At 35.7% G+C, this 72089-nt stretch overlaps 1 protein-coding gene across 1 annotated transcript; it reads left to right on the top strand.

Moving 5' to 3' along the window:
* The first annotated feature begins 55038 nt into the window (after positions 1–55038).
* Positions 55039–56025, top strand: LOC131072190 (stigma-specific STIG1-like protein 2). The gene has a single exon (XM_058008265.2). The coding sequence runs from the start codon at positions 55232–55234 to the stop codon at positions 55667–55669; it is 438 nt and encodes a 145-aa protein (XP_057864248.1). The 5' UTR covers positions 55039–55231; the 3' UTR covers positions 55670–56025.
* Positions 56026–72089: the final 16064 nt, after the last annotated feature.

The following is a 72089-nucleotide window of genomic DNA, read 5'->3' as shown; positions in this document are numbered from 1 at the left end:
TTTTCAATTAGTTCCATGATGCATTTATTTCATATATGTGATAATGGGTTAGCCTCCCTTGTTTCACTTTATCCCTCTTAAAGCTCCTCCTATCCATGAGGACATTTTAGTGCAAATAGAGACCATTAACACTTCTTTCAAAATTCTCCCTTTTAAGGATGAAGTTTTGAAGAATGATATTGATATTTCTCCTAAAATGTGGCTCTCCCATGCGAGTATATTAGAGGAAGAGGATGAAATCATAAACACATTCCTTAATGTTACCTTACCTTACATATATGGTATCTCTTCTAGAGAAAAATAATTGTTGATGGATATTCAATTATCCTCTCCCAAATTTGGTCTATCAATGAGGGAACATTGGTGCAAAAAGAGGTTATCAACACATCTTTAAAAACTCTTCCTTATAAGGATGAGCTCTGAAGAATGATATTAATTTTTCTCCTAAAATTTACCTCCCACATGAGGATCATTTGGTGCAAGTGGATGATATTGTGACTACCTTTCCTAGTGATCCCATACCCTCTTATTATTTCAATAAATTTACAACTAGAGATGAAGTATTAATGAGTTATGTTTGTCCTGTTGGGAATCTCATAACTTTCAAGAAAATTATAGTACCTCATGTGAAAATTAGGATTATGCACACTATTATGTCTCCACTAGAGCTTTTGTAAATGCCTCAGGGTTTGGTTTTTGAATTTTTTTGTGTTTTAAAGTTCATTTAAATATCGTTTTGGCAAGTATTTTATATTTGATCAATGACCTTTTGTTTCGGTCACCCATGACTTAAGTTTTTTTCTTATGGGTTTTTTATCATTTGGAAATCGTCCCCAAGGTCTAATGCCTCTTTTTCAGCTAATGACTTTAGGATTTGATTTATCTTAAGTATTTTGCCCCACACATTCGATATCCTAGAATCATAAGTTAAATTCATGTGTTTCAAAGTTATTTAAACGTGTGCCATAGTTCAAAGTTCTCAGCATGCGTTGAAGTGACTTGCATACCTTGTTGAGGCTTTGAGTCTTGTCTAATGTGATAGTTTGGTCATGCTCTACAAAGAAACTTGAAACTCAATGAAAGGAAGAAATAAATTTCACTAAGTTTCAAGTAATGATTTTTTGCCTCAAAGATTCCAGTTGTACAGCTTGGGTGCTTGCTGAATTTCTTCAAAGCTTTGGCCAAGTGCCAAGTCCTAAGATCGAGTTTCAGGTAGTTTTCTCAAGAGATCAATGAAGTTATTTGTATGTATGGGTGAGTCCCGAGTTTTTTATGATGTGACAATTGGTTGATGATAAAAATGATAGCTCAAGAGCTCAGTAGAATGTTTGAAAAGCCCTTGCCGAGTCCCAAGTTTTATTGTGCCCTGATGAAGTGTCTGAGAGACCTTGGTTACATGATGATGTATGAGGTAACTAGGAACTTTTTGAGAGGATTGTATCTCAATTGGTTAGTTTAGTAAGAATGAACATGGCAATGCATTTAGAAAATTATATGCAGAGTTATAATTTTATAGAGAACTCCACTGTTTTGCTCTTCTGCCAAAAAATCTAAGAGTATCCCAATAAATCCTCAAGAGGTTCATGGGTGTTGGCGTGAGAGATTTTAGAATAAATGAATTTGGTGAAATCGTCATAATTATGACTGATTTTTTAGAATGAAAGCATGATTTCATTGATTTTCCATAACCAAAAACAATTTAGAAAATATAGCTCACATGGACTGTTCTAGTATTTGATCAAATCAAAATAATAACATTATGCAGATTTGACATCCAGTTGTAGTTGCCTCGAGGTTTGAAGAGAAAGGAAACCAGATGAGATGCCAAACCAATCACTTCCCATCATCATTCCTAAGTCAGGTGGTTGTCTTATAAAATGTACCATTGAGCCTTAGGGATAAAAGTGTGTCTTCACAGACAATTTATTTTTGCCATAAAGTGTTCCTCCTTGTGTTTGCAAAGGTGGTGAATTAAGTGGATAAAGAGTGAAGTTGGGTTTTGGCATAAGGAAAGATGGTTTTATGGTGTAGCATGAATCATGTCTTGGAAGGTCTACAGAGGCTTCAAATTGAATCAAGTAGATGAAACACCTTGTAGCCAGAGGGATATTAAAAGTGCCAATGGTATCTAGACGAATATTAAAAGGCAAGAGTGCAACTGTGAGCTTTAGCTGCAGTTGGAAATAATTTCTCTCTATCTCTCTACCAACCATCATCTTCCCCTCATACTAGGTTGAATGCAAAGGGAGAGGTGGATGAAGACACGGGAGATGCGGGTTTGGAGTCATACATTTTTGCTTAATCAAAACTCTTAAAGTTCTCCCCTACTAGGAAGTACAATGAGAATCTTTCATCCTAGTATTCTCTTCATCAATAACCAAAAATGTGAAGTAGTGGCACGAATCACAAGGTGGTTAGTTTTCATGGAAGCACTCTGACCTTGGCACCAAATCTTTCATGTATATCATCCAGGTGGTTTCACTTCAGGATAAAATAGAGGCAACGGGTTTTGCTAGGATATTATTCTCTTGTAAATGGACTAATGGTGAGTAAAAATTGTACACATGTAAATGGCTGGTATCTTGTCGCATTCTTTGTAGTTATAAAAGGAATACCAAGGCTATAATAGGGGTTCTAAAAAAATTCATTTTCTTGGGCAAGCATAAACAAGGCCATAATAGTCTAGGATTGAGTAATCTCAAAGTCAAGGAATGCTTAAATCCCTCTCTGTAAATTTTCAATTAGTAATGGACAAAATGTCAAGTTGTTGTAAAAATTGTCTCCATCTATATTTTCAAATTTCATATGAATCATAATATTAAAGATTCTGGTTTGTCTTGGCAATAGTTTTTATAAATGTGTAGTTGTGCATGTGGGTGTCCTTCAAGGAAGAAAGTAAATTCTATTTATAGGCTACAGTGAATTTGGGATTATGTGATGGAGTAATAAGAATGGTTTATGTAAGATAACGAGATGAGTTGTGTTAATGTTAGGCATTAATGCTAAAAAGAATCACTAATTAGAATTGATTTACAGTCTGGGTTTACATTCATGATCTGGAACTCAATGATGTATGCACTAGTTTGTTAAAGATGCCTAGAATTTGTTTAAGAAACACACCAAAATGATTGAGATTTCACTTCCTTTCTTTCCCTTTCCTTTCTTGTTTAAGTTATTACAAATGTTGCATATCTATGGTTGTTAAGTGTTTTAGAGGGTAAATCTGAAGCATATTTCCATCATGCCCTTATATTTTATAGGAGATGCATAAGTTATTTTTATCAGTAGAATTCAAAGTGAACAGGATTAGGGTTTAATGGGACACTTTCTAAAAGAATCCCATAGCCCAAGAACTATCCACCTATTTTGAACCTGTATACCATGAGTTGTTTATGAAGTGTCAAAGCATACATGTCTGAAATTAGGAATACCCTCTTGAGTTTGGTGGATCTCAAAGTGAAGAAGGCTTGCATAAGCCTTGTTATGTTTTTTTTTCTTGTCCTCAATCTGTAGATAGAGTTAAATAAGAGCCAAGGTCTTTATTCTTATGGTCTAGGTGCCCTATTTTCTTAGGGTTGAGGATAGTAGGAAAAATTGTCAACATGCCCTTCTCCTAAAGCTTGTCTTACACATAAAGATACCATGGAGCAAAATGATGAAATCATTACCAATTTCCTTAATACTCTCCCTTCTCAAGATCTATCCTTGGAGAAAAAACAAACTACTCAAGTCAATACCATTCATGTTTCTAGTTATGAGAGGCCTAAGCCCAAGAAACTTCCCAATATCCTTAAAGTTGAAAAATGCATATGTGAAAGAGGTGATATGGAAAGGCAACTAGAACAAAAATATGGTTCCAAAATACATCACATGTTTAATGCTTGTGCCAAGAAGAAAGATCCCAATGTTCTTTTCACTTCCCTTCCCCACCTCATCCTAAGAAACATGTTGATAGGGAACCTAATCTTGTTGAGAAACTCCATGATATCTTATCTATGATTTCCCTTTGGGACTTGATTCAAACTTCACCTTCACATCATAAGTTTATCCAAGAAGCCTTAGAAAGGATGGTTCCTCATCCTTCTTCTAAACCAAATGATATTGCATTCTCACATGATGACTTGTCTTCTATAAATGTTAAAAATAGAGATGATCTAGTTATGATTACTTGTTGCATCCACTTATGATTTCTCATTACATTTATGAACAAAATACAAGAGGTACTTTAATTGATAATGGGTTAGAACTTAACATTTTTGTGTTGACTTATTAGATAAGATAAATTGGGATTATTCTTCTATTCAAATTGGTCCTATTTGTGTGTGTGGCTTTGGTAATGTTCCTAGAGATTCACTTGGTAGAGTCATATTACCTATCAAAGTAGGACCTACGACTTTACCTACTCCTATTCATTTCATGCCCAACCATCTTAATTGTAACAATCTCCTAGGTAGACCGTGGATTCATGCTATGAAAGCAATTCCTTCTACCATTCATCGTACAACCAAATTCATAAATAACAATGAACTTCACACAATAAAGGTTAATCCTAATCATTATAATCTCATTCATGATGAAGTGGGACACATTTCCCCTTTTAATGCTATGATTCACTCAAGAACACCAACTCCTATCAATGATACTTCTTTAGCAAGGAATTGGGGTACAATAGACTTTACACTCTCCTTCAATGGGTATTAGATCCCTCAATCTAATAATGAAGCCTTGAAAGAGCCTTTTGTGTCTTTTATCCAAGCTTATAAACTAATTTCCAACTCTCCTTCCAACACATGCCTTGGTGATGATGGGTACTCTTTAGATTTTGATACTAAGAATGAATCCTCTCCTCTAGACATTTCAACATTTTCACATGGATACAATAGACATAGTTTAGGATGTGTGAAAAAATGTTTTGATGATCATAAGAAATACATCACACTTTTCCAAAGATGGTTTAGGTTTCCAACCTCTTCCTTTGTCAACATCCCCTCCTCCATTGTGTAGTGAATCCATGTCATCTCATTTCACTATGATATAACAACAAGATAATGTTTTATCCAACCCTCTTTATGTCAAATTTATTTCTCTTCTCTACCCTAAATAAAGACACAAACTTCAACCTGGTACCCAAGGACCAGGGCATCCAACACCCTTGCCTCAAGACCATGGTGCCTAGTGCCTTGGTCCTCCTAGTTTAAATGCAAATTTTCAGGTTCTCTTCTAGACTGTTCAAAATCCAAATTTCTAGGTTGTAGCTTTGAAGACCATAAAAATAACATAAAGTAAAAGGTGATGATGGATGGCATATTTTTCATAATCATTTTAAATAACATTCAAGTTCGTATTATGTTGCTCCTCACCCTATGACACTAGTAGTTAACTTCATTAGGGGCTCTTTGTCATAAGAGGTGATATTTTTTCAATATCAATCATCTTAGTGCAGCAACATAATTCATTCTTGCCTCTATGCTTGGGGGGAAATAATATTATCCTATTTATTCTCTCTATCTAAGCTTTCACTATTGCCTATAGGGATTGCAATTTTCATACCTTGACGCCCTTTCTTGCTTGAAAAATTTGTTCTCTTATAGATAATCTCTCCTTAAGGGGGTATATAATCCTTTATCTAATTCTCTCTTTCTCTGTTTGGAGATTACCTCTTTTTTAGAGTCACTATTCAACTTTTTCTGTCAACTTAGCTGTATATTCAATATGAGAAATTCAAAGTAGTTCTACATAACCTGTGTGTTATGCGTACCTAATTGTCTTGCATAACCTTCATGTTATGCAAATTTGCTGTAGAAAAGAGTCTTTTTTTTCCTTTATAGATTTTTTGTGGGCTCCAATTCTATTTTTGAGTTGACCAAGTCAACCAGTCAACTCGCTTAAGTTCTACTAGCTAGAGGGTTCCCAGTCATTGGCGAGTTGGTTCCTTTTATCCTCGCTACCGGATGCTGCAGAGAAAGAAAATGTGAGGGTTGTGTAGGATAGTGGGGTGAGTTAGAAGAAGATGTAGTTGATGGCATCCTTTCCCCGTAGGGTGAAAATGAAAAGGCACGATGCCTCACGAGGTAACAAATGAAGTAGGAAGAGGAATTTCCCTGCTATCCTGCAAGGAAAGTCGAAGATAAAAGAGTTACGCATGGGATAAAAAAACATGAAGGGGTGGATTATCATCCCGCCATCTTGTGAACCTTTCCATGCGGTCACAACACCCCTGCGAGGTAGGAACAAAGAGAGAAAAAGTGTTCCCTCTATTCCATAGGGGATTTTACGAAACTATTTTGGCCTTGTGGGATAAGAGAAACATGGAAAATTGTTCCCCACTCCCCCCACAAGGATTTTTGTGGCTGCAGTGATGCATTGTGGGGTAAGAAAACAAGGGTGTGAGTAGTGTTCTAGCCACCCCATGAGGCAAAAGAGATAGTTCAAAGGGCCTTGCGGCATAAATAAAAAGATGGTGGTTGTTTCCTGCCATCCCATGGTGAATTTTTAGGGTCCTCAGGGAGCTTGTGGGGAAGCAATGGTGACGAATGTGATCCTTGCCCACCACATCAAATGATAACTCAGATGTCGTTGGATTCTGATAAAGTGGTCGATCAATGGCCATCACTTAATCCTCCGTTGGGATTTTGAGCACTCGCATGGTGATATCTCGTGCATCCATCTACACGTGAGATCTCTTGATTGATGGTAAACATTTAATTTTGCGGTAAGCATTGTAATTCAATTTTCTCTGTAAGTGGGTGGTTGCCGACCTAGTAATCAAGACATTTTTTTTGTGCTCAGTTGGCACTCGATATTTGATCCGTTTTGCTTCCAATCATTGGAGATTGTCTCCATAACTCTAAAAGTGACCTTGAGGCTAATCTCAATTGTCCCCATGCCTATTTAATGGAGTTTGGAGAATTTTTCTACCTCTGCCATGCTGCCATGATGCACCTATCACAGAAATATCTTCCCTACAAGGATTTTCTAGCTTTTCTTGTTGTAGAGGATGTTATCAAAGGTGTTCCCAACGTGCAATCAGATCGGCCTTCCTGATTTGATCTCTCTCCCTCTTATATTTTTGTAACTAACCCTAGGTGGGCTAGGGTTTCTTAACTAAAGTCTAGTTTGAGTTATGCCTAAACTATAAAGGCAATATCTATAATATTTTGAGGATCTTCTTTTTCTTTCTTTTGCAAAATTATTATGTCTTTGCAACTGTAAAATTTTTCCTTGCCTCTACATTAATAAAACTAGCTTGTTTTGCCTCCTTTCAGTTCTCATAATCTATGTAATTCTTTTACCTCGTTATCTAAATGCATTCTCTTTTATTTTCTTGAGTATAAGTGATTGTGTTGATCCCTTGTAGATGTCATTTGTGAAATGGATTAGTTCCTCCTATTGTCTTATAAATTCCAACCTTCACTCATGCTTAGACAACTAATTAGGATAGACATCTATGCATGTTTTAGGTAGTTTCTATTGATGTTTTGTGTAGTTGCAAGCATGAAGATCACATTCCATCTAAGTGCAAACCTTTTCCCCTCTTTCAAGCATTCCCTCTTTCTCCCTTTTCCCTCTCAGAATCACTAGATTAGGTCCTATTGCACTCAATATTGATAGGAAGCCAACCTTCTCTGGAGATTCAACCTCACTTCTACAAGTCCCACACTTGGGAGGTTGATTCAATGTCTTACAAGGATGATGATCAAGCTTGATCATTACATAGTGTAACTTTTGTGACAACAATTTTTGGCACGCCTGGTAGGACCACTATTTCAACATTCATGCTAAGGATTTAGTGCTGCTCTTAGCATCCCTACCTTTGGAGGCAATCAATTCAAGCACTTAGTGACTCTAAGGACAAATTCAAACTCTTGGTGATACCAGTTGCAACTTTATGCCAAAAATACAAACCAAATCATCATCAAGAGGTAATTTTCAATTTATCCAGCTTCCTTATTAAAATTATAGGAGTAGAAAGGGTAGGCATTCCTTGTCACCTATCGGGGGAACTCAAGAAGATGCATCCACACCCCTAAGGTCTCAATCTACTCCTCTTGTTATAAGGTTTTTTCAGCCTAGAGGCCCTACCATTCATATCAATAAATCCCTATTTGCCATGGCAGTGCCGAGAGAACATACATTTTTCACCTTTAATGGTGGCAACCCCTTAGTCCCAACTCAAAAATATAGCATTCCAACAACAACCCTAAAGGCTTTACCATATTCCTCTAGAGAGACATCTACCTTCCCAGAGGAACACATTCAAGATGTGTCTAGCATTTGCATTGTGTTTGATGTCACTGAAGACAATGTTGTAGTAAGGTTTCTTGCTACCTCATTCAACGGAAAGGCCCTTTAGTGGTACAGAGGACTAGCTCTTAACTCCATTCACAATTGGGATGAGTTAGGGGAGAAGTTATGCAAACATTTTGAAGACAAAAGTGACCATTTTTCACTTATGGAGTAGCTTACTACAATCAAAAGAGAACAGCCATGAATTTGTGGGTGATTTTAACTATAGGTTTGAAAAGACGGGATAAAATCCCATCATTAGTAAAGCCTTCATCAAACCATGTATTCTTGTATTTTCTTAAGGCTTTAAATTGTGAAATTGCCACTATGATTCAATTTATGGGGGGAGATAATATTCTAGGGGCATATGATACTACCATAAGGGTAGAAATTTTTTTAATATAGGGAGGAAAGTTGTCTCCTAGGCCTCCAATGCCCTTATTTCTAGAGGCTCCTACCCAACAACTTATTTTGGCTCCTATTCCAGTGTCTTCCACAAGCCACCTACTTACACCTATGCATATTCCACTGCCATCAGAATTGAAAGAGCTTAATATTTTGGTGAGGGGACTTAGCAATGAATTGGTGACTTGAAGATGCAACAATTTCAAAACAATAAGTCTTAACAACAACAAAATCAAAATTATCAGCTCAACAAAGATCCAATTTTTAAGGGCAAAACCAATGGAGTAATGCTAGGCCCTTGAATAGATTGAATCCCTCAGCTGTAAGTACCTCAAAGGCTATAGTGCTAGAACAATCTTGATCATGAACTAGATTGGTGTGTCCCATGCAATCAACCACATAATCAAGCCGCATGCCAGAATGATGAGTTCTCTCTGTCCTTAGTGGCACAAAGTGAGTCAACAACGTCAGGGAAGCAATAGTTTGTTGATGACTCTATTCATCCATAGGGAGATGCCACTTTTATGAATTGACAGGAGGCTGATTTCCATGGAATAAATTAGACAAGTGGGGACAATGTGGCCAGCAATACAAGATTAAAAAGGAGGGCCATAGACCCTACTATTTCTTCTAACACACCAGATCAAACTCCACAGGCTTCCATGAAGACTGCAATGCCAAAGACCCCTAATAAGGTGGTTGCTCCAAATAAAGAGTAGGATTTGACTCAAAAGGTCATGTAAGGGGACTCTTTTAAGGCTCCTATAATATCAAAACCAAACCTTGCTGCTACAAAGGTTCATGCTAAGGATGCCATCCCCTTTAGTATTTTTGAGCAGATGAAGAGGGCCAATATCAATGTATCTATGTAGGATGCTCTTGCATCCCATCTCAGAGAGACCTACTTCAAGAGGCAAAGTGTATGGATATTGTAGAGGGTACCAATCAAGGTTGCAATTCTTTAGTTTGTACAAACTTGGTGCAACATTTGGAGGTAGAGAATCCAAATAAAATTAGTAAGACTCCCCCTTTTTATCTATCATTAAACATAGGAGATAAACTTGTTCATAATTGCATAATAGATAGTGGGGCTAGTAGTTCAGTTATGCCTAAGGGAATAGCTGAATACCTAGGTATCAAATATGAACCTATCACAAGAGGGGTTGTATAGTTTGATGGCACATCAATTCAGACTGTGTGGTTCATTAAGTATTTGAATCTAACCTTGCATGCCTGCCTGAGTTGTTGCATGTTACAAGACATCTTAGCGATTGACCTCCCTGCTTATTTTGCCATTTGTTTATCTAGGGATTATACTACTAAGATAGGTGGCTACCTATCTTCTGATTGGTCTCACATGTTGTTTAAGACAAGATATGGTACCAAAGCAACCATTAGGGGTGAGCCTATTTCCAATGATCATATCAAACCCTATACCCCAAGTCCTATCAACATGAATTATACTCTCCATGAGGAGAAAGAAGAAATTTCAGTAAGAGATCATGCAACTCAGTTGGAGGAGGTTCTTGATATCCTACACGATGAATGAGCAAATGCATTTCAGTTTGATCCCGTTGATGAGATCAAAGACACTAGACTAGGAACCTATTGAATCCATGAAGAGGATGCCCCTATCCCCAATATCTCAAAAGAAGACGGTGACATGGATGGTCTATGGGATATGTTCTTTGATGGATCAAGGAATAAAAATGGTGCAGGGACTGGTGTGCTAATGATTTCTCCTAAAGGGGAGAATTATTACTTTTCTTTTAGAACTTATTTTGATTGCACTAACAATGTGGCCGAGTATGAAGCTTTAATTTTGGGTTTCCAAATGGCACAAAAAAAGAGGGACTAGATCCTTGAAGGTGTATGAAGATAGTGAGTTGGTTGTAAATCAGGTCAGAGCCCAAAACATCACCAAGAACAACCTTATCAAGTCCTACAAGCATAGAGCATGATACCTAATTGAAGGTTTTGAGGCCTTCAATATTTTGTGTCCCTAGAAATCAGAATAAACATGCTAATAGATTAGCAGTAACTGGTGCTCAACATGATATTCCATCTCATGTTGTATAAGAGAAAGAATAATAGATCAGACTTGTGGTGAGACGTGTAGTGCCTGATAACCGAGTGAACTAGAAAGTTTTTGACTCTGACTAGTAGATTGTGAACATCCTACAAGATGAGGCAGAGTTCTCACACAAAAAGAAAAGCATGTTGTAGGACCAGTATGGAGACCAGATTATGCAGCTAAACTCAAACAAGTTGCCCAAGGGATTTATCACCTTGGAGGGGATCTTCAACACTGATGATCAAGTGAAAGGGAGAGCAATGAACCTGGCTGCAAAGAAAGGAGACTACAAATTAGTCCCTATATCTAATGGAAGAGATCTAAACTTGGGAAAGGTATGTTCTCAAAGTGATCAAGGTACTTTTGTCAATCTTTTTCAAGAGTATAATGATATTTTTACTTTTACATATGAGGATCTAAAAGGTTTTGACCCTAGTTTAGCTCAGTATACCATAGAATTAGATCCTAATTACAATTAGACAAAAGCAAAGACCGATAAACCCTAAGATTGAGCCTTTGATGGGGAAAGAGATATCAAGGCTTATAGAATGCAAAATTATTTTCCCAATTGATGATTCTTCTTGGGTAGCTAATCTTGTTCCAGTTAGGAAGAAGAATGGGGAAATCAGATTTTTTGTAGATTTTAGGGACCTCAATAGAGCCTCCCTCAAAGATCATTATCTCCTCCCTTCTATGAAACAAATCTTAGCCAAAGTTAGTGGCTCAGAAAGATTTTCAATCTTGGATGGATACTTAGGGTATAATCAGATCCTAGTCCAAGAATAAGACCAATTTAAGACTGTATTTACTACTATGTGGGCAATCTATGCCTATTATAAAATGCCCTTTGGACTAACAAATGTAGGTGCAACTATTCAAAGAGCCATGTATATGGCCTTTAGGGGAGTATTAACATAATTTGTACTAATATATATTGATGATATCATTGTATACTCCAAGCATGCAGTAGACCATTTTTCTCACCTTGAGCAAGTATTCAAAAAATGTAGAGAATACGGTATGTCTTTGAACCCCAACAAGTGTGTGTTTGCTACTGATTAGGGGAAAATACTAGGACACATTGTATCCAAAGATGGTTTGGCCATAGACCTAGAGATGGTGTGAACATCACAAGAAAGGACTTCAAAGCTTCCTTGGAAGGATCAACTTTGTTAGAAGGTTAATCCCAAACCTTGTAGCCTTGGTCAAGCCTCTCACCACCATGCTCAAGAAGGATCTGCCTTTCAAATGGACCAATGAAGGGAAAGAGCATTTTGATCAGATCAAATAGGCCATTTCTCAATCTCCTACCTTATTACTTCTGAACTATGAGAAGGATTTAATCCTTTATACATTGGGAGGAGATACAAGTATATTTGTTGTCCTAACATAGTTAAATCAGGAAGGATTCGAGAAACCCATAGCTTTTTTCAGTGAAGGCCTAAATGACTATGAAATCGGGTACAACTATGTGGATAAGCAAGTCATCATAGTGGTGAGAGAATTAAAAAACTTTAGGAACATGCTCTCAAAGAAAAAGATTCAGCTCCTAGTTCCACATGCTATTATTAATGATTTCCTACTCAACAAGGACATATGTGAGAAAAGAGATGGATGGATCACTAAGGTCATGGAGTATGACCTTGATATCAAAATTACTAGGTTAGTGAGGGGAAGAGGACTCTATGAGCAATTCAATTCATCTTTTAGAAAAGATTTAGAGGTCTCTCTCTTGCTGCAAGAAGAAGAACAAATTGAAAACCAGGAAAATGTGCAACCTGACTGGTTCCAGAATATGATTGCCTTCCTAAGGGATGGTAGCTATCCTCCTCACTTTGATAGAACCAAGAGGAGACATCTCAGGTTGCAATCCATTCTCTATACTTTGGTGGATGGGATTTGGTTTCAAAAGTGACCTAAATGGTGTTCTCCTAAGATGCATCCATGGAGATCAGGCCAACAGGATGCTAAAGGAATTGCATAATGGACCCCCAGGTGGTCATTTCTTAGCAAGACCCATAGCCACGAAAATAATAAGGGCATGATATTATTGGCCCTACCTATTTGGTGATTCCCACAAGTGGGTCAGGTAGTGCAAAGAGTATGCACTCTTTGCAGACAAACAAAGATTAGCAGCTTTGTGCCTTCATCCCATCTCTGTTGATCAACCGTTTGCACAATGGGGGCTTGATTTTATTAGCCCTATCAATCCAGTATCAAGTGTAAGGAACAAGTGGATTTTGGCTGCCACAAACTATTTTGCAAGGTGGACAAAGGTTGTTTCTTTGAAGGATGCAATTAAAAATTTAGTGGTTCAATTCCTTGAGGGGATTGCAACCAGATTTAGAGCCCCTTCGACCATTATATTAGATAATGATAAGGCCTTTGTGGGATCCCAAATCAACCTATGGGAAGTCCAACATGATGTATTTTTGAAAACATCATCCAATTATTATCCCCAAGGCAATGGATTAGTAGAGTCCTCCAACAAAAATCTCATTAGAACCATCAAGAGGACTCTTGAAGACAATCAGAGGTCATGGTACCTCAAATTGGGAATAGCCTTATGGGTTGATAGAATTACTCCCAAAAGAGTTTTGGGCAACTCACCTTTCATGCTAGTATATGGAAGGGAAGCAAGGCTTCTCTTATCCCTTGAGTTGCCATCTCTAGACCTAGCACATTAGTTGGATCTCCTAGAAAATGATGCCTTATTAGTAAGGTATGACAAACTTACAGAGCTAGAAGAGGTCAGAGAGAAGGCCAAGTAGACCTTAAATGTCCATCAAGGATAGGTAAAGAAATATTTTGACAAAAAGGCCATTTTTAGGACCTTCCAAGTTGGATATTTTGTCCTAAAATGGGATGCTTATAAAGTTAAAGTGGGTAGGCATTCAAAATTTGATGCCATATGGAGTGGTCCCTATGTGATCACAGGTTGTAAAGAAGAAAAATCCTTCAACCTAGCCAGGATAAATGGTGAGGGCTTCCCCATTGTAGTCAATGACATACATCTCAAAGCATATTCTTAGGGGATTTTTAGATCCTTTTGTAGATCCTTTTGTAAATGTCTATAATTTATGTTCTTCTTCTTTCCATAAGTGCTCACACACTAGTCAGTCCCTTCAGATTGGCCAAATTTTTTTAAAAAATTGAAAGATGCAGAGAGGAGCTCCTTCTTTGTTTTTTTTCCCCTTTTGACTCATGCCCAATGGATACTTTAAGACATCTTTTCTTTCCCTAAGTAGGCTTAGGACCCCCTCTAAGTCACTAAAATATTGATCTTTTTCTGTCAACTTAGCTACAGATTCAATCTGAGAAATTCAAAGTAGTTATGCATAACTCGTGTGTTATGCTTACCTGATTGTCTTGCATAACCTTTGTGTTATGCACATTTGTTATAGATAGGAGTATTTTTTCCAAATAAGATTTTTCATGAGCTCCAATTCTATTTTTGAGTTGAATGGGTCAATCGATCAACTCACTTAAGTTCTACTGGCTAGAGGTTTCCCAGTCATTGGTGGGCCAGTTCCATTTATTCTCACTACTGGATGTTGCTGAGAAATCATAGATGAGGGTCATGCGGGATAGCGGGGTGATTCTAAAGAAGATGCAATTGATGGTATTCTTTCACCATAGGGTGAAAATGAAAAGGCACAGTGCCTCGCAGGGTAACAAATGAATTAGGGAGAGGACTTTCCCTGCTATCCCATGAGGAAAGTTGAAGATCAAAGAGTTATGCATGGGATAAAAAAGCATGAAGGGGAGGATAGTCATCCCTCCATCCCGTGAACCTTTCCATGTAGTCATGGTGCCCCTGCAAGGTAGGAACAAAGAGAATGGAAGTGTTCCCACTAACCCACAGAGGATTTTTGTGAAGCATTTTAGCCTTGCGGGATAAGAGAAATAAGGAAAGTTGTTACCCACTCTCCCATAAGGAGTTTTGTGGATGCAGTCATGCCTTGTGGGGTAAGAAAACAAGGGTGTGGGTAGTGTTGTTTCCAACCCATGAGAAAAAAAGTGATAGTTGAAAGGGCTTTGTGGGGTAAACAACAAGATGACAGTTGCTTCTCATCATCCCGAGGTGAGTTTTCAGGGTCCCCGGGGAGCTTATGGGGAAGTGATGGTGACATATGTGATCCCTACCTACCACGTTAGATGATAACTCATATGCTTTTTTAGATCGTATCAGATTTGTGGGGCCAACCCGATGCGTGGTGCATCCTCAGCCATTGGATTCTCATAAAGTGCTTGATCAATGGTCATGACTTAATCCTCCTTTGGGCTTTTGAGCGCTCGCATGGCGATATCTCATGTGTCCATCTACGTTTGAGACATCTTGATTGGTAGTAAAACATTAAATTTTGCAGTAACCGTTGAAATTCAATTTGCTTTGTAAGTGGGTGGTTGCCGACCTGGCAGTTGCGACATTTTTTTTGTGCTCAGTCAGCACCCGATCTTTGATTTGTTTTGCTTCCAACCACCAGAGATTGTTGCCATAACTCCCTAAGTGACCTTGAGGCCAATCACAGATGCCCCCATGCCTCTTTAATGCAGTTTGGAGACTTTTTCTACCTTTGTCATGCTGCCATGATGCACTTGTCACAAAAATATCTTCCCCACAAGGATTTTTTGGCTTTTCTTGTTACAGAGGACATTCTTAGAGGTGTTCCCAACATGCAATCAGATTGGCCCTCCTGATTTGATCTCTCTCCCTCTTATATTTTTGTAACCTAACCCTAGGTGGGTTAGGGTTTCTTAACTGAAGTCCTATCTAAGTTATGCCTGAACTATAAAGGCAATTTTTGTAATATTTTGAGGATCTTCTTTTTCTTTCTTTTGCAGAATTCTTATGTCTCTTTGCAACTGTAAAATTTTGGCTTGCCTCTACATTAATAAAACTAGCTTGGTTTGCCTCCTTTCAGTTCTCATAATTTGTGTAATTCTTTTGCCTCGTTATCTTAATGCATTCTCTTTTATTTTCTTGAGTATAAGTGATTGTGTTGATCCTATTGGCATTTTTGATGATTATGTTGTGATTGTCATTGATGGACACACACTTGCATTGAGATCATTTTTATATGTATAAGTTAAAGCTCAATTGGTACCTGTTCCAACCGATATGATGCATTATAGTCCTTATACTATTGGTTTTTTGGAGAAAGTGATTACCGATCTAAAGTGATATGTTGACCCCAAGCGGTTCGAGGATCTCAAGCAATACAAAGGATCAAAGTAGTAGAACAAATATTTCCTAGTCTTCATTTTGTCAAACCGGCAACCGGTATTTTGTATGAACTGGTAATACTCTGTGATGAGTTACCAACTGACATTTTGTGATGAGTTACCATCCACCAATTGTTTGACGGTGTCGACACTTCAACGGTGCTTTTTGTGTCATGTTACAGAATATGTCTAGATGCATTGAACCTAGGAAATTGTATTGTAATCCTATTGGACCGACATGAAATCAAATTCCTTTATAAGGACATCATGTCTTGGGTTTTAGGTTGGCGAAGTTGTTGCTAGGGTTTAAGGTGGTTGATGAGTTAGAGAGAGTATGAATGTGTAGAAGACTGAAGTAATGCTAGAATGCATTAGGAACATGCTATCAAGGATCTAACCAAGCAATCTATGCTATTAGCTAGATCACTCACTTGTTGATTACTCACATCTTCAACAAGTCTGAAGCACTTAACTGGGTAGGCCTAAAAGCCTTTTGTAAATCATATAACAAGGTGGTTCACATCTGTGGATCTAAAATCCTCTAGCAAGGTAGTCTTTAATCGGATTTATCTCCTAACAAAGATTGAGATTCCTAACAGGATCTGTTCTGGTAAAGAACATTGTATGACCTTAACCGGTCTAACCTTAACCGATCTGGTTCCTATTCTACAAATAGTTACTTGTGAGTTCCATCTCACCGTGGTTTTTCCTATTTGGGTTTCCACGTCAAAATCTCTTGTGTTATGGTGTTTGTGCTTCTGTGGGTGAATGCATTATTTTCTATTTGGTTTGCATATGTGCTAACCGGTTTGTCTGCTAAACTGTTTTACTGGTTTACTATTAGTCTAGCAAAGTGTTTAAGTACAAAGATTTTTGGCATACTAATTCACCCCCCCCTCGTAGTATTCATCAATTGGTATCAGAGCCAACCTTTCTATAAGTTTAACCACTTGGAAAAAGATATGGGGGAATACACATTGAGGGAACTTACTCATTGGCTCACTCAGTCTGAGAAAGCCTATGATGATCTTATGGTCAAATATAAGGCATCTCAAGAAAAGAGGAGAGAACATGCTAAAAAGTTGATGGAGCTATCTGAAAATAGTTCCTCTGATGAAGCAGACATGGAAGCCCTAATTCAAGAAGTAGAAAAGCTGAATGAATCCAATTCCAACCTGAGAAAAGAATTGGAAGGACTGACTATCTGAATGTGCCAAGAGCTTGAGAACCAGAGAAAAGCTGAAGATCTGTTCAAAGACAAAGATCATGAAAAATCCAAGCTGAAGAAAGAGATCAGTGCCCTAACTGCTCAACTCCATGCAAGTAAAGTGGAAAAGGAATACATGCAAGAAGAATTGAACAATGCCATCTCTAAGAATGAAAACCTGATGGAAACAAATGTTGCTATTTCCAAAGAACTCTTTGAGTGAAAGGAAATACTTGCTAAGTTCAACAAGAGTACTGTCAAGCTAGAGCAAAAGCTTGAATCTGCCAAACCTATCAAGAATATTGATGGACTTGGTTATTCCGGTCATGAGGAAGGTGAGACCTTTGGTACAAATGCTGGAGCATCAAAGAATCAACCGACATCAAAGGATAAAGGTAAGCAAAAGTTTAAACCTATTTGCTTTAATTGTCTTAAAGAAGGACATACTGCCAATGTGTGTAGGAGTAAGGCTTACAATAATTTTCCTTATTTTCTAAATGATAAGCCTAGATCCTATAAATTCAATGGTAATTGTTATGCATGCAACAAGTTTGGGCATAGAGCATCTGAATGTAGGTCAGTTATGAACAACACTGGAAGATATCCTCGTAGGACTCAAGGAGTTGGTCCTGAACCTTTTGTGAACCGGAATCACAACCGGTTTAATGCCTTCAATCATCAGTCAAGAAGTGGCAGCTATCAAGCGGCAACCGGATGGAGAGAAAACTATTTGATCTATCATAATCATGGTCACACTGCTACAACATGCAGGAGGAAGAACGACAACATGAATAATGGACCTTGGAGAGCACCTAGAATGGTCTGCTATCATTGCAACAAACCAAGTCACATTGCCAAATTCTGCAGAACAAGAAAGAACATATTGGATGACATACGGGTCACTCCAGAAGGAAAGATTGATATTGACACTATTCAAGTGGATATGAACAAAACCTGGAAGAAGAACCGATTTCTGCACCTAGTGTGGAAATGACGGAACTGACAAACTAAGCATTAGAAAAGCTTAGGGGGAGCAAACGAAAATATGTTTTGAACCCCCAGTTTACACCAATAAAAGACCTTAACCGGTATGTGATACCTATCATTTGGCGGAAGACCGGAAATGGTAAAAGGAAAATTAGGGTTTACACCCTAATGGTGGCGCATTAATTGCGGTTGGTGAGGAATATGTTTAAAAGGAATTTTCAAATCATTTCTCACTATCTTTTTTCAAGCGAAGAATTTTTTCAAGTGCAGAGTGAAGAAAAAGTGATTTGAGTTGTGGTTCAAAGAAATCTTGAAACCCTAAAGAAGATTCAGAAGCAAATATCAAATGGTCAAGAGAAGAACTCAAACCGATGATTCAGCAATCGACGAAGTGGAAGGCGAAGTGGAATTTGCAAAGCCCTAAATTCTTGATTTCCATAAGGTATTTCTTGAGTTTACTATTTTGTCATGGCTTCCGCATCTCATGATAGTTCTAGTACGACTGTCGATTCTATGGATTTCATTCAAAGAAAATTGAAATATAATGCTTTGTCACAAATACCGGCTGGGGTTATAGTAGAAGAAGGGATTTCAGATTATATAGACTGCAAAATCGAAGACCTAGGGTCTCTTGTGATCCATTCGCAGCTAGGTCTATTCTGTGGGAAGGATAAAAAGATCAAACCAGAGTATAGCATTTTGGAGAAGAAGAAACTTCACAATGTGGTTTACTTCCTAGAGGTTTTCATAGACGACCACATTAGAATCATTCTGAGCAGAGTTCATGGTGACAAGATGTACCTAGAGAGAATGCATGATATCACTCCACAAGTTGTTCATGCCGTTACCAGTTTTTGCAATGTCAGTGAATTGCCAGCCCTAAGGAAGGTCAGCAAGATGGAAATGTCCAAGCTCACTAGTTCAGTGAGTGACTCATGAGGAATGAATGTTAATTCCATCAAGGATGACCTCATGAAATATGCATGCATGGTGATTCGATACAAGACATTCTCTGCCAGCAAAATTAACTCTATATCTGTTGCAGCGGTAAATGCCGCTTACCAGATGATCAAGGAAGATGCATCATTTGACCTCTACATCGGTATGCAAAGGCAACTCTTGTTGAATCTTAAATCAATCAAACAGGATAATGCATTAAAATTCAAGTTTGGACAACTTCTAGTAGGACTATTTTTCTACTTCCAAGGTTACTTCCCCAGAGTGGGAGATATTCAGTAGTCTACGGACCAACCGGTTACCAAGCAGATCAAAGAAAGCCTGCAAGCAGTTGGAACTAGTTATCTTGATGTTCTAAACAAGTACTTTGATGAGTTCAGAAGCAAGATAAGCCTAAGGATGAGGATATCCAGTGACATTGTCAAAAAATATGAAGAGAATATCTGCTTTATCATCAAAGTTGATGAATGCATAATGGAGGCTGTTGAGCACAGATAGAAAGAAGTAGAGCCTATGGGCTATGAGGTGATGTATGATATGTTGGATGGGTATGCTTCTACCCTAATCGCCTCACCTCTTGATCCTAAGGCAAAAAGAACCAGCACCTATGTGGAAAGGGTTGCACTGGTTGTAGATCCTCCTGAAAAGAAAGGAAAGGCAGTGCCTTCGGCATCGGCACCGGTAACTACAGCCAGTCCCAAAGTGACCAAGCGGTCACTTGCAAAGAAGAAATCGGTAGCGGTACCTGCCAAAGTCTTCAAGAGAAAGAGGAAGACAAGGAATAACTCAGTGAACTCAGAAGAAACCGTGTTTGAGGAAAAACCTAAGAAGACAAGACAAGCAAAGAAAAAGGCAAAGAATGAACCAGCATCATCGACACCGGTAAATATTGACATCTCCTCCTACAAACCTTTGACACATTGTCAAAGAACTATCAAAAATATTAGGAGAAAAGTGTTGAATGATTTGATTGATTGTTTTGATGATTTCAATGATGATGAAAAAGAAGCAGTTGAAAAAGAAATCATTAAGTATTTATGTGTTAATGACTAGTAGCCTTCAAAAATTAGATCCAAGACACAAGATTCTTTGTATAATTCCTTAGACAATAAATGATGCATTGCCATAGAGAAGGAACAAGAAATGAGAGAGAAAGTTTTTGCTAAACATTTTCTTGACGTATCAAATTCAGAACTGTTTGAAGTTATGAATAAATACAAAGGCCTCTTCTTTATGAGAAGAAGAAGACTCCTATTACTAGAAGGAAAGGGTCAAGTAGTGCTCAAGAATACACACACTCTTGCTCTAGAAGCTCTTAAGATGCATTAGGTGGCTGAAGCCAACTGGAAGGCTAAACAAGAACCAACAATAACTAAACCGGATGAAGTGTTTGATATATAAGGAAACCTAGTTGTTGAACCAACATACACTATTGATGTCAATGCTCTAGATGTAGAAGATGTTGCTCAGGGTACACCATCGGAAGCAATAGGACATGAGAAGCAAGTAGAATAGGTAGAAAAGCAAAAGGAAATTGAGGACAAAAAGGAGGAAGCAAAGAAGCAAGCGTAGAAGAAGAAAGCAAAAGAGGAAAAGAAGAAGGATGAAGAGGAGAAAAAGAAGAAGGAAGAGGAGAAGAAGAAGAAGGATGAAGAGGAGAAGAGGAAGAAAGATGAAGAGGAGAAGAAGAAAAAGGAAGAGGACAAGAAGAAGAAGGAAGAAGATGAGGAGAAACAAAAATAGGAAGAAAAGAGAAAAGAGGATGAACAGAAAAGAAAGGAAGAGGAGAAGAGAAAGGAAGTAGAAAAGAAGAAGGAAGAGGAAGAAAAGGAAGAGGAGAAGAGGAAGGAAGCTGAGAAGAAGAAGGTAGAGGAGGATAAGGAAGAGGAAAAGAGAAAAGAAGTAGAGAAGAAGAAGGTAGAGGAGGACAAGGTAGTAGAAGCGGCAAAGAGCACTCAGATGGAGACTCCAAAGGCAACCGGTAGTCAAGCCAAACCGGCTGACCTCACCAGTCCTATTGAACTCTAGTTTGCAAATGAAATGGAGCTTCTATAGAGCATTAAGGTTTCTCAAGAATGCCTTGAAGTGCTAAGGAGGAAGAAGGAGGAAGATGTGATCCAAGCTGCGGTGGACACTCTTACTGGTTTGTTACTCGACACAAACCTCCCCAGTACTGACTCATCATTAGCACAATTGAAGATCCTATGCATAGTAGTGGATGACTAGGTGCAGAGCTTAGAGGAGGTAGCAGAGGCAAATGCCAAGAAAGAGCATCAAAAGGCTCTCAACATTGCCCTGGTGAAGAAGCTGAATGAGCTCTGGTCTGAACTACAAAAAGCACAAAAAGACATAAGGAATGCTTTGGATGAGGGGAATCTACTACTAAGTAATATTTGCCAACCCCATCTCTTCTATGATGATGTGCTTGTACAGAAGTAAAAGCTTCAAACTGATTTACAGTTATATATGAGTACCTTCAAGCTGCCATATGACTCTTTTACAGCTTATGGGCAAATCGTTCACCGGTTTCATATCCAGTCTGCCAAAATGGAGTTGGAAATAAGCAACCAGACTCGAGATTTGTAGGAACTCCAATTGGTTCTACTCCCATGCCTGTAGATCCTTCAGAAATGTTATCTCAATCTGGATGCTTTAACAGTGACTCAGGAGATGAGCACACTAGACGCCATGGAAGAACAGGTCTCCCAGATGCAGACAGAGAAGGAAGTGGCTACTTCCCTACTTGAGTCTTGGTCCTTATCTATGAAACAACTCTTGCAGGACTTTAAATCAGTTTTTGACAAGTTTTATTCCTTATTGTCATAAACTCTTATTGTTTTAATACTAATGAAACAGGGGTTAGTCTGTAGTATTTTGTTGTCATTGTTGGCAAAGGGGGAGAAGTATAAATTTTGAATGTTTTGATGTATACTTTCATGTTATTTCTGTTAAGAAGTAGTATACATTGTATTTTCTACAAAAGGGATAGTATATATGCTTAGGGGGAGTAATTTTGATTCTAGCATATTTTTGTTGTAAAACACTTAGATGTCAAAATTTCTTAAGTGTTGCCATCAATGCCAAAGGGGGAGATTGTTGGCATTTTTGATGATTATGTTGTGATTGTCATTGATGGACACACACTTGCATTGAGATCATTTTTGTATGTATAAGTTAAAGCTCAACCGATACCTATTCCAACCAGTATGATACATTATAGTCCTTAGACTATTGGTGTTTGCAGAAAGTGATTACCGATCTGAAGTGGTATGTTCATCCCAAGCGGTACGAAGGATCAAAGTGGCGGAACACATATTTCCCAGTCTTCATTTTGTCAAACCGGCAACCAGTATTTTGCTTAAACCGGTATTTTGTATGAACCGGTAATACTCTGTGATGAGTTACCAACTGACATTTTGTGATGAGTTACCATCCACCGATTGTTTGACGGTGTCGACACTTCAACGGTGCTTTTTGTGTTGTGTTATAGAATATGTCTAGATGCATTGAACCTAGGAAATTGTATTGTAATCCTATTGGACCAACATGAAATCAAATTCCTTTATAATAACATCATGTCTAGGGTTTTATGTTGGCAAAGTTGTTGCTAGGGTTTAAGGTGGTTGATGAGTTAGAGAGAGTATGAATGTGTAGAAGACTGAAGTAATGTTGGAATGCATTAGGAACGTGCTATCAAGGATCTAACCAAGCAATCTGTGCTATTAGCTAGATCACTCACTTGTTGATTACTCACATCTTCGACAAGTCTAAAGCCCTTAACTAGGTAGGCCTAAAAGCCTTTTGTAAATCCTCTCACAAGGTGGTTCACATCTATGAATCTAAAATCCTCTAGCAAGGTAGTCTTTAATCGGACTTATCTCCTAACAAAGATTGAGATTCCTAACAGGATTTGTTCTGGTAAAGAACATTGTATGACCTTAACCGGTCTGACCTTAACCAGTCTGGTTCCTATTTTGCAGATAGTTACTTGTGAGTTCCATCTCACCGTGGTTTGTCCCTTTTGGGTTTCCATGTCAAAATCTCTTGTGTTATGGTGTTTGTGCTTCTATGGGTGAATACATTATTTACTATTTGGTTTGCATGTGTGCTAACCGGTTTGTCTGCTAAACTGTTTTACTGATTTACTGTTAGTCTAGCAAAGTGTTTAAGTACAAAGATTTTTGGCATACTAATTCATCCGCCCCTCTTAGTATTCATCAGATCCCTTATAGATGTCATTTGTGAAATGGACCAGTTCCTCCCGTTGTCTTACAAATTCCAACCTTCACTCATGCTTAGGGAACTAATTAGGATAGACATTTGTGCATGTTTTGGGTATTTTCTATTGATGTTTTGTGTATTTGCAGATAGGAAGATCACATTCCATCTAGGTGCAAACCTTTTCTTCTCTTTCAAGCATTCTCTCTTTCTCTCTTTTCCCTCTCAAAATCACTAGATTAGGTCCTATTGCACTCAAGATTGATAGGAATCTAGCCTTCTCCAGAGATTCAACCTCACTTCTGTAAGTCCCACACTTGGGAGGTTGATTCAATGTTTTAGAAGGTTGATGATCAGTCCTGATCATCACAGGGTGTAACTTTTGTGACAATAGTTACATTTTGCATATCTTGATATCTTTTCTTGCATTGAATATTCCTTCATGTGAGTACATTGTGCATTTACTTATGTATAATCTCTCTGTAGATGTTGTGTATTTCTTCTCATTGTCCCTACACTTGGGGGGCAATGATCTTTCTTATCCTTACTAAGGATCCACTTTTCTTTTGATGATTGGTGTTTGCTTATGATTTTATGTCATTCCTTGTGTGAAGTTGTTGTTTTCTCAATGATTCTCTCTTATGCAAGAGGTGTGTATCCTTTACTACAACCTATTTTACACTTGCGAACGTATATCTATTATAAACAAACCTTTCACATTAGATCAAAAGTGTGTCATCCTTCATCAAGAATTCCTTTTACCTAGAAATAGGAGGAAGATAAGCATTATTGTTCTCTTTCCCTTCTTTTGGTAGAAGATATTATGTTTGTTCAAGAAACTCCTTGTGGAGATATATGTCTTTTGAGAAAAGATCTCTTGTCCTCCAAGGATCTCTTTACATTTGTTACAAGATATATCTTTTTCAGCTATCTTACCCTTGCTTGTAACAATATTGCCTCTTTAGCTTGGATTTACAAACATTGTTTCCTAAAGAATATCTTCTTGTTGTTGAAGGTGGGTATCCTTATTTCTAGCTTCCTTAAGACATCAACATAGGACTATGTTGATGAAAAGATAACCAAAATTATCAGAGAGCTGATCACCACTCCTATGTTCTCTATTCTGATTAATGGATCTCCTACAAAATTATTTAAAATGTCAAGGGGGCTCAGACAAGGAGATCCCATATCTCCTCTTCTCTTCACCATTCTGGCTAAGAGCATGAGCAGATTGATTCACAATCTAAAATTGAGTAAAACCATCAAAGGTCTTTAACTTTCCTTTGCTAATGTTTTTTGCTCTCATCAACAGTTTGTTGATGATACTATCCTAATGGGATATTCTTCTGTTAGGGAGGTTAAGGCCTTCAAAACTGCTCTTAATTCCTATGCTTTGGCTACTAGTCAGCAAGTTAATTGGGACAAATCGGCTATATATTTCATGAATACTCCGGTCATAAGACAACAGAAAATTGCTAAAATTATTGGTTGCAAGGTGGACATGCTCCCTTCCACCTATTTGGGTCTTCCCTTGGGTATAACTCCCCCAAACTCCTTTTGGAATATGATTATTGATAAATTCAACAAAAAACTTGTTGGGTGGAAAGGTTCTATTTTATCTCAGGCTGGGAAATTGCAGCTCCTTCAAGCTACTCTCCAAAACCTCCCTATTTATGCCCTTAGTTTATTTGGTATCCCAGCTAAATTTGCTAAAGCATTGGAAAGAATCTAGAAGAGATTTTTATGGTCAGGAGTTGAAGAAAAAAAGAGGATATCCTTGGTTACTTGGGACAAAGTTTGTAGACCTAAGAACAAAGGAGGGTTGGGGATTAAAGCTCTAAAAACCTTTAACAAAGCTCTTCTAGCAAAACAATTATGGAGAGCCTATGATACCAAGAAAGATTGGAATCAAATATGGTTTGATAAATATATTCAGAATCAGCCTATCCAAGGGGTCCTTGACTCTGAAGACATTCCTGTTGGATCCTTCATTTGGAATAGTATTATCAAATCCATAAAAGTGGCCAAAGCTGGAGCTGGATGGGTCCTTGGAAAAGGTGACAAAATAAGGTTTTGGGAGGACCCTTGGATGAGGAATGAAGCTCTTTATGATCAAGACAACAGTCAAGTTATTGAGGAATGTAAAAGGAGGTTTGGGCTTATGGTGTGTGACTACTGGAAGGAGGACAAATGGGTGAGGCTTGATGTTATTCATTCTGGATTTTCCTTACTCCAGAAGGAGCTGTTGTCCTTTTGCCTTAACAAAGACTATGATGATGTTTTTCTCTGGAAAAGTAATCCTAGAGGTGAATTTACAGTTGCTTCAGCCTACAAAAACACTTTTTCTCAGACCAGTAATCCCATTTGGAGTAAAGTTTGGAACAACATTCTGATCCCTAAATTCAATATTTTCTTTTGGATTGCTTTTCACAATAGTATCCTTACTCTTGACAATTTGGTCTGAAGAGGTTTCAAACTCCCTAATAGATGCGAGCTATGCCAGAAAGAGGAAGAATCCATTGATCACCTCTTTTTTCACTGCTCCTTTACCTGGGAAATTTGGTGTAAAATGTGGGAGAAATGGAAAGTTAGTTGGATTATGAACAAGAGTATCAAGGATATTATCTAGAAATGGAATTTTCCCACTAAATGCCAACTTATCAAGAACCTTTGGTCCTTGACCCTCCCCATGATTTGCTGGAGCATTTGGAAAGAAAGAAATAAGAAAATATTTAGGGAAGCTATGTGTAACTCTCAGGTGGTTTTTGAAAAAATCTGCAGGGCCATAAAAGAGAACATCAATATTCCTCACAAAAACAATAAACAATGGTTTGTTACTGATATGAATGAAATGGAAAAAGATAGCTTCACTGAATGGAACCTAGTACATAAAGTCTGCAGATCTGACAATAAGAATAGGAGAGATAATATTGTTTGGTGCTTTCCTGATCATGATTGGATAAAGGTAAATTTTGATGGGGCGGCTAAGGGAAACCCTGGGAAGTCTGGTGGTGGAGGAGTTATCAAAAATGCTCAAGGAGTCTGCATTGCAACTTTTGTCTCTCCTTTTGGGGTCCAAAATAATTATGTGGCTGAAGCTCTAGCCATGCTAAAAAGCCGCCAGCTTGCTTAGGGATTCAAATTCAAAAAAATCTGGCTCGAAGGGGACTCCTTAAACATCATCCAAGCCCTCAAAGGTAAAAGCTCTGTTTCTTGGAATATTACTAACTTAGTTAAAAGTGCTAAATATTTGCTAAATAACTATGTTAGTGTTAGAATAACTCATACTCTAAGAGAAGGTAATAAGGTAGCGGATCTCTTAGCTAATGAAGGGGTCAATTTAGAGAATGATGTTAAATATATTGGAGAAACTCATTGTAAAAGGGAGGTTAAAGAGCAATTATATTTTGATCGTATCAATGGGTCAAGTTAATATCATGATTATATTTTGGGGAATGAATTCCAAAGACAGATTTTGGAGGCGGATTAACTGCCAATTAATGAGTGCTTTTTAGCATCATTTCCATGATCATATGCGTGAGGAAGATTATAATCATAATTGCTAGGTTTGTGCAGCCATAAACCTAAGTTTCAAAACAACCAAAGCGTCTCTGTTCAGTAACTCCAGAATTTACAAGCATTTGGGGTTTCATCTATGGACTATGAATTATAGCTGTTTGTACTTCTACCTGGAGCTCAAAATGGGTGGTAATTTAAACAGGAACGAGCCCCCAGGATACAAAAATTGGAAGAGTGAACGAAAAGTCTAGAGAAGACTTCATAGATATGGCTTTACTAACTATATGGAAAAGCTTTATGGAAGCAGAAATTCTATCTCACAGATTTGCTAGAGGCTGGAGTAACAACAGAGTTACCCTGTTTGGGGAGATATGGGAAATTGATGAGAACTTGGTCACTGAGGTCATGGGTCTGCAGACGGAGGGCACCAAATTTAATAGAGATCAGAAGTATGCAGCTGAGGTGTTCAAAATCTTCCTGAAATCAGAGGATGAGAAGGGCAAGCTTGTGAAGAAAGACAACATTTCCTATTACATTCCCCAGCAGGTAAAGCCCTTTTGGCAAAAAGTTTTAAGGGTTGTAATGGAGTATTTAAATGTTGACGATAGATTTACAAAAATCTATAACTATCACTTTGCTATTTTGAACCATTTCTGTCATGGGGCCAAAATATCCTTGCCTTTTTATTTAGTGTCCTCTCTAAATGAGAGTCTTGCCGACCATGCTAAAAAGCCTAACTCCTACCCTATAGCCCATCAGGGGCTTATATTGCTCATTTATGAACATCTAAAGGACAAGGCTAGGGCGACCAAAGATGACCCTTTGATCATGAATGCACATATCTCTAAGAGCGGCAAAGATTCAGATTCAGATGAGGAACAGTCTAATGCTTCTACCCACAAAAAAAGGAGAGATGACACATATAATGTGGATACGGAGGTGCACTGTGATGTGGAGGAGGAAAAGGGTAAGGATTTTGAAACTGATATGGAGTATGAAAAGGATGAGAACATTGGTGAAGAGGATGAAAGGGGTAACTCTGAAAACCCTCACTCTAACCCTATGGGCTCGGACAACAGGAATGTTGCTCGAAATGCTAAGGAGGATGACAATCCCAACTCTGTGGGCACTGAACAGGGTAGGGATTCTGCGACCACCATCTTGAATACCGCCCGTAACTGTACTCTGGAGTCCTTCAACTTGTAGAAATGGGTTGTCGACAATATTACTAGTATGCAAAGTAAACAGAGGGAGTTGGAAAACAAGATTAATAAGTTGATTAAGGATTTGGGAAAAAGAATGATGAGACGGAAACCAGTGAAGCTGAAGAGAAAATCAAGATAAAGGATTGGTTGGAAAAAGATTTGATCAAAGGGGATTTGAAACACCTAGAGGGTGTTATAAGAACCTTGAAAGAATAGACTGAAGAGGATAAAGACAACATCAACTCCTAGGTCACCCATACTAAGAAGGCCCTAAAAAACTTCATGAACCATAGCCTCCAGGTCCTCAAAGTCTCATCACAGAACATGAATTCTTTGGTGGATCATCTGGAAAGGAAAAATCAGGAAAAGAATCTGGTTGTCATTGATGATATTCTAGCTTCCAACACCACCCACCAGACTCCCAGGTGCAGAACAAGGCAGAACACTACTGGGATGGAGATCAATACGAAAGATAGCTAGTTGAGAAAGGAAAAGAATGACCTGAGGGAAGCGGCCAAGGTGATGATGCTTTTGGTTCAAAATGCTGAGGAATCTATTAAATTTTTCAATTAATTTGTAATGTTGGGTTTGGAGCCAACTTCTTGTTGGCTTCTTGCTGTCTTTTTCTTAGCTGCTGGTTTTTGTGCTGGTGTTTTGTAGCTATTTTGTTTCATCTCTTTAATGATTATCTTTAAAATTGTAATAGGGTTTCAGGTCCCCTAAAACCTATTTTTACTTAATAAAAAATATAGGGCTATGTTGACATCTTAAGGGGGGAATACATATCGCCATCTTTGTACTATATTGTACTATATTTTTACATGTATTAAATGAGGTTTTCATTCTTGAAACTAGAGAAAATAAACTCTTACACAAGATGTCCTAAAAACCAGGCATATATTTGTCTTACATGGGGTTACACTTTATTGAAACCAGAGAAAACAAAATCTTACACGAGATGTTCCCAATACTAGACACACATTTTCATTTCATTTCATATCTTACATAGGTTGTTGCATGCTTGAAACCAAAGAAAACAAACTCTTATATAGGATGATTAACACTTGAAACTAGATAGTTGCACATACAACAGGATGAGTGGAACTAGCAAAACACAACTAGACTATTCTTACTCTTCTCCCCAAGATGGATCACCTAAAATATAGCTAGAATGTGTATCCATGTCTTCTCTCACTCTTTTTCTCATGGATTACCTAGAAAAACACAACTAGAATATGTATCCATATCTTCTCTCTTTTTCTCCTCCTCATGAGCTCAAAGATTTTCTATTGTAGTTCACGGATGATGCATGCTCTTTCTCTTTTTATGTAATCACTTGTGTTCTTGGAATGGCATTTCAAGAATAATATTAGTGGTTGAAACATTTTTATTATCGAGATCCCTATGACTAGTTGACTTGAGGTCTTGTTTTTAGTGCCAATCCCTTGTGTTGTGTGTCCTTGCATAAGATTGTGTGAGTTAAGATCCTCAGATTGGGTGCTTGGTTCCTTAAAATTAGTGATGTTTTATCTTGTTGTGATTGTACTCCTAATCACCCCTCTCTCTCATCTTTCTACTTCACCGTGAGTATGATTATAATCTCATACTCCGCTAAAGTGGGGACTAAATGTAGCATCGCAAATTGTACACCTTTATTAGTGTGTTCAATTTAACACTCTCTTAGCACCTATTTTAGTATTTGCCTTTCCTCTATGCATTATAGGACCTTTATTGTAATTAATTAATATTTGATTCAATATTATTGGTCTTATTCCACTTTAATACATCATCACACTCTTATTTGGGCCTTTCATTCTAGGTGTGTCCTTTATCATTTAATCATATCCCAATTTAAACTCTCAAAACATATTTCATATATCAACACATTTTGGTTTGAGCCATCGAGCTAGATTTAGCATTGTAATCATGATAGCTCACATACCTTAAAATTTGGAAAAAAGTCGATAGGACCATGGCACCCACCACCATGGTCACACACTTTTTTCCTCAAATTTTGGAAAGATAATTGGGCCGTCTTATTCTATTTAAATTATCTCAGTGCAAAAATATATCAATTCTAAGTTGGCCTAAAGATGATTTCAAATATGAAATCCCTATACAAGGCATCTTTCTCAACTCATTTTCACTTAGAGAAATCAATTATCTATCCCCATCATTCATGCATCTATGAAGCATTCATTATCAAGATTTTTTAGAGATATTCAAGGTTGCATATTCATTCCTTCAACCATTTTGGAGAAAAATTACATCAATCTTATGCAGTCATGTGTGTGCGATTAGGGTTTTGTGTTTTTCATGCCATTTCATACAACATATATGATTATATTGAAAGTGTAAAGCATCATCATAAACAATTATAGATCTGCAGTATATCTATCTAGCATTTATTTGAGTATTTGCATTATTTCGTTCAAAGTTAATTCCTAAATCAAGGTTTGACTTAAGAAAACCCCCATTCCCAATAATTTTCCCTTTTTCACTATGTGTAGGAATAGGTACAAAGTTGTGTTTGAGAGGATCGAAAGGATTCACATAAATGAACAAGTTCACCTTTTGACGATAAGAAATTTAGAGGACTAGGGCGACCACCACCATGGTCCTGGAAAACCAAGTTGAATTTTTGGGAACATATTTGAAACACATTTCTTTGACCAAATCCAAGTCGGTGTCTCTGTATGATGACTGAAGCTCACTATATGCCTGATCTCCCTTCAATAATCACCTATTTATCCTAATTTCAGTATTTTCACAATTCAACTTGGAAAGAGGGAGTGAAAAACCTAGCCAATGGAATTAATTAGAATTCTCAACCCTTCCTTAGTTGGATTGAGGCTAGATCTATTGGATTCACCCCTCTTTCAATGTAAAGGTTAATTTGGTTCATTAGTGGTCTTATCCTATTAGGTGAAACCCTAGTTCCAAATTACACCTCTACAAGGCATAACCCTAATGAACCAAATCAAGGTATAGGATAACCTTTTTGAGTTTAAAAAGCATACCCATCAAGAATAATCATTCATAAATTTGATGGTAGAAATGTAATTTCATGGGTAAAACTAATAGAACAATAATTTAAGCTTCACAATATACCAAATCATTCTACGATTGACACATCCATACAATATTTTGAATTAGGATCATACCAATTGTATGAATGGAAGATGAGTGATAGATAAGGAAAAATATTTCTAGTTGGAAAGAATTTAGTAATTAATTAGCAACTTCTATGAACAACCATGCATTGGAAGTTATTTTAGCCAACTTAAAAAATTAAAATTATTAAGATTTTTAGATGAATATAATATTGATCATTTGAGATTGGCACTTCAAGATCCTAAGGTGACTTATTACCAAACACTCCAATTATACATCAATGGACTTAAGGAACAAATTGGGCATGATATTCATGTGTTGGAACCTTGTATAGTTAGGAAATCTATGCAACAAGCATGCATATTGAGAAAAAAAGACCATAAAAGTTGAAACCATAAGGGTAACTAACAAAAATGTGACCAATCCCATTAGCAAAAACATGGAAAAATCCTTGAACCCAGGATAAATTAATAAGCTCCATCGTCAACAAGTGATGGAGAAAGGAGAAATAGCCATAAGTTAAAATTGTGATAGAAAATCTTCAAAGTCATAAGTATTCTAATAGTGAGGAAAGGCATGAATTTTAAGAAGAGGGAGAATTAATTGTAAAATAATCAAATGTAAAACTTACGAATGAGGATTCCAAGGAAACAAAAATAAATTTTATCTCCTTGCATGCATTGGATGGAATAAACACACCACAAACACTAAAAGCAATTGGTAATGTTAAAAAAAAAAGTGAAAGTATTGTTGGATATTGGAATCATACACAAATTTATCAATAGTAGGCTAGCTCATAAGCTCAATTTTATTCTCTATCCAGTATCTTATTTTCAAGTCATGATAGCTAATGGAAAGCAACTATCTTGTGATGGTGAATGCCATCATAATATACTCTACATGGGAAGTTATCAATTAGATTTATAAATGTTGGATATCCTTATTAAAGGTGTGGATTTAGTTTTGGGTGTACAAAGGCTTAAACAAGTAGGAACAATGCATTTTAATTTTCAAGACTTATGATATGGTTCCAACATCCTTGAAAGTTTCCTAATGAACTTAGGGTGTATTGGGAAAATATTTTGTAATATTTATTCTCACTATTGTTTGTAATACATTCATAAGGGGTGATGATGTCCAATAGTAGCGGTAAAGGTAGGTTGTGAAGACAATTATTTACTATTGTTTTCCCCCCACGTGGATGCATAGAATGGGATAATTAAAGACATGATAAGTGGACAAATGAGTGACCTTTGTTCTTCTCCAAGTGGGGGCTTGGAAGAGGCAAAACTATTTCTTAGTATTCTATCATTTATTACATTTAATATAATGTTTATCTTGCAAGGTTGGGTGCTCAATTTGGAGGAAAAGTATTGGAGTCAAAACTAGTGTCATTTTGAATTCCATGGAAGCAATCCAAGGATTGAGGAAATTTGGAATGAAGAGACTTCTTTGGACACCTTGATTGGTGGTTTTAGATCTCTTGCCATTCTATAAATTCAACTCTTTAGATGTAGAAAATATTAGGAATAGTTGAATTTAGAGTTATTGTAGAGAAACAAGGATAGGTTTGATATATAAGGAGGTTGTTCATAGGTACACAAGTGCTACCATGTTAATTGAAAAGAGGAGAATGAAAGTGAATGTATTGTAATCACATTTTTTGTTGATAATGCATACTTGAACTCTCTTCCTGGTGGAGGATTTTCTTTTCAAGGACTTATGCAAGTAAATCTTGTGTTATGTGATGTTCTTATGTTGTTTATTTGTGCTTCATTGCTACTGCATTATGGTGATTATATTCTTTATTTAATGTTTCCATAAGTTCACATAAGATAGGGTTATTAAGAATTATATGTAGGTTGATTTTTAGCATGATTAAGAAGGATCTAATCATGGTTATTCCACATCAAGACACCTTCATTTTTAGATTTGTATATAAATTTAAGATTTAAATATTGCAATCTTCTAATCCTTGAATCTGATTTTTTGATTGGTTTATTGGATAGAGATTGATTGTCACAACCTTTGGTATTGAACCTATACATTTTTGAACATTTGATATTGGAGTTGAAGGTTAACTAGTTTTGGGTATTGGACTCTATTTTTGATTTCTTATCCTATTGCGATTGTGGGAATATATTAGAATATATTGAAGGTTGTCGAAAGGCTTATGAGGCTACAATGATTGTTTTTTTAGTTAACTTTATTTTGCAGGTTTGTGATATTGGAGACTATGGATATTGTCAGTGTGTTCTATGTTGAGCATTGGAAGCTCATGATTATGGATATTCATGGAGTTAGGTATGTTTTAGTAACCTAGATCTTTTATTTTATAATATGTGTATCTTCATGTTTGGTTTTAATATTCCTTTATGTTGTGGTCATGTGTAGTAAAAAGGCATTCATGTTGGATGGGTATCAACATCTTGGTTACATGGAGAAACAATCGTTCTTTGGACTACAAAATGGAGTTCTTTTATTTGTGAGTTGTGGAGCTATTATGCTTCATATGTTTTAAGCTTCTAGACAACTTTATTTTCCTATTGGGCTATAGTTTCTCCTATTTTCAACTGTTGGGTTTGTAGATCTATGCTTATTACATTGTTTAGAGGACATGTTTGATGTGAATGTATGGATCTTTAATTTGATTGAATCAAATTTACAAAGATGGTTTTCAAATTTAAAATGTTAACTAAAAATTGTGGTATGTAGATTTGTAATAAGATTGTATTAAAGGCGCTCTAAATAAAGACAGTTACAAGTTTGCATGACTTCTTAGAATATTCTTCTTGATTTATGGTTACTCCTATGTGGGTTTGTTTGGAAAATCAAATTTATTGTTGATTATGGTGTTTGAGTCTTATAAATCCACATGTTATGTCTATTTATCTTTGTTTTGCATGAAATTGATGTGGGTTGAATCTTTTTTAGTTATTTGAGATTGGAGAACTAACTATGGGTCTCTCCCTTGACATGTTGTATATGTTTAGATCTTGTAAATTTTATTATGAGGATTTGGTTTGGTAGGACTTTTTGTTATCACCATTGTTGCATTGGTATGTTGATTGTAGTCAGATTTTTTTTTGAGAGTACCTGATGTATCTATTCATTTTAATCTTAGTAGTAGATTATGGTGCATGATAAGCCCTATTCACTTTTACTGAATTTTTGATATTGATCCATTGATCATGATTCCATGTACAAACTGGTATCACTTTTTATGGGTACTTTATGCAATTACATAATGTGTTCTATCTTTTTTGTTTCAAAATTTTGGTTCTAAGTTGTTGTTGTTGTAATGTGTAATTCATGGATAGTATTTTGTTATAATATGGATGGTCTTTTGTAATGGGTGGTGGTTTCATGTGGAGCTCTTGGATTCATCCTTTAGACTGTAGTGAGAGTTTGACATCTTTGGTTCTATTGACAAAGGATGTGTAGTATTATATCTTTTTAGTTTGAAGATCATTGTTTGACTCTTCCCTTTGGGAGCTCTTGGTGTTGATTTATTTGATCATGTTGGGGCTATGAATGATCTTGAGTTAGGAGATGGTTATCGCAATACTTAGAGAGCTTGGTTCCACAGTTTAGTGGGAGCTTTGGTAGCAATATAGATTTATCATTTGATGATGGATGGTTGTCTTCACATGGTTTGGAGATGGTAACATCTTGGTCTATCATGGAGGACTTTTGAGTCTTTGGCGAGGTGTCAGTTATGATATGTTCTTTGAAGCATACGATCTTCCTTTATGTAGATGTTAGATCATGATGCCATGATATGTTCTTGATCACATGGTTGGAACTTTGACAAAGGTCTTGTTGGTTATTTTTGGTTTTGAGTACTAATCATTTTCTTGAAGCTTCATGATTTTGTAGGGTTGCATTTAAATTTAGCATGGATTTAGTGGTGGATCTTATGGAGACTAGATAAAATTGGGTGAGGTTAAGGGATCTCATGTTTTTTGGGATCATTCGTTGATAGGATCACTATTTGATGTGGATTTCAACAAAAAGAAAAAAAAACCTACACCTATTTATGGATGTGAATCCATTATGAACCTAAAGAGAAGAATATCATTTATTTAAGAAGCATCCTAGCTCACGTGAAATCCAACATCAAACAAAAAAAGATATCTTATGTTTTTGTATGTTAGGAAATAGGAAATCATCACAAGCATTATAAACGTAATAATCATTAGCTCAATCACAAAAGCTCAATTGCAACGATCTATCCTAAAACACATTCAATAGAGACATGAAATAAAAGCATTCAAAACTAGAAATTAAGCAAACCAAAGGTATGATTTGAATGCTCCTTCATGCGGCTCCATTGTTCTTCTTTCCTCTTCAAATGGTTTGGTTGTGGATCTCACCTATAAGTGCACACACATAATTGAAAGCAAGTAGACAAGATTATTGATCAAGAGTACTAGAAATGTGATTGACTAGAAATTTGATAGTCTGATTACCAATTAGCTTTGATTGATGAAGATCATCCAATTTATAGAAGAATTGGAGAGATGACAAGATTAGCATGATTCAATTCAAATGGAAATTGCAAATCAATTATGTCAATTATGACAAATTTATGACAAATTATGCACCTTCTATGCAAAATTTGTTGATTGATGATTTATGACAATTTATGACAAATTTCTATGTCAAGAATTGATTGATTGTCAATTATGACAAACTTATGACAAATTGATATGTCATTTCCATGAATTTAGGAGAGAAATAGGAGGAAATTGAAATTAAGAATTAGAAAATTAGAAAAATTAGAAAATTAAGAATTAAGAAATTAGAAAAATAAGAAATTGATGAAAATTAGAGATTAGGTAAATTAATTAATAATCTATCATTTATTAATTAATTCACACAGAGGAATAGTTAGCCAATTAAATAAATATTTAATTGCAATGAGAAGACTTAGGATAAATAAATAATTTATTAATCCTAAAGGGAGAAATGATAAACAAGGTTAAATGATGAAATCACGAAACCCTAGAAGATGAATTAGGTCTTGAAAGATAATTGACTCGATTTGATTTGATTTTGAATTGATAAATGATTTGATTGATAAATAATTTTGAAATTTGTTGACAAATTGACCAATATTGATAAAGAAACCAAATTGATATGCGCCAATTGACATGATTGAAGAGGACAAGGATCGATGACAAAATAGATTGCAAGATGACAAGATTGAAAATGACCACGATTGATGACAAATCAATCGCAAAATGACAAGATCGAACATGACAACGACCAATGACAAATTGATTGTTAATCGACAAGATTGAAGGATTGATAATAAATCGACAAGATTGATAAGAGGACAACGATCGATGACAAATCGATCGCAAGATTGACAGGAGGACAAAACCCTAATTAGGATTGACGATGTCCAAAATAATGACAAATGAGCATGCACATTGATGCAATAAGATAGAATCGATTAAAATCATGACTGGATAGTGTTGTCGACAAGACCAAATTTGAGAGCGAGATAAATGAAGAATGCAGAAGAAGGACTCAATGCTCGCAAATGATAAAGACCAAGTGCGAAACATAGGAGAAATGTTAATGCGACGCAAAAAACCTAAAATGAGGCAATGCGCAAATGTTAAAGTATGATCCCACAAGCGTTGACCATTTTTAGGTGTCTACATTTTGCCCCTCTTTGAGACAATGCGATTCTGAGCGTTGTTTCAAAGAAAAATAATGAAAATGCCCCAGATACTGACAATGACATATGCATGCCCCCTCAAGGAATTGGCCGGAAACATGCAGAAAAGAGGCCAATTGATCGACAAGAATGATAGAACATGATAGGATCAAACGGACTACCAAGACTGACAGAAGAAATGTTAGTAAGAAGAAATGAGACAGAAAACAGTTAGAGATGAAGAAAAACTTGCTTTCACTAATGCACTTTGTAGGTGAGAACCTTTATTTTAATGTAGCAAAATGAATGCGTAGCATAATGGCATGGAAGGCCAGAGCTAAAATGCAACCCTTTTTTGCAAAAGACAGACACATCACAGACAAACAACAATCACAACAAAAAGGAAAAGGACCATGAACCATCCCGGTCACTCTAAATCACTCAGTGACATCATCGAGCAACATAGGAACATGATTGAAGCCAAAAATAAATCAGTAAAAAGATAAGATGCACAAATTCCAACATATCAAACAAACATCTTGATCTTCATTGTCAAAAGTTGAAAGAGTTGATAGGACGATCATGCTGTCTGGTTTCAGGACATGCGGTACCCCGTCTAAGACAGGACATAGTCTGGTTTCGAGTATACCACACCCTGTATAAGACCCATGATAGTGTGCCAAGGACGAATTGATTTTGAGGTTGATTGATATGACAATTCTGATCAGTTTGAATATCTGGGTTGATTGAAAAAATGCATCTGTTAAAGCGTGATTTCATTAAAGCACAGTGTTTAATTGCGTGTCATTGGAGGGATGCTCAGTGAGTTGTCTATGCACAGAGGGGTTATTTATTGCAAAATGCTTGTTTTTTTGGATTTTAATGTTTTGAAATGTTTTTGGTTCATTTTTTTCAGGACTTTATTTGACTTTTTAGGGATTTTCTCAGGACATTTTTCAATTTTTTATGAGATTTTTTCAGGACATTTTTAAATGTTGTTGAGATTTTTTTTTCAAGACATTTTTCAATTTTTATGAGATTTTTTCAGGACATTTTTCAATTTTTTTGAATTATTTAAGGACATTTTTCAATTTTTTATGATTTTGCCCCCAGTGTCTAGCAAGGCAAGGAATATGACAGGTGAATAAATAGGCTTGCTGAAATGATGGTGGCTAGAGGGAAGACAAAGGCCTTTTATCATGGAGACAATGCGGATGCAATTTTCAAGGGCTATTGCGTGATGGGACAAGAGACTGGATATGACAATGTAAAGCAGTGGCATGGCATGAGGGACATGTCAAGAGGTTTTTGAAACCATGTTTTAAATTTTGCGTCCTTATGTCAGATCAAGATCAAGGAATGAAAAAGTGTATGGATAGTGATAAGATATGGATAGGATAAGCAAGACCAAGAATGGATAAGGGACATGGACTGAAGGCCGGGATAGGCTAAGGGATAGTGGTAGAAAGTTGCAATAAGCTAGGGAATATGGATGAAACAAGATGCATGATGCTCATGATGATCGTTAGCCTTGTCAAGATCAAAAGGTGGAAAGGGAAACTGGACATGAGGGACAATAGGATATGAAGGGTAATGACAGGGGTTCAATAGGATAATGAAGGGCAATAGGATATGAAGGAGGAAACCTACCCCCAAGTGTGGTGTGCAAGAAGTTCATAAATTACGCATGACGCCTGTTTGCCAGGTTTTCATCATGGTACTTGCCCAAGGCACCTGTTTGCCAGGTTTTCACCAGTGGACGAATTATTTTTGCTTTACTTTTTTTTTTTTTCTTTTTTTTTTTTTTTTTTTTTTTTTGGATTTTGACTTTTTCAATAGAAGATGGACACATGATAGGGGATGGAAGAAGGACTCAAGTGTCTTTTTGTTTGGATAGTAACCTTGAAAAAAAATGGACCATGACCTTTAAAAGTATGCTCAAAGACGTTGGTAGGATAAGGACATGGAAAATGAGATGAAACTAAGATAGGGATTTATGCAAAGGATTGGATGAAAGGGCTGGAAGGATGGAAAATGTGCATTGGATAATGGATAGGGTATTGGAAGAACTGGGCTTCAGTGGATGGAAATGAAGGCAAGATCGACATTGGCACACACCTTGAGGGGTGATGGACTAATGGAGGAAAGACATATTTTGGATATTGAGATTTTGACGGAGGAAAGGCTATGGATTTTGGGACATAAGAGCCCAAAATGGATGATGAAGGTGATGAAGGAATAGATTTGAGAGGTTTGGATGGAGGAATAGCAATTTTGGATGCCAAGTGGGATGTTTCTTTAGGCTTTTGCGCTTCAAGGAGCCGCTTAGGGATCCACATGGTTTTTGATTTTTCATGCTTTTGTGGTTCCTTGGAGTGCATTGCTTGCACAAGGGATTTAGGAACCCATATATATTTTGACTTTGCTTTATTTTACTCAATGGGCCTTTGTGGCCTTTTGGATATTTCTTTTTCTTTATAGATCATATTGTTCTTTGTTTTGACATGTCGATTATATTGGACATGTTGATCCTTGAATACATGTGGATTTTTAGACTTATGACTTTTATACTTGGCATCCAAATTGCTTGGAGGGGGAAAAGAATGCATTGATGGATATGAATGATATGGAGGCCTATGGGATGGATGGCATTTACTCAAGGATGTGTGCCTTTGCTGACCTTGCATAGAGGACGAAGGGATATAAGGACCTAAGATGGATGGAAGGTATGATGGGGAAGGGATATGTTTGGATTTTGAAGGGATGTTGGATTTAGTAGGGGTACCCACGTCTTGAGAGTGAGTTGTGTAGACATAACCCTTAAGATATTCTTTGATATGGAGGAATTCTTGCTTATGGAGATCTACTCCTTTGCCTTTATGAATATCTTGACTTATAGGATACTCTTTTCTTTGGGAAGAAGATGCGAGTCCATCATGAGGTGGATATGATATGAGAGAAATAATGAGATCTTGAAGTGGATCGGATTGCACCAAAGTGGAAGAACCCATTATGCATGTCGAGGGTTCATGAACATCTTGCACTGACACATTAGAATCATGAAGGGGATTAGGATCATGAGAGGGACTAGGATTGTGTTGTGGACATGGTTCAATGACAGGCTCTTCAAGAGATGGAATGGGAAAAATAATGGGATCATCAAAAGAAATGCGATCTTGGAGTGTATATGGAGCATTAGGACAAGGAGATGGAGGAACAAGAGGATCTTGTGGAGGATCTGAAGGAATAATTTGATCTTGACTAGGAGGAAGATCATTGGAATCCTCTTTAAAGGTGCTTTGCTCTTGACTTTCAATGGGATCATCATAAAGGATGGAAAGGATATCTTGATCTTTCTTAGGAAGTGGAATTCCAATGGGATTTGAAAGGACATTTTTTTCATGAAATGGAATGGGATCGTTTGGGATTGGATGAACTAGGATATCTTGAGCTTGCTTGGGAAATGGAGTGTCAATAGGACTTTGGATAGGATGGACAAGAATAGGGGAATCATTGTGAGTGTCTGGGGAAATGGGATCCTAGTCAACAATTGGATGGGATGATAAGGTTTTGAGATTTTGATCTTGATTTTCTTTAGGACACGTTTCTTCATGCTCTAAATTATCCTCTTGACATGGGGTTGGACTTTGGATATGCATGGGGGATTCTGACAAGGAATCAATGTTTTGGCATGAAGGAGATGCACTTTGAACATTTGTGATGGATTCTGGCAAGGAATCAATGCTTGAACATGAGGAAGAGGGACTTTGAATGGGGTCCTCTAAAATAGGTAATGGCAATAAAGTGCATGGTTGCATTGGGTCTTGTATTTCTGAAACATGACAAGGATGTGCATCATGAATTGGATTATTTTGGCAATCAATTATGGATAGCTCTTGGATAATTGCATCCTTGGGTGTATTGTTTGATGAGGACAATATGGAAGGTTCTTGTGAAACTTCTAGAGGTGTAGGGATAGATGCCACTGGAGATTCAATTTGTTTGCAAGGGCATGAGGCATTTCTAGACATAAGTGTATTATTTTGATCTTCCTCAAAGAACTCACTTGGTATTTTCCTTAAGAGCATTGCAATAAAGCCACCTTTCTTTCGAGGTTTTGACATGGTTGTATCTGGAATTTGAACTTGTTTGGCAAGAATTTGGTTTTGATCTAATGTCATGTTTTGATTTTGAACTTGGTTCAATTGTTCTGACATGTTTGAAACTTGGGTTGGTGTGTGCTGCAACCTTTGTTTTTGAATGTTTGGTTGTTGTTGTTGATACTGAGTTGTCCATTGAGTTTGTTGTTGATACTTGATATTCGGTTGGACATATTGTTGAGATTGGACCATTGGTTGTGATGGTTGAAAATGTGATTGATAGTAAACACCTTCTTCTTCTTGTTGTGGAGGCACATACTGTTGAAATTGATGTTGTCTCTTTTCTTGAAATTGTTTCATCATCTCTATTTGTGAGAGGAGAGCTGGTATGTCTGATCGTTCAATAAGAGATCTTACATCAATTGGCTCAATCTTTAGATTTCGACCTGGAAATTTTTGAAACATTTTGGACATTTGTGATCTATTCTTCTCAATGTTTGTCACTCTTTGTTCCAATATCTCCTCTTCTTGAGCTAGTTTCTCCTCTAGTTTTTGTATTTGGAGATTTGTTTCATCATAAAAAGTTTGATCAATGTTTCTTTGTTGTTGGGTTGGATAGAATTGTGATTGCATTGTCGGTTGATATGTCAAACTTTGTTGTATCATTGGTGCTTGGAACCTTGTTTCAATAGACATGTCACTATGCAAATGCAATATTTTTGGAATTTTTCAAGGATAATATATGATATGCAACTAAATGCAAACTAGATAGACGATCATGCAATCTATGTTTTTGGTTGTTTTTCGAGATTTTGACAAACTTATGAATGCAATTCTAAAAATGAGACCCTTAGGAAATTGAAATGATGTCTAGACCTCAAAGGACAAAAGGACCAAGTGACAAAAGGACAAATGACAAAGTCTCCCCTATATGCTTGGATACTAAGCTAGGTTTGACCAAATGACAATAATGACAAAAGGAGAAAAGGTTTGATAAGGTCTAGACCTCCTAACAATGACTTAGGGTTTATCAAAGATTTGGATTACTCAAGTATGACAAAACCTAGTTTTGACACTATATGCAAAGGGACAATTACTATGCAAATGACCTTAATATAATATGATAATGACCTAAGCTTAATGAAGAGACCTAGGGTATGCAAATATGAATGTATGACAATGGTATGACTTTAATGCAAGAGGACACATGCAAATGGATGACTCTTATTGATATGCAAAGGAGTATGACTTAGGTGAAGCCTAACCTTGGTACTTGACAATGAACTTTGCAAAATGCAACCTAGGATGAACCTAAATGTAAGTGACATGAATGTTAAGACAAGATTTTGAACAATGTTTGACAACCATGTTTGAAAGTGTTTTGAAGTTTGTTGGATGAAATGCTCTTATCTTTAACTTTGTTTTGAATCAATTTTGTCTTGTTTTTTAAATGAGATGCAATTCAACTTTTGACAAGTAAAGAAGACAAGATATTTTAACATAGACTCAAGACAATCATGCTCATTCACACATTTCTTATGGTAGGCAAGGACATTAGGTACTTGAGAGGTAGACTCATTATGGGATTCAAGGAGAATACATAGATGTTTGACCCCACGAGCTCCCCTCCACGACACTCACTTCTCAGGGCAGCCAAGCATCAGTCCCCATGGAAATCTCCCCATGGCGAACTTAGTATCTCTTCCAAGTATCCGAACTTGTCCTTCTCAAGCAACTAGAAGGGTTTTTGGCTTCTAAATACAAGGTGTTTAGTCAGGATTTCTGTTAAGCATTACTCCTTGATGTCACGCAAGCATGATTGAGACATTAAGCCCATCAAGATACCAAACAAATGTAGTCGTGCAAGCATGATTTAGACCATGAGGTCCTACTTAGATGTTGATATGAGAAAGAGTTCAAGGGTCATCACTTCCCAAGTAACTGCAATTCCCACGTAACCCTTCCTTCAAAGCTTTCGCTCATCAGGTATTTTTTTATAGTGAGTTAGAATGCCAAGGTATTCTAGCCGTACTCACTTTGGGTCGGATTATCACTTGCTTGCAAAAGCAAATGGTCGGGAAGGCAGGCCCTCTAAAGGTGACAAACAATCAAAACAATGAGCATGGTATCGAAGATCTGGATTTCTGATCACCCTAAGAAGGATGAGAGCATACTCTCCTACTCCAATGTCACACTCAACAATCAAAGCAAAAACATGTTCATTCCAACCTATTTAGAAATCACTAGGTGCGTAAAACATTAATAACAAACACCAAGTTTAGTTGTATGTCCAAGGCAACCTGCAAAATCACCAAGTCAGAAGTTTAATTTGTTTGGTCTTTGACTAGCGAACCTGCAAATAATTCATTAGTAGTTTGTGAAATAATTCTTTGTCAAGCGTTTTGCCACAAAGCTACCAACAATGTTAGAGAATCAAGAGAAATGAATCACCATCAAAATTAATCCATAAAAGTTTGATTCTTTGTCCTCTTAGATTAATCTATGTGAAATTTATCAAATTTACCACCCTAGATTAATCTAGATAAAATTTGCATGAATGCATGATTAATTTGCCAAGCTAAATTAATCTAGATGAAGGTTGCATGATTTTGTTTTTTGAAAATTTTGACCATTTATAGCAGCATAATTAAAAATGTCATAACTTACTCAATATTTATCCAAATCACAAACCGTAAAATGATCTGGAAAGGTAAAAATGTGATCTAATATACCCAGAAATCGTTTATTTTAATTATGCACTAAATTTTTTACGTGATCAATTGATTATGACTGTTTTTTTTTTTTTTTAGAAGAAAAATCTGCAACTTCTCCACAAAAAAATCTGCAACTTCACAAAACATTCAAAAAAAAATATTAGATCCAAGCATGTTCATGTTGGGTTCACCAATTAATGTAGCATAGGAAATTCGGAAATCATCACAAACAATATCAAAATACTCTCTCAAAATGATGGCAAACAATATAAGTGTAGCATAGGAAATAGGAAATCATCACAAACAATATAAAACATATTAATCATTAGCTCAATCACAAAAGCTCAATTGCAACGATCTATCCTAAAACACATTCAATAGAGACATGAAATAAAAGCATTCAAAACTAGAAATTAAGCAAACCAAAGGTATGATTTGAATGCTCCTTCATGCAGCTCCATTGTTCTTCTTTCCTCTTCAAATGGTTTGGTTGTGGATCTCACCTACAAGTGCACACACATAATTGAAAGCAAGTAGACAAGATTATTGATCAAGAGTACTAGAAATGTGATTGACTAGAAATTCGATAGTCTGATTACCAATTAGCTTTGATTGATGAAGATCATCCAATTTATAGAAGAATTGGAGAGATGACAAGATTAGCATGATTCAATTCAAATGGAAATTGCAAATCAATTATGTCAATTATGACAAATTTATGACAAATTATGTACCTTCTATGCAAAATTTGTTGATTGATGATTTATGACAATTTATGACAAATTTCTATGTCAAGAATTGATTGATTGTCAATTATGACAAACTTATGACAAATTGATATGTCATTTCAATGAATTTAGGAGAGAAATAGGAGGAAATTGAAATTAAGAATTAGAAAATTAGAAAAATTAGAAAATTAAGAATTAAGAAATTAGAAAAATAAGAAATTGATGAAAATTAGAGATTAGGTAAATTAATTAATAATCTATCATTTATTAATTAATTCACACAGAGGAATAGTTAGCCAATTAAATAAATATTTAATTGCAATGAGAAGACATAGGATAAATAAATAATTTATTAATCCTAAAGGGAGAAATGATAAACAAGGTTAAATGATGAAATCACGAAACCCTAGAAGATGAATTAGGTCTTGAAAGATAATTGACTCGATTCGATTTGATTTTGAATTGATAAATGATTTGATTGATAAATAATTTTGAAATTTGTTGACAAATTGACCAATATTGATAAAGAAACCAAATTGATATGCACCAATTGACATGATTGAAGAGGACAAGGATCGATGACAAAATAGATTGCAAGATGACAAGATTGAAAATGACCACGATTGATGACAAATCAATCGCAAAATGACAAGATCAAACATGACAACGACCGATGACAAATCGATCGTTAATCGACAAGATTGAAGGATTGATAATAAATCAACAAGATTGATAAGAGGACAACGATCAATGACAAATCGATCACAAGATTGACAGGAGGACAAAACCCTAATTAGGATTGACGATGTCCAAAATAATGACAAATGAGCATGCACATTGATGCAATAAGATAGAATCAATTAAAATCATGACTGGATAGTGTTGTCGACAAGACCAAATTTGAGAGTGAGATAAATGAAGAATGCAGAAGAAGGACTCAATGCTCGCAAATGATAAAGACCAAGTGCGAAACATAGGAGAAATGTTAATGCGACGCAAAAAACCTAAAATGAGGCAATGCGCAAATGTTAAAGTATGATCCCGCAAGCGTTGACCATTTTTAGGTGTCTACAGTTTTTTTAGTTCATTTTTCTCTTCTTTTTGTTATTTTTTATGTTGTTTTAGAAAGAATTTTAGTTTGAACTTGGTCAAATCATTTGGCAGAATGACTTAATGAGTATCTCTAGCTTTTATTTGGTAAAAAAGGAGAAAAAACAATGAACTTATTCCAATTTAGAAGTTTCAACCTCTCAGGAATTGGTTGGAGCTTAGGCTAGTTTTGGGAATCCCCAAGAATATCACGGTTCCTTATTCTCAAGTGGTTTATTATTGATGAGTTCCTAATAAAAGCTGAATTTTTCAACAAGTCTTAAAATTTGGTAGTTTTAGTTAGTTGGAGGTTTAACTAGTTCCAAGAATTATTAGAATTGTCGACAAATTTTGTTTCCTAGTGATGCCATTGATAAAGTTATTTAAGTGCTTGGTTCCTATTCCCAATCAAAGTAACAAAAAGGGAAAAGTGCATGACATTTTAGGAGTTCCTAAGAAGATGGGAATCATTATTAAAGGAGAAAGTGTGATTTCTTGAAGGGATTAAAATCCCTAATGAAGTAATAAAGTGCCAGAAAATTACCAAATGTGACTCTAAATGGTTACATCAACTTGTAAAGCAGATCAATAGCACTAATGCATGTACAAAAAGTGTCCTAATGTATTAGGATGGGGACCATTAATTTTATTCTCTATTTTATACTCACTATAAATTTGGGGTCTCAAATCATTTGAAGAATATTTTTAGGATGTCAAGAAGATGAAACTAGGAGATTACCTGATAGAAAATTTGAATATGAATGCAATTTTCTAAAGCATTAAATAAATAATATTTGGGAATATTATGAATTCTCTAGTTTGTTTGACTTTCGTTGTGTGTCAAGTGTTGTTTGGGCTATGTGATTGGATTGCTTGGTAGGCCCTCTAATCATGACTACATCACATTTGATAATCAACTCTATTATTTCTTCATTTTCTTGACAATTTAGGATAGTGATTAAACAAACTACATGTTGATAAATAGGTTATTTAGATAGAGATAACACTACTTTGATTAGTAAACAACTATTCAAGTCATTGTTATCCTATAATATTCATATGTCACACTGTACTCTATTTGGTGATATTAATTTGTTGATTCTATTTAAATTAAAACTGTTTGTGGTGTATTTCATTTCATTAGTAATCATCCATTATGTTTAATTTGAGGGAAAAAAATATGCACTAAATGTTGTGCCTTGTCACATGCTAATATGGTGATATTTCTCTTCTATCTCCCTTAAAAAAAATTCTTTCTTGAGTCCCAAATGTGTCAACACCAATTTGTAACTTTCAAAGTTCTATTTTTACTCCAATGTCTTTATCTCTTCTCCAATATTGGGCTTCAATTATGAAGAAAAATCTAAAATTTCCAAAACTTAAGAAATACTTTTCCATCCATGGAAACCCTTAGGTAATGTACCAACCCAAATATAATTCACTATATCCTCCATTTTTTTGATAGAGTTTTTGGAGCTATTTGATCACAATATCAAATATTTGGTCATAACTCATATTATATTAGTGTATCATCTTTTTCTTTGAAAAATCCCTTATTTTTTTTTGTTACACTTTCACTGGAAACTTCTAGAAAGTGGAAATAATGGTCAAATTCATTTTATTAAGTCATTCTGTATGAGATTGTTATTTAGTATTATTTTTGTGTACACTACCTCAATTCATTTTCCCTCAAATTTTTAATATAAAATAAAATAAATTTACTTAGGGGTATATTATCATTTTTCTTATCTAATATGACCAACACAAAAAAAATATTCCTAAAAGTCTTTGGCTTCATTTCTAAATAAGTGGAGTTTCATTCTATTTTCCACCATTGATTTTGTAGGTTTAACCATTCCTTAATTTTTTTCTATTGTTTATGTTATTAAATTTTTTGATCCTTTAGACATATGCTATTCATTTCCTTCTATGAAAATATACAAACCAATTCTTTTCTTTCTTTATAATTCTATATAAAAATAGCCCCTTCCTAAAATTTTCTCTAAATTTCTTATAAATTATCTTCTACCTTCTCTTATTTTCTAAAATCTATATCATATTCTTTATAATATTCTTTATTATTTAGTGGAATGATGCCTACTTGTTGATTAGGGGTTTCATCTTCTCATAATTTCTTTTGATGTTGGGGCATGCCTTTTGGGTATTCATTTGTTACCTTCAATATTTTATTACAAGTTTCTTCACCTTATTTACTATTTTTTCTATTTCTTCTAGTTTAATTCTTCTTCAAAATTTATTCTTCTAAATTCTATTATCCATAAAATATAATTTTCTATTACACTATTCTATCCCTTATCCTACTTCCTTTACTGTGTTTCCTCATTGCACTATCTTATAGTGTTATATAGTAAATTGTAGGTGTCATAAAATTCATATATTCATTCATAGTGTATAGTGATATGTGCACTATTGCACAAGTGTGAATGCCACTATATATTAGTGCTAAAATGAGCTAGGAAACTTGAGAATATTTAAGACAATAAAATGAATGGAATTTTATAAGAAATGTGGAAGATAGTTTTATTTTATCAAATGAGGTACAAATATATAAGAATATAAGTAAAACAAATTTCAAAAAATTGAGAGAAAAAGGTTTATTCAAATTTGTAACTACTTGAGAGATAACTACCTATTTTCCAACTAAGTAGCAATTAATCTACATGTCATAAATACATGACATAAATAATGGTAAACCAATATTTTACACCAAACACCCCTTAAACACAAATTAGGTCCTAGCCAAAATCCTTGATAAGGTACCCAATTACAATGCACCTCATGAAGAAGTCGAGAAAACCCAACTCCCCTCAAATGAGGGTAAAGAAATATTCTCTAAAATAGAACTACGAAACCTAATGTGAGGAAACAATCCTTCCCATAAGAGAGAAGAAGAAGAACCGGAGAAGAGAGATCATGCAACTTCAATCAATGCAAAATCTCCTATAGTGATGGTAGATGATAAATAATAAACTCTAAAGATGATCCAAGCCCACCATAAAACATTCATCCCTTTAGGAGGAAATAAAACCACAAGTACATGTAAGTTATCTTTCCATTATTGAAATAAATATGAGGAAATAAAACTCAATGATAATCCCTCCAAATGTTGCTCAAATGTCTCTACACCAATGTCAAATTTTGACAAATGATGATGTAGATAAGGAACAAATGAAACTAAAAATTCCCTCTTAACGTTTGAAGAAGACGATGCTACTCCATAGGAGGTAATATGAAAGAGAATATGAATATCCTCAATAGTTTCCTTTAAGTCTACAAGATATAATCACAAAACAAATTAGCGTTATCTATCAAGCAGTCGTACCAAGTATCTATATGGAGAAGATGATGAGTATCTAGCTACATCAAACCACTAGAATATCTCCAAGAAATCAAACTAAATCTACAAATGCAAAATTAAATGGAGGAGGTGGAGTATCAAAGTATGTCAATTGAATAAGAAAATCATCCCATGAGGATGTGTCCATAGAAAATGAGGCAACATAACTCTCAATATTAGCTACAAGTTTGCTGTCCTCCAAGGAAACATTAATATCCAATGAATATCTAATGTCTCCATACAAATATTGGATGATGGTCCAAGTGGTGAAAGGGTACTCAACATGCTCTATGTGATGTAGAAAATCCTCTAGAATTATAAGACATATTAGTACATATACCTTTCCATTTTTGTTATACCATACATCTTTTGTTCATAGTCATTTGGCTTGAATGATTCCAATGATATAGGACAATATATCCCACTCAAGGCAATAACATTTTATCTATTGTTTCAAACAAAAATAGTTCTTTAAAGATATCTTGACAAAATAACGATGGAAAAAAATCAAAAGAAATGATGAACCCCTCAAAATAGAACTTTGTCTTAGTTCATGATTACAATATTTAGAGACCCTTCCTAAATTGTGGCACTATATATTTTTAGTGAATATATTTTATCCAAGTTGGGATGAAAAATGACACTTTATAGACATAGTGCCAAATCATTCCCTATAGATTGAGCTAAAACAAAGCAATTTTGTAAAAAAAGCATTCAATTTTGAGCTATTGATTCTTTTTTTAATCATTTATAAAAGTAGAAAATAGAAAATATAAAATTTAATCACTTCACAAAAATTCCAGAAAAAATTCACAATTTTTTGGAAATACAAATTAACAAGAGAACTATGACCAAAGATTAAGCCCCCATGGGTTGGATGGAACCAAGGGCTAAAAAACCCATGCGACCAAGGGCTTAGATCCTTTGGAGGTTCATACCTTGTATCAAATATTTGTATGGATTTAGTGAAAAATATAAAGTACTAACCATGATTGAAAAATAATTTTCTTAATGTGAAAAATAAACCATAATTTGCAAAATAAATGATCCATATAGAAAAACTTTGCAATTATTTTTCAAATTTTACCAAAAAACTGAGGAATCTTCACGAAAAAAGTTCTCTTTCAATGTAAATCATAGACAACAAACATGCATTTTCATTCACATCAAGCAAGGCTCTGATACCATATTATAACGAGTTAGAAAACTCGAGTAAATTTGAAATAACAAAACAAATGCAAATTGCAAGAAAAAATTGAAGATGATTTCATTTTATCAAAATAAGGTATATATAAAAATTTGAGTTAACCAAAATTCCACGAATTGGAAGGACAAAGGTTTATTCAAATTTGTAACTACTTGAGGTATGACCACCTCTCCAAATACCAATTTTCTAAATAAGCAATGATTAACCTCCACAAGTAAAATTTATGGCATATATGATGGTAAATTGACATTCTAAATTTTATTAAACAACAAAAAAAAATGCAAACTATAGGCAAAAATGGAAGATGATTATATTTTATCAAAATAAGATAAATAAACAATAGTTTGAGCACACCAAAATTCCACAAAATGAAGGGAAAAGGTTTATTCAAATTTGTGACTATGTAAGAGATAACTTATTCTCTAACTACTCATTTTCCAACTAATTAACATGCACAAGTAAAATAAGTGGCATAAATGATTGTAAATCAATATTTCACACTAACAATTAGTAGTGATATAAAATTGCACACAACTCCTTGTATTATGTGTCATGTTTGTAGTAATAGGAACCATGATCCATAAATCAAAAGTCACTCCTTAATTTATCTGCAACTCTTTACATTATGTGCCACATACACCAACACCACATTAAGGATCACACCACATAACTTTATTGATAAATCTATCTATATCCATTGAATCACTTGCTTCCCTACATGCTAGCACATACATGGTGCATAGTTTGAATTTAATCATATAACATTATCTAACATATTAACTACCCAAAAAATACCTTGAACACCTTATAGATCCATTTAATGACATGCCATTTTTGAATACAAAGTACAACCAAAATATTAACTATTGAAAGATGAAGCACCACACATGAAAGAGAAACTAGTTCAACTTCCATAATGACATTTGTCTTCATAATCATGTAAACCATATAAATTTATATTGTGGCATAATAAATATGAAGAATTTTTTAGAAATTTTACATGATTTTAGACACAACCATGCATGTCTCTAAAGTATATGCCATATAAATGATACGTAGATTGCTAAACATCTATCATTATCATATTCTTATCTATCTAATCCTTTATCTCCATAATTCTTCTATTAAAACACAATAAATCTACTTATCGTAATCTAGAGTATCATTCCTTGGACCTCATAGGATATGATAGGATATGAATCACATATATTCTAATTTATTTTAGAGTATTTTATATAGTTTTAGTTCTTGAGTCACCACTTCCAAAGATCTCCCTTCCTCATTTTTTCCCTTTATTATTACTCCTAATTATTTTCCTTGTCACCTTTTCATAATTCTTCCTCTCTAACTTATCCCTATTATTTTTGTATTGATGTTTCAATGATTTTGTTATGTGAAGTTTCTCCATGGATTTTAATATTCCATCATTCTACATATTATTTATTTTGATGATACATATTTGACTCTATTCTTCTTTTCCTCTTGAATTATTAGGTTCATGGCTTTTGAAATTATCCTAGTCTTACTCTTCAATCTTCTTTGTTTGATTTTATCCTTTTATGTCTATTAGGCTTTGTAACATTATCCCTTATCAATAGAGAACTCTTTATTTTCCATTTCTTTTTCCTATATTTTAATTTTGTATCTTCTTCACTTTTCATTTTGTGTCTATCCATTATATTCTATATATATATATATATATATATATATATATATTACTTATTTCATATAATTTATTCCTTTGTTCATCTATTTGCATATCTATATTGCTAATTATTTTTCTACTTTATTAATCATATACCACTTCTTTTATTTTCTTATAAAAAACATTATACCTAATTTGCCTCTTGTAGTCATGTACTTTAAAAATATCCATTTGTGCCATCCCTTGGTGTCCAATTCCTCTAAGGGAAATATAGGCGAATTTATATGTTAGTCATCTCTTAGTGAATAACACTTTTTTGTGGATTTTTCTAATGTGCTTCCCACTCTTGCTCCTTTCCCTCTCTTGACCATTAACAAACCAAAACTTATGTAGTGCCACTAATTGTTTACAAGAAAATTAGGTTGTGGGGTTGAATTCAATCATGTTTAAATGTTCTTGAAGTATTGATCTTAATTTAATCTAGAGAAGAGAAGTATTGTTTATATAGTAGTATACTATTGAAAATTAAAGGTGTTGTATCTCACATACACATATGTAACTATCATATCATAGATATAAATATAATATATTAAAATTAATTTGTCTTATATTATGCTAAAAATAGACCATTACATCATTAAATATTACATTATATTATCTTTTTCTCACTATTATATCTCTTTATAGTACATTAGTGATCATATATACAACTTGATTACCCTTGAAGCATGTCTTTGAAATGTGTCCCTTACTAATAGTAGTACCAAATTTGATTTGGTTAAGCTATAATACCTTTGATTTTTTAGTCAATTTGTCCTTTTGTGTGGTACCAATTTTGGTGAACATAAAGTTTTTCTTTGATATGTAAAACCTTGCCAACACTCATTACTGTGTTATCATTTATTTGCTAAAACTTCCTTATCATGCTTCTAGAGATATTCTATTATAAATGATTGCAATTCAATAGGGATCATCAAGCCTTCCTCATAGTTATATGCATACATATTAGTTGATTACCAAATAGCTTTCATAATTATCATTATCATCTATCACTTCCCCCTCTCCTCTAATTCCTTGCATGATTTGTACGTGACCAATTGGAAGGAGCATATAAGTTGCTAATATTTTTCATTGTTGAGATGTTAGATAGGGGTTTGTGATAATATAGATTCATAACTATATATCTAAACACAATTATATCATCTTATAATGTCGTGTTTGCATCATGTAGAGTTTTGTTGCATGACACTACCATAATCTATGTAATCTTATCATATCACATGGATACATCATGTTGATATTTATGACATGTTACACCTCAAATATTTTGATTGCATCAATAATAGATACTTTTATCTCATGCCACATGAAACGTATTTTTTTATCACATTACGACATCATATATTAAGTTTTATAATATGAACACATCACACACCTTTTGTATCATGTAGAGTTTTTCATACCACTTTCTAAATAGGTAGGATCTCCTATAGGTAGGATCTCCTATCTATATACTCATCTTTTTAATTTTTCCTGGGTAGTTATAACATCTTGTATTTGGTATATGATATTCATAGCATACTTTTTGAATTATTTTGCAAGTTTTGATTTAATACTCATCAAGGAGAGTATGGGAAGAATTGAATTGTATGGAGATTTTAAAGATATTGTCTTGCATGTGTATTTGAATATTTACATTTTATACTAGTTAAGAATGTCCATATACTTTGAAATTCATACTCATTTTAGATTCAAAAGCACATTTATATAAGTGAAATTAACATAGATATAACATTTCATATTTAGTTTTGTGGTCACTGTGATGGAAGTGAATTTATACAACAACTTAGTAACACTTGTGTTAGAATCGTCTCACAACATAATTCCTATCCATCATTATTCTAGCCACATTTGTGTTAATTTTTGTATGTTCACTCCTTCACTTGAGATCACCACCTTATTCTTATAGATTAATATAAGTCAAGCACATGAATAATCCATAAAACCTAAGATTCCAAATTGAAATTCTACATTTCCTATCCCTCTCTATGAGTAGTTATGAGTTGGCCTAGGACATGTTTCATGTAGCCTATTACTATGTCTCAATATCTAACTACATTTAATGTGCACTTAATTTCATATAGGGAGATCACATGCATACTAAGAGGATAATAATGAGAAAACAAATCCACTCTGAAGAGCATTAAAAGAATCAATCCATCAAGTGGGTTGGCTTAGGAGAACTCATTCACCTATCAAGATAACAAGCTCCTCAACGATGTCTTTAAACACCACCTTGATACAATTAAATATCGAAAAGGTGAATGTGATCATTTTTTCAAACACATCAATTAATTTCCACATGAGGAAACATAATTCTACCTTTTAAATTAGATCCATAACATTAAAAGCCCAACTCATAATACTCAAAATCGATCCGTACACTATTTCTTGTAACACACTAAACAAATAATTTCATAGTAATAATAATAATAACAAATTACTCAAAATAAATTCCTAAAACTAAAGCTCCCCTAACAAATGTTTTTGATATTAAAAGCAGCCAAAACAAGGGGTCTAACCCAGGTACAGAACAAGAAAAACAGTGGCAAGCCAACTGTCAGCAGAGCAGCAGCAAAATCATAACCCCCTAAACTTTTCCTCTATCAAAAACTTTAATCATTCTACGGATTTTAATCAGGTAAATAAAAGTCTTAATAAAAGCATGCCACGTAAGGCAACAGTTAGTTAAGTTCAAGCATAACCAGAAACTAAAACTATACGCTGATAGACCACTAGGGCCGAACAAAAAATCATAGATCCAGATCATAGAAGACAACCTTCAAACAAATGTTATTTCATAGGTGACTTTTTCCTTTCCATTCTAATTATTTAATTTTCTTTGTCACTCTGATTCTTAAAGCCTTCAAACATGCCAACTAATAACACTCCTCATTTGACATTTAATAGAAAGTAATATATTGATATTCATTTTTGAAATATATTAAAGTTGCTACATAAAGTTCAAAGGTGAACATGGAAATCTAGGTATCCTTATTGACAAGTCAAATCATTAATGACTCCAAATAAAAGTATCTCTCAACCCAAGAAAAGTTACTACAATATTAGGAAAAAATGGACTGCCAATTAGACGTTCACACTAAATTACAGCGTCAAGCCTAGGCTCTCGTGCTACAATTGCATGTGGTTTCCTACGTAGAAAATGGGCATTATTGACTTTGCATGCAGCAGCTGAGGCGTGCATGGGCCGGCGAGTCATAGCATACAAAACCTTTTTTAACTCCTCCGTGCCCACCGACTACGGATACGGCGATACCATACTGCCATTGTTTCCCCATTCATCACTCCACCACTTGAAAATTGAAGCACCCAAGAAGAGATCTTTTTTAATGGAGAAAGTGCCACCAGATTCCAGCTGAATATTACTATATAACCACTTCTCTCAGCCTGTTCCTCTCAAGAATTCATCAATTGGGCACCAGCACTTTGACCACTCTTCAATGGGGGCAATGGCGAGGATGGTGGCAATGGCATTGATTATGTTTGCAGTGATGATAAGCAATGTGGGGGGAGATATGAAAATGGTAAATGGGTATCCAAGAAAGGCAATACTCAGCCGGTTTCTTGCAGATAAAGGCGTAGCCCCAGCGCCATCGCCATATCCAGCTAAGAGCTATTCATGCAGTGCCCACAAGAGTGTGTGCAAGCAGAATAACATTGCTGGTGAAGTGAAATCCAAGTGCTGCAAAGACCGTTGTGTCAATGTACTAACAGATCGTTATCACTGTGGGAGTTGTGATAAGTCTTGCCCATTTGGTTATGGTTGCTGTAAAGGCAAGTGTGTGAATGTGGCCTATGATAAAAAGAACTGTGGCAGCTGCGGTGTTGTTTGCAGTAAAAAGGGCAAGTGTGTTTATGGAATGTGTTCCTATGCCTAGTTCTTCTTCTTCTCTCTTACTTCACCCTCAATGCCACCTATATTTAGGCCTTTCCTGGTCTCATTAGTGAGACCTGTTTCACATAGGCTACAAGTGTTTGTTATATGAGGAGATTGGTATTATAAATAACTGCAATGGCTTGTTGCATACATGTAATTGATGGAGATCAATTCATCATAAACAGAATTTGATTCTCGTATATGAGACATTCTCTGCAGGAGAAATGTTTTGTGGGTGTGTGAGTGAACTTTGGGAATACCCATTTAGAAGATTGCTCTCACACTTGTCTATGTATTTTCTCTCCAAGATAGAGGTTTTATACACCAAGAGTAATTTAAAAATGTAAGTTTCTATCATCTTTTTAGTTTCTCAATAAATCTTTAGTTCATTTGGATCTTTTGTTTCAGATATAATTATTTGCATTTAAATGATATATTTGTGTGTAAGAGTTGGTATCTTGTTTTTCTTTTTTTGTGTGTGATTTTGAGTCCTTGTGTTCCTTGTGGTCTAAACTCAATTTTCACATTTATATGTTTCTGATTTTCATTCAAAATTATAGCTATGGTTCTAAATTAAATTTCATGGGAGTGTTTTGGTCTTTTGTCAACTATCAATAATTTTCAAACTGAATGTTACATTACATAATCCAATTTTTTTTTTCTTTCAAATTGAAATTAAGTATTTGCATCAACAAAATAAAGCTACATCCATTGCACAATATTAACATAAAAAAACAAAGAGGTTATCTTTCTTACATGTAACACTAGATCCACACCTAAATGATTACTAAAATCTTCTATAATATAGAAACAAAAAAATAATGCCAAGTCAAACACCCAACACTCAAATTGGAAATACATGAACTCAAATTCTCTCCAAATTGCTTCTCAAAATAGTTATAACTTGTCCCAAAAAATCCCATACACAAGACCCCCAAACTTGACAATTTTGCATTCATATATATCATTTTTTTTTCTCCACCAATGTTTGACATAACACAAGATAAATCTCATGAAATCATACATGACACTTCTCGTAGGTTAGGATTTCATAAACTCAATATATGTGATGAGTTTAGTCAACATAGCCACCACCAATCTCCCTTCATTCTCTACTTCATTCCAATATATGGTAGATGTTAGCATTTCATCAAGTTCTTTAAAAAATTTGAGTCCCTAATCATTATTCATTGTTATTTTCCCATGCTTGTCAAATTTCCATGTTCAATCACAAATCACAACAATCACACACTTTCACCAGAGTCAAGGTACCAATGGACTAATGGTTGTTCAACAACTAAGATGATAAGAACATAAAAAATGATTTACCAAATCTATCAAACAAGATTAAAAATTATAGAATTGATGACTTGTTGATTGATATGTCTAAGATTCAATCAATGAAACAAGAAAATACTTCCATCTTTGAATAAGACTCAAAATTACTTTTGGTCAATCATTTGGTACTTGGACTCCTATATCTCTCCATCCTTATCATTACTCAACCATGACAATTCTCTTCTTGCACCCTACCCTCCCTCTACTTGGAGATAATGTATTATGTGCCTAATAAAAAATATAAAAATAGTCTAATAGTTCTCATAAAAATAATAACATAACCAAATAATATTAAGAATAATTATTAATTAGGGTATCAATATTCTTGTCATATTATTATCTACTTAAATAATAATAATAATTATGGAGTACTACAACAAGAAACCTAATGAATGGTATTAGAAAGGAGATAGAAAAAAGTAATAATGTAGAGTAGCTAAAATACGTAACTAATAAGCTAGTGGCATAAGAAAAACCAATAAATTATAAGATAGAAGGTTATAGGCTTTAAACATAACTTAAGAATAGAGATTAGAGGACTAAAAATTAGAAAGAGAATCTATAATCAATAAAATTGATGTGAAGAAGAATAAGAGTGAAGAAAGGATAATGGTACTCAATAGAAATAAAACTAAAAAATAGATTCAAGTAGAAAGAAAGGAAATAAAAGAGATGTGCGAACTAACACTAGTATAATAGTCATATTGGAAGTACAACTATCTAACAACTATAAATATTATAATTTTATTTTTTTGGATAAAAGTGGACATGCCACTAAACTATTTTTATTAATAAATTCAATTTTTTGTTTACAATGGGTTCAAAGGGCATACCGGTAGGAAAGAACCCACAAGAAAACCTTTGGTTACGACCCGAAAAAGAAAAAATTAAACTAACCCAAATATCCCATATGCAATATCAATCTAAAATCGACCGCCCATTACATATCTTTAGAGATTTACATATCATCTGTTCAGATGCCATCAAAAAAATTGGAGAGAACCACACAGCCCCATCAGGCCAAAATACCACAAAAAACTGTAGAGGCAAACCCATAGCAAATAACCAGTCCACATCAAAGCCTCTCAGGAACGCAAAAAATTCGAACAGTTCATGAGTTGTAATCCTGCCTCCAAAAAAGAGATGAACCAAAAAGATACCTGCATAGAAACATTAAGTCAAAAACTAAGAGCTTGAGCTCTCATTAGGAGGTTACCTGTCCTCTCTCAAAGGAGAGACAATTTGCAAAGGGAATTCCAACCTTGGAGGCGCTGAAGCCAAAAAACCAAGAGAGAGCAGCGAATGCAACGCCATGAGAAAAACCAAAGCCTTATCCATAAACTAAGGAGAAACCCAATCAAGTAAGATTTCAAATGATTTCAAAGTATCCCCCAATCTATCACATATTAAACCCATTCTCAATTCAAACAATAATTCCCCACACCGCCCATTGTCCAAAAGATCAGAACGAGGAAGAAAGTCCCCATAGTAAAAAGAGCCCAACTCAAAATGATAACTTTCTAGTGCAGACCTAACAAAAGCCCAAGAGCATACCGAGGGAAGTATGAACGTAGAAACCAAGAGTTGGAGAAAACCCTCATCAAGCAAAATGTCATAACAAACAGTAAGAAATCGAGACAAAATCTCAGAGCCAAAAAAATTAGAACTAGTCTGCAACCAGAGACTCCCCACCAACCTACGTACCTCAAAATCCACCTGAGGAGAAAACAAATGAAATTTTTTTCTAAGAATCTCATAACTACTTCCCATATCCTCATCTGAGACCATAGAATGACATTCATTAATAACCCTGTATCATGAAATAGCAGAAACATTCGACATATGCATACCCAAGAAAGAACTAGAAAAAACCTTATGCAAAATACCGAAATGCTATCGTCTTTTAAAGACATCTGCAATAAAAAATGTGAGCAAGAAGTGCCAACACAATTCATGATTACAAATGAAGACAATCAACAAAATTAAAGCTCGTAAAAGATATCTTCATAAATAAAAATAATAATAGCATAATACTTCTCATGGTACCGGCAGCCGAAAAACATTACACGAAACACCCCATCAGATGCAATTAAAAAATGCTTACCCAATCATGATCAAAGCACAAGTACCATGATAGATAACTTCGAATAGGCAACCCTTCCGTGCAACATAAAGCAATCAAAGCACATATAACACTCGTGCAAATGCAAGCTGAAAAGGTCATGCCTAGTATTGAACAATGACAAGCCGCCACCCTATAACCATGGAAGGTAACCACCCTTGCTGCCTATGCTAGATCGTAACCATACTTTATAATTGAAAAGAATTTCTCACCTACAAAGCATACTTGTGACCTGAACATATCCTACAAACATGCCTGCCTCCAAAGGAAGAAGAGCAGAGAAAAAAAAATTCAAAATTACCATATAAAAGGAGGACCCTCAAAACTTAATGCAGATAATCCAGAACCGAAGCAGGGATCTCTTCCATACTTACATCACACAAATTGGCATTACTGTCAATAGCTAGATTAGCCAAAAAGTCTGCAATTCTATTTATTTCTCTATAACAATGAGAAATCAAGAAGGAATCAAAAAAATCTAATTGCTGTAAAATGTGATCCAGGACATATTGCAATTGCCAACAATTAGACATTTTCTTCAAAACACTTTGGATGATCACCATTGAATCCCCTTCTATTACAAGATCCTTAATTCCCAGGGATATAGCCATATCCAAGCCTAAAGATATGGCATTAAACTCTGCAAAATTGTTAGTCTTATGACCAATGGCATGACACCTAGCCTGAATAAAATTTATTTGATGATAAAAAATCACCATACCAACCTCAGCCAAACTAGGATTCCCACAAGAAGCTCCATCAAAATTCAATTTAAAATGTCCATGAGGTGGGGGCTTCCAAATAGCCAAATTTTTGTTGTTTAAAGCATCATTCTTTTTCAAAATTGAGCCATGAGAAGGCAGGATAGATAACAACTTCCAAACCCTAGCCACCCTACTATCCCACTGCGAGAAAGAGGTAAGATTTTCTAGGTTCTTGTAAATATGAGACAAGGCAACTTTAGAAATGGAAGATTCAATTTTCAATAAGGCTCTTCAAGTGAAGAACTAGTTTTTTTTAAAATCCTATTATTTCGTTCTAACCAGATATTCCAAATTAAAATAGATGGAGAAACAATATAAATGCAAGCATAAAATGATGAGGCAAATAGGATCTTTCCCTATGACAAAAGCCAAATTCAATTTATCAAACAACCATTGCCAGCATTGGTATGCGAAATCACAATGAAGAAATAGGTGAGAGGAAGATTCCAAATTTTTATTACATAACACACAAGGAAAAACAACAGTGATACCAAGTCTATCCAATTGCATGCCTATAAGGACCCTATCCTGAACTGCTAACCAGGCAAAAGCACTAGCTTTTGGCAGACAGGCCGAATGCCAAAGAAGCTTATGTGGCCAAGAAGTTAAATCTTTCACAGTCATAAGAGAATTATAACCATCTTTGACCATATATTTACCAGAATATTCTTTGTCCAAACAAGTTCATCTTCAGAATCAAAGAGGATAATCGTTCTTTCTCCCAAAACCTTTGCAAAATGCATTTTAAGTTCTTGATCAACATTCGAAAACTCAATGGATTTCCACTTTGCTATCCTAAGATTTTCATTGTATACTATCTCAAAATAATCTGCCACAAAGACCCCCCAAAGGGAAGAGAAAATATATATCAAAGGGGACCAATCCCTTATATTTAGTAATGGAGTGTGACCATTCCATACCTCTTCCCAAAATATAACCTTCTTCCCATTATGAACAATCCAAGAGAGACGTGGCAAAATAACAGTCATGCACTTGCATACGAAATTCCACATTACTGAACCTAAATGTAAATTTGAAATTTGAAAAATATACTCTCTGGGACCATTATTAAGGTATTTTGCATACATAATTTGTGCCCATAAAGAACTAGGATGCTCATACAACTTCCATACCATCTTAGCTCCAAGGGCCAAATTCTGAAATTCCAAGTTCCTAATACCTGTACCCCCAAGCTCCTTAGGCAAACAGACTTTATCCCAAGCTACTAGGGAAAGTTTTTTCCTTCCATCTTTATTACTACTCCAAAGAAAGGACCTAAGAGTATCCTGAAAACTCACAATCATAGATTTTGGAGATTTTAACACTGACATAAGGTATATGGCAACTGCATTCAATACAGATTTAATAAGAACGATTTTCCCAACCAGACTTAACCATCTATGATTCCAAGATAGAATTCTCTTTGAAATAATATAAATAAGCTTATCCCAAAAGCTTAATTTGTCTTGTTTAATAAAGAAAGGTATACCAAGATAAGTACATGGGAGGTTACTAGATTCAAAGCCCCAAAAGTACTGCAACCTATGCTGAACTAATTGTGATGTATTAAGGAAAAATATTTTAGACTTCTCAATATTAACTTTTTGACTTGAAAAGGCAACATAATTATGAATAATTCCTTTTATAATAGATGCCTCCCTTAAAGAAGACTGACCAAATAACAAGGTATCATCTGTAAAAGGACAATGGGAAATAGAAATTGGAACCATTGTAATCCACACCCCCTTCCAAAGCCCTTTCAATTTCACAACCTTAATAGCCCAACTAAAAGACTCAGCTAAAAGTATAAACAAAAAAGGGGATAGAGGATCCCCCTGCCTCAAACCTCTAGAAGAAGAAAAAAAAATGCAAGGGGAGCCATTAACTAAAACTGAAAAATATTGTAGAGGAGATGCAAGCATTAATCCATTTGACCCAAGCCTTAGAAAACCCTAACTTCTCAAGAACAAGACCTGAAGCCCCCCATTCAACCCTATCATAAGTCTTCATCATGTCCAATTTCAATATCATGGTTGGAAACTTCTGAATAGAAATAGAATGCAACACCTCATATGCCACAATAGCACCCTCCACTGTTTCCCTACTAGGCACAAAACCACCTTTCTCCAAAGAGATTATTTTAGGAAGAAGTTTAGCTAAATGAAGGGAAATTGCCTTAGTAAAATTTTTATACAAAGTGTTGCATAAAGCAATAGGACAAAAATCAGCAAAACTCTTAGTCACCTCTTTCTTAGGAATAATACCAATCAACGTAGTGTTAAGTTCTTTTAAAATTGACCTATTTCTCCTAGCCTCTTCAAGAGCCAATAAAACATCTTTTCCCACAAAGTCCCAACACTTCTGAAAAAATAAAGGGGAAACCCATCTGGCCCCAGGGCCTTATCTGGATTCATGGCGAAAACAACACATTTGACTTCTTCTAATGAAAAAGGAGACATCAGCATCTTATTATCCTCAAGGACACTAAGGATGGAATGTCCGAAATAAAATCATTCTTAAAATTACCACTTTCCGAGGATAACAATAATTTAAAAAATCTAACTACCTCTAAAGCAATGTCCTCTTATTATGCTAGTAATTGCCCATTGGGATCCTCTATGCAAGATATCCTATTTCTGCTTCTTTTTAACTTGGTGGAAGAGTGGAAGAACTTAGTATTTCTATCCCCATCTAAGAGCCACACCTCTCTGGATTTTTGCCTCTAATATATTTCTTCCCTAGCTAAAACTTCTTCAAGTTCTATTCTTAAAGTCTTTAATTCATCAAATACATGTGGAACCATACCATGATCAAGCACATACCTATTAAGACATTCAATCAAATCTTGAATTCTCTGTTTCTCATGGAAAATGTTCTTAAGATGCGAAGTGTTCCACTCTCTAATATTCATCTTCAAGAAGCTAAGCTTCTTGACAATCTAAAACATTCGAGCCCTTGAACAGAAAGGGCCAGAGTCCCACCATTTCCTAAGAAGGGGCAGGAAGGAAGAATCCCTGAACAACATGGGTTCAAATTTAAAGGAAGACTTAAAAGAATCATTAACCTCCAAAATACTAAGAGAAATCGGAAAATGGTTAGATCCTGACATAGGTAGAATAGAGGAGAAAAACTCAAAATCTGAATCCAACCAATTTTTGGAAAGCAAGAACCGATCTAATCTTTTTGCTATTTGAGAAAAATCCCTTCTCATGTTTGTCCAAGTGAAAACCCCATTTTGATATTTACAATTGTAGCGTCCTAAAATTGCGACACTTGCAATTTCGACTGCATTTCGGTCTTCACGATGGCGACGCAACACGCAACCTGAATGGAGACCCCAAAACTTGCTCACGACACTGAAAACTGCATTTCTCAAGCACCATTGGCCTGAACCCCCTTGCACCCCGCTGTCCTGGAGGTGGGACTAGAGCGCCCAGTGCCCTGGTCCCTCAGGACCAGGGCGCCCAGCGCCCTGGTCCCTGGGTCCTATTTTGGGCCCGGTTTCCTAAGTGATATCGGGTCTTTTTGATTGCAATTTGGGAAATATACTTCCCTGGTCGGCCTAAGGTCGAAAAAATCAGTCTATCAACCCTAAATGACAAGTATATAAACTACATTTTCCTCTCTCATTCGATATGATGGAAAAGGCGTGGAAACTATACTCAAGCATTCAAGCATTCAAGCATTCCTTCAAGCAATTGATCATTCCAAGTCTCCATTCAAGGCTAAGTGTTGCATTCAAGTCAAGGATTCAACCATTGAAGAGGAGATCATTTACTACATGCTACTACAACATACAACATACAACATCTAAAACTTTGCACATAAGGATACCAACATCCTTAAAATAAGGTTGCAGGTACGCGACTGAGATTGAAGATCTGGAATCCTTGTGCAGAGACGAACAGATCCCCCTTCGTTTCGCAGATTTTTCAGAGGACCGTGGCGTCGGGCGCCATCGTCTCGACAACTTTTTCTCAAATTTGCAGGACAGTGCCGTATCGACATTCTACTACTAATTCCAGGTCCGCAGCTTCATCCTATAACCTAAACTCAGTTTATAAGCGAATCTTTATGACTTTCTATGCATTCTTAGCTTAATTTCCTTAATCAACATTCTTTACAAAAGAGGGTAGCTTTGCTTTCCAAACCCTTGAAATTCATCTAGCATCCAATCTTACCTTGTGTGGGATTGGATCTTATGAGTTTCAACCCCTCTTTTGAATGTAAAGTCTCCCTCCTAAGTGAAAACCCATCGAATCCTAGCGAACCTCCCTTCTCTCTCCTCGGAGTTGGAAGAGGGGAGACCAACTAGGGTTCGACCGCAATTTTCCGCTTTACATTTTGGTGAACCCGACGTGAACATCCTTTCTGATTTTTCATGCTTAGATCTGAAAATTGATTCCTTGATTACGTTTCCATGTTTGATCTTTTGCAAAATTTTAGAGGTTAATTGCATAAAAACCCTAAATTTTCTTTTTGAACATTGAACTTGCGAAATGTTTAATTATTAATGCTTGCTTCAGATCTGCTTTTCTATTATAAATTATCAATTCATATCTGTACTTTAATTTTGAAAATTAAGTGGTTAAATGTCAAAACCCTAATTTTTGAAACCCTCTTAATTCAACCTTTGTCCGACAATTTGATCGATCAAAACATCTCCAAATCAGCTGTAACTTTGGATTCTGTAATAAAATCACAATATCTTTCATCCCTGAAAATTTGGAAAAAAGTTGCGAGGACCGTGTTGCACTCCGAGCGCCATCGTCCCCGACATTTTTTCCAAAATTTCGGGAGCGAGATCTTGCTGTATTTTCCTGCTAAAATCCAGAATTTTGGCTGATTTTGTCAATTATAACACTTTCAAAATTACAGTCAAAGTTGGTCTTGTGATTGTTTGGTTTAAGGCTCCTAATCATTCAAAAAATTTTGAAATTGAAATTTTGTGTCAAAATTGTGTTCTTACTGTCCTAAATCTGAAAATTGTGTTTGCATTCATTCAAAATTTCAGTGCTTTATTCAAATTCTTACAATTTGTGACTTTCGAAATTAAGTGCTTAATTACAACAACCTTGATTTCCGCTTTCAAAATTGAATTTTGCGTGAAATTGAGTCAATTTTTAAAATTCAAAACTTGCACTGCTTTTGACATTCCCTCTAAAATCATAAAATTCAAAATTTCAGTTTTCCTCTCTTTTTCAAAATTCAAAATTCTGCATTTTTCGACAATCTTGATAGGGTTCAATTTTGAGATTGCAACTTTAATTTGGCCTATCTATAGATCGTAAAATCACTCAATTTTTTCAGATTAGCTCTAAAATCATCATACCTTTCATCCCTGCAAATTTCGAAAAAATTTGCAAGGACCGTGTTGTACTCCGAGCGCCATGGTCCCGAACATTTTTTCTGAAATTTCGGGAGACTGTCGTGATTGCATTTAACAGCTTAAATCTGGAAGATTGGCTGTTTTTACTGAAAATTGCTACCTCTAAATTCAAAATTTTATCTTTCTCTCTAGTGCATGAGTTTTACAACAATAAGCCCTACTTACACTATTCCCGTTAGACGAAGCCGTAGAATTAAGTCTTTCCAAGGTTTAACTACCGAGGAGATGGAACCTAATTTGAGTAGCCTTTTTAACGAGGACATGGGTAATTCCTCTAATCCTCCTAATGATGAAGAAGCTCTCCATGAAGTTTCCGTTGAACAACTTTCGAAATTGGACAACCAATTTGACGATTTTCACCAATGGATGTCTCATGAGTATCCTGATAGTCAAGCTCTTCCTTTAATTGAGGGTCTAAAACGCATGCTTCAAAGTGATAAGAATGGAATTGATGTTTTGCGTGGTATTGCACACATTGTGGATTCGAATGTGATGCCTATGAAGAGTTGTGCTGAATCTTTAGGTTATACACAACCTCCTACACAAGTCAATCATTCTATTCCTTTGACCACTCCTATTGCTAGTATACCTACCTTTACATCAAACATAATGGCTACCTCTATACAAGACATTCCTCCTGTGATTACTAGTCATGGGGGCAATCCTCCTTCTTCAATTAATCCTCTTCCTTCATTCAATCCAACTTCTTCGTACATTCCTTTAATGAGTGTTCCTATTACATCTTCACAAATGAACATGACGCAAGGGGGCAATCCATTTAACCATTCCATTCCTCCTTGTAGTGTTCCTCCTATCCAATCATCCCCTATGGTTGACTATCATAGGGTCCCACCACCTTACTCTTTACCTTCTTTCAATAACATAACACCTCCATCTCAATCTAACACATCCAATATGAATTCTTCAACTGAAGCGACCATTAACAATCTAGCACAAACTGTCTCTTCTTTACAGCAACAAATTGCCTCTATGAATCAATCTAAGTTTAGTGTGCCCACATTTGATGTTGCGAGCCCACTCTCTCTTGACATTGTTCGAGCTATCCCTCCTAAACATGTTGAAATCCCACATTTGGAACTTTATAATGGTAAAGGAGATCCTCTAACACATGTTAAGACTTTTCAAACAATTTGTACTGATTTTGCTTACGACCCAAGGTTGCTTGCGAAACTATTCACTAGAACATTAAGAGATAAAGCCCTACAATGGTATTGCTCATTGCCTTCTTATTCTATTACTTCTTTTGAACAACTTGCAAATGCTTTCATTCAACAATTTCAAAACAATATAAGTCCTAAAGTTACTTTGATTGATTTAATGCATTGTAAACAAGGTGTTAAAGAAAAAGTGACTGATTTCATTGGTAGATATAAGCATTTGTATGCTCAAATTTCTTTTCCAGTGCCTGATAATGATATTCAAAGAATCTTTATTTCTAATTTGCAAAAAGATATTCGAGACAAACTTCTGTTTTCTGAGTTTACTTCTTTCCAACAGTTGTGTGCCACTCTTCACAATTATCAACTGACTGTGAGTCAAATGGAACAATCACATCCTATGGCTCCGAGTGATAAGGATGATAGCAGTCAACAACCATTTGGGAAGTTTAAACCGAACAGAGATTCCATCAAATTCAATGAAAACATCATCAACAACAATGTGAATGCAGCATCAGGTGTGCCTCCTATTTCTAAATTTTTCAGGAAAGAAAGAAAGTATACTCCTTTGAATGAATCATTACATGATATTATGAATAAGTTATTAGGACAAAATGTGCTTACTCTTCCTCCTGTACGAAAAATTGATCCTGCAAAGATTACTTCACCTTATTTTGATCACAAAGCCTTTTGTCATTTTCATCGTCAGCCTGGGCATGATACTGAAAAATGTTTTTCTTTAAAGGGTAAAATTCAAGATTTGATTGATAATAATACTATTTCTGTTTCTGGAGTGAATGATAAAGGCAACAGATCTGTAGCTCCTCCTAACCAAAATCTTCAGATTTTTACTGATCCATTACCTTCTCATACCTCTCATACCTCTAATGCGATTGAGGCTAATGATTCCTCTTTCTCATCTAATGGTCTTGTGTCTATGACTCCGAATGTGATTAACTTTGTAGAGCAGCAAGAAATCCCTAAAGAACCTTCCATCACATTTGATTCTAGTGAAACCATTAGAGCACCTGCTGGTCCTTTATACATAGTTGCAAAAGTCAAGAATACACCTTGCCGTGGAGTGCTTATTGATCCTTCGTGCATGGTTAATGTTATTACTGAAGAATTTCTTTTTACTTTGCAATTGAATCAAGTGATCTATGACAAAACAGATGTGATTGTGAAATTATTTGATGCATTTTCTTCTCCTGCAATTGGTTCTATTACATTGCCTATTGAGGTCCATAACAAATTCCTTGATGTGAACTTTGCTATTATTCCTTCTTCCGAACAATTTCGTGTGAAGCTTGGCTATCCTTGGCTATCTTCCATGAAGGCTATTGCTTCTCCTATTCACAAGTGTTTAAAATTTCCCCATAATGGTGAAGTTGTTACTGTCAATCATAGTCTTTTTAAACCAGCTGAAAGAACCTCTAGTGTTCCTATTGATTACTTTTGGCCTAAACAATTCCAATCTCTTCCTCCGCGAAGTGATCATCTTTTCAAATCTTATCAAAAGTGGAAAACAGATATGACCCTATCTCTAAGTGAACCTAGAACACCCAAAATTGACATTCCTATCATTCTTGAGAAGGAAATTCTTCCTTTGAAAGACAAAACTAATGTCTTTCCCCAAGAAGATTCCCAACCTGTCCCCATGGATGTGACTATGTCTATGCCTAATAAACTTCCTAAGAGTAGATCTATACCTCCTCGTCATGATGGACTTGGTCTTCTCCCTAAACCAAAAATTCCTCCTTTATATGGAGCAGTTCCTCCTCCTGCCTTTTATAGAGAGAAGAGACCTTCTTCTTCTCCTATTATCCAGCCTAAGAGACCACAACCTAAACACCCAAGTGATAAGGATGAGAACATTCCTCCTCCTCTATCTTCTACACTTCCTACTAAGACTAGACGTAATCGTTCTGCACAGGAATGCCGACGAAAGCGTCGTCTTAGGGCTCAAGCAGCTGCTTCTCAAACTTTGCAATCTCCAAAAACACCTTCAACAAGCATTATTCCATTTTCTCCTCAGCCGGATATTGAGCCTAAATCTCCTAAACATAAGATGCATGATGGTCTTGATCCTGTGCGAGTTAAAGATCCTATTTTTATAAATCTTGATGATGATATAGATGAAAATGTTATTCATGATGAAAATGTTACTCCTCTTGCTTCTGACAGTGAATATGAACTTGTTGATGTTGATAACCATTTATCTAATGAATTTTCTAAAGCACTTATCCTAGCTCCTAGACAAGAACAATGTGGCTTGGAACATGAACATAGCCCTTGTTTGGATCTTGTGATAGCTCCATCTGCTGTGTTGGATGTTCCTCCTCTAGCGTGTTCCCTGCCTTCCCAAAACATTGATCAGCAAGATCGGGGGGTAGATGACATGCTAGACTAGTTACATTAGCATAGCAGATTCTCTCCCCCTCCCTTTTGTTACTTCTTCTATATGTTATTCTCATTCTTCTATTTGTCGTCCTTAGTGTTGTCTACTTGAGGACGATGCAAAGCATTGAGATCTCTTTGGTCTCTCTCATGTTGACTCAAAAGACACATGTGTTCCCTTCTTCTAGGTGACCTTCCTTGATTGGGGAATGAAGAACAATTATGCATACATACATATGATATATACATGACTTATCATACAGCATACTGACCCCGAGGAAAGCGAAGTCACCTCGTGCTTTGTGTTTGTGTTCATTATCCTTGGGTTTATCTCATACTTGGGGGCTAAATCTTTGCGATAACGTGCTCCTTTTCCTTTCTCATTTTTTATGTGTATCACTACGTTAAAACAATCACCCCCGTTGAGGCGTGTGTGATCGCTTTAACGTAGGGGGGCATACACCCTGTCTATCCCTTCACGATACTTGAAAATTTCTGGGCAAACTTAGCTTTGCCTTGAAAATTTTTGATATCTTTCTTGCATGACTCATAGTGAGGGAACCTTACTACTGACAGTCATGGTTCTCCCTCGTGATCTTCCCTTTTACTTTGTCAATCGAAGTCGTAAGATCCTTAGTCCATTGGGGGCTTGGTGTATCTTGCCTCCTTGACGTGGTGAAAGTCTTTCAACGTTGTTTCCTTGTACTTTACCAGAAGTATGAGTATACATACTCTCGCTAAAGTGGGGGCTAAATGTAGCGTCCTAAAATTGCGACACTTGCAATTTCGACTGCATTTCGGTCTTCACGATGGCGACGCAACACGCAACCTGAATGGAGACCCCAAAACTTGCTCACGACACTGAAAACTGCATTTCTCAAGCACCATTGGCCTGAACCCCCTTGCACCCCGCTGTCCTGGAGGTGGGACCAGAGCGCCCAGCGCCCTGGTCCCTCAGGACCAGGGCGCCCAGCGCCCTGGTCCCTGGGTCCTATTTTGGGCCCGGTTTCCTAAGTGATATTGGGTCTTTTTGATTGCAATTTGGGAAATATACTTCCCTGGTCAGCCTAAGGTCGGAAAAATCAGTCTATCAGCCCTAAATGACAAGTATATAAACTACATTTTCCTCTCTCATTCGATATGATGGAAAAGGCGTGGAAACTATACTCAAGCATTCAAGCATTCAAGCATTCCTTCAAGCAATTGATCATTACAAGTCTCCATTCAAGGCTAAGTGTTGCATTCAAGTCAAGGATTCAACCATTGAAGAGGAGATCATTTACTACATGCTACTACAACATACAACATACAACATCTAAACCTTTGCACATAAGGATACCAACATCCTTAGAATAAGGTTGCAGGTACGCGGCTGAGATTGAAGATCTGGAATCCTTGTGCAGAGACAAACAGATCCCCCTTCGTTTCATGGATTTTTCGGAGGACCGTGGCGCCGGGCGCCATCGTCCCGACAACTTTTTCTCAAATTTGCAGGACAGCGCCGTATCAACATTCTACTGCTAATTCCAGGTCCGCAGCTTCATCCTATAACCTAAACTTAGTTTATAAGCGAATCTTTATGACTTTCTATGCATTCTTAGCTTAATTTCCTTAATCAACATTCTTTACAAAAGAGGGTAGCTTTGCTTTCCAAACCCTTGAAATTCATCTAGCATCCAATCTTACCTTGTGTGGGATTGGATCTTATGAGTTTCAACCCCTCTTTTGAATGTAAAGTCTCCTCCCTAAGTGAAAACCCATCGAATCCTAGCGAACCTCCCTTCTCTCTCCTCGGAGTTGGAAGAGGGGAGACCAACTAGGGTTCGACCGCGATTTTCCGCTTTACAACAATCAAAAAGACCCATGTCAAAAACGAACTTTCGAAAATCTTCCATAATTCTTTTATTTGATAAAATCCCTCCACTTTTCTCACTTAAGTCCATGATTGCATTAAAATCTCCCCCCAAACTGACTAAAGACCCTTGTTTAAAAGGGGAAGAAATCCTTTTCAAATCACTCCATAACTTACTTTTTTCCTGAATCCCAAATGGAGCATAAACATTAAATAACCATACCTTAACCTTAGTAATATTGCTAATAATCAAAGACAACATCCAATTTGTAGCCAAAGATACTAACTGCACATCAATATTATAATTATTCCATAATAATGCTAAGCCTCCTGAAGCGCCACAAACTAAACAAGAAAGAAAATTCCACCTTTTCCAAGATGAAAAGAGCACATCAGCAGAAGCCTTTGACAATTTAGTCTCCTGCAACATAAAGATATCACACTTAATTAAATCCATCTAGGACTTAATCAAGCACCTCTTGTTAGGGGCATTTAAGCCCCTAAAATTCCAAGAGATAATCTTCATTGTCCTTGAGGGGAGACCGAGGCTCCCCTCTTCTCAATGTCCAAAGATTATTTACCATCTCCAAAGCAACTTTGTAAGTTTCTCTTTATAGCCCTTGATCTAGTCACAGAAGGACTGGTTATTGGATGCTTACCCTTTTTCTGTATCCCCTTCAATGGAGTTGAACTAGACTTTTTTAGGTCTACCTAAGGAAAGTAATTTTCTCCCCTAACCAATGCCAGGAGAAAGGGACAGAGTCTTCTATATCCCAACATCAATTTTCATTTTATTCAGAACCTTTTTAGGGGGTCTACCTCATCTAGGAGAACCTACAGATGGTGATAGGACCAAAGTAGTTTGGGCAATTGGAAAATTCTTAACAGAGTTTGGAGAAGGTAAAACAGTCAGATTATCATCAGACCCCAAATCCTTAGAAGCCAAAATCTCAAAAGGATTAACTGTTGTAGTAATAGGAAGAGATGAATTAATCCCTCCTAAGTCATTATCAATTGAACAAATAACCCTATCCGCAACCTCCCCTTCCATCTGAGGAGCATGTTTATTGAAAAGATCATTTACTTGTTGAGCCAATTCTATGTCAGGCACAATTACTTCAGGCATCTCATTAAAACCCAAATTCACCTCCTTATCTAAGTTTACTTGAACCTGATGAGAAGGATAAGAAGCGAGGTTCTGAATTTGTGTAATTAAAGCAGAATCATCTGGTACCTCTACAATAGGAACCTCTGATTTTTTTACCTTAACCACAAAAATTTTATCAATCTTAGAAGAATCCAAAATCTTCGATTTAGAAACAAGAGCATTAACTTGGTTATGGTTCACAAGTAACTCAGGAAAAGCATAATGTAAACCAAG

This window comes from Cryptomeria japonica, chromosome 6 (genome assembly GCF_030272615.1).
Source record: "Cryptomeria japonica chromosome 6, Sugi_1.0, whole genome shotgun sequence".
Taxonomy (NCBI): Eukaryota; Viridiplantae; Streptophyta; class Pinopsida; order Cupressales; family Cupressaceae; genus Cryptomeria; species Cryptomeria japonica.
The sequence above is the reverse complement of the archived record's forward strand: the minus strand, read 5'-3'. Positions and strand labels throughout refer to the sequence as shown.

Bases quoted from the DNA above. Each gene is read 5' to 3' on its own strand.
- LOC131072190 (XM_058008265.2), top strand. From the start codon at position 55,232: ATGGGGGCAATGGCGAGGATGGTGGCAATGGCATTGATTATGTTTGCA.